The sequence below is a fragment of the Sorex fumeus genome, unplaced genomic scaffold (assembly GCF_029834395.1).
Source record: "Sorex fumeus unplaced genomic scaffold, SorFum_2.1 ptg000128l, whole genome shotgun sequence".
Classification (NCBI taxonomy): Eukaryota; Metazoa; Chordata; class Mammalia; order Eulipotyphla; family Soricidae; genus Sorex; species Sorex fumeus.
In genome coordinates, this window is record NW_026606185.1 from 13,565,078 (window position 1) to 13,637,166 (window position 72,089).

Below are 72,089 nucleotides of genomic sequence, written 5' to 3' on the forward strand. Positions count from 1 at the left end.
AGACCTGAACACCTGAAGAACCTGCCGTCAGTACTCATCAATACACTGGCTCGGCTCTTCACTCGCTACCTGTCTGAATGCAAGGTTCCATCGCAATGGAAAACCAGCAGGACCGTACTACTGTTCAAGAAGGGAGACATCCATGACATTGGCAACTATCGCCCGATCTGCCTATTGTCTGTCATCTACAAGTTGTTCACTCGAGTCATCCTGAATAGGATTGGCAGAACACTAGATGAAGGACAACCATGTGAGCAAGCAGCGTTCCGCAAAGGATTCAGCACCATCGACCATATCCACACGATAACCAAACTCATTGAGGTTTCTCGGGAGTTCAAGATGCCGCTCTGCTTAACGTTCATTGATTTAAAGAAGGCCTTTGATTCTGTTGAGACGGAAGCGGTCATTGAAGCCCTAGCCAATCAGGGCATTCAAGCCCAATACATCAGGATCCTCCGTGAGCTGTATTGCGGATTCACTACCAGGATCTCAACATTCTACAAAGAAGTGATCGTTGATGTCAAGAGAGGGGTGCGGCAGGGTGATACCATTTCACCAAAACTCTTCAGTGCCACCCTCGAGAACATCATGCGACGACTGGAATGGGAAGGAATGGGAGTGAAGATAGATGGTTGGCAACTACACCACCTCCGCTTTGCTGATGACATTGTTTTAATAACACCAAACATCAGCCAAGCGGCACAAATGTTGGCCGACTTTGACCGTGAGTGTGGAAAGGTAGGACTACAGCTGAATCTTACGAAGACAATGTTTATGAGAAACAGCCTTGTTCCTGACGCCCCATTCGCTCTCAATGGAACGACCATCTCCGAATGCAACAGCTATGTCTACCTAGGTCGAGAGGTCAACATGACAAATGACCTGGCACCCGAGCTGCGCAGGAGGAAGAGAGCGGCTTGGAACGCCTTCAAGAACGTCGAAGAAATAGCTAAGAGGACGAAGAACCTCCGGCTCCGGGCACATCTCTTTGATTCCACTGTTCTTCCTGCATTAACATATGCCTCAGAGACCTGGGCCCTACGCAAACAAGATGAGAACGCCATTCAGGTCTCCCAAAGAAGAATAGAAAGAGCTATGCTTGGAATATCACGTTTCACTCAAATGAGAGAACGAATCCGGAGTTCTGACATCCGTCGACGATCAAGGATCAGGGACGCTGTCTCATTTGCCAAGGTGTCGAAAATCAGATGGGCTGGTCACGTAATGAGATTTAAAGACGACCGTTGGACTAGAGCTGTTACTGATTGGATTCCACGGGATGTCAAGAGACCGCGTGGCCGCCCACCTACCAGATGGTCAGACTTCTTTGTCAAGGTCATGAACGATCGGTCTGAGGCCCTCCATGTTCCCGGAGCGAAGAGATGCCATTGGGCTACACTAGCACGCGACAGGGACAAATGGAGACGTTACTGGCGCCCGCTCGAGCAAATCGACGACTAACGGGAAGTTAAGTGACTTAAGTGACTTAAATTATAATTAATAGGTCTTATAAAATTTTAAAACAAATATTTTTGAGTTTTTAAAAATTTTTATTAGTGAAACACCATGAGGTACAGTTGTAGACTTACAAATTTCTGTGCTTGGGTTTCAGTTATACAATAATCCAGTACCCATCCCCCCAAAATATTTTTGATATTGATGTCAATATTTTGTTTCTTTTTGAGTTTTTACTATCATTCTTGGTTCAAAACTAGTGCTTCTTCTATTTTATAGTAATAGAGATTATTTGTTTTCAATATCCCCTGTTCACTTAAAGAAAATGTGACTTTTGTGACTATAGTCAGATTTTATAGTCCATTTATGGAGTTTTCTGGTCTATAAATCAACTAATTTGTTGGATAACATTGGTTTGTCCTTGATCCTCCCACAGGGAGCTTAGGTTTATTGCACTTCTCCCAAGACAGTGGTCCTGAGGCACACCCAAGTCCATCAAGTACTAATAGTCCTATATTTATTTTTTCTTTCTTTTATATCCTTTGCATGATTTAGCAATGTACTTTTTGTATACACACAGGAAGACAGTTGATGCTATGCTTTTGTAACATGGGAGTTAATTGACTCCAAATAATATTTACTCTTGGGCATCCATAATATTTACTTGACTTAAGCCTCAGTTGCCTTTACTTCCTAATACCCCTACAATGAGGGTCCTGATGAAGGGACTGAATGGACCCAGGGCAAGCTGTAAGCTACCCTGGCATTGGAAATGGACAAGCTAAGTGTCATAAGAAGTATAAGTTAAGGACACGGTCATGGAACAAACTGTCATCATCCAAAAATAAGTAACTGAATAAAGACCCTGCTGGGGTTAGGAAAGACTAGCCTGGCCTGATGACTATAATCTGGGATATATAGTGAGATGTCCCTAGAAAGAGCCAACCTTTAAGCTTAATACGTATCTTACTGTGTTCATACAAAATGACTATAAATATTATAAGAAGTGAAGTTATTATGATTGTTTAAATGGATAACTAGCTGAGGAAAGGAGAAAAAGTACACCCTAGATGGAATTCCCCCTTTTGAGCGTATCTCCTAGTAATCTAAAGTGCTGAACCCCATCAATGTGTATCCCACCCTTCATGATTTCTATATAACTATGCTGTAAGGGGAAGAGAAGAAATGAGGTTAAGGACAAGGGAAGAAAACGAGGAGGCTAAGGAAAAGGGAATAAAAATGACTAGGATGACGACGGGGAAAGAGGAGAAATTACGATGCCGCAAGGGAAGAGATGGAAGCACATTGGGGAGGAGAGTGAAATAAACTGACTACCAACCAGGCTGGGGCCCCATTTCTTTGTTTCTCTGGTCCTTTGTCTGTCCATTGTCATGGGCCAGCTAAGGTAATTGTTCTCGGCCATCAACTGCTTGAGTCCTGCTTGCCCACACTTTTCTTTGAAATTTACAGTAATTAACCTCTAAAACTTCAAAATTTCTATAAAATGTAGTTTCCATGCTCCAACTTACTCATTCTCCTTTAAACTCTCTTTTCCTTTGAATAGCTTAATAACACACAATTAAACATAAATCTCCTGCCCCATCCCCGACTCACAACCTCTACTCTGAATCAACCACAAAGAATAGTTTGCTGTGGATTGTTCAAAACTACCCCTGCAAGTTCACAGGACCCTGTTCTTTATTCAAGAATCCTTAAGTAGTTTATATGGTCTACAGCCAGGGTTTTGTATTTTTTTTTACCCAAATCTTTATCTTAGAGATTGTTCTATTTGAGCATATGTGAATGAGCTCTAAACCTTTATAGGGATTGGGGTTGGTTTTTATAGTTCTACATAAATAGCTTCACTATTTCCCAAAAACCACTGGACCCACAGATTCTCAGAGTCTATATGTAGTTACTCTGGTGTTTTCAATCTCAACTATGTGTCCATCTCTTCTCTGCCCTCAACTGTTTCCTCCATAGTTGCGACATGCATCAGTCATCTTGCAGGACCCCAGCAAGTTATTTTCCTGTAGTATGTGCCGGCACAGTTCCAGGACTGATGCTAACCCTGCTTAGACAGCATTTATTTGTTTGCTTTGCATCATCTTGTTTTCCTTTGATGAAATCTAACGCTCTTCCAGGCAGTAATTACAATGATCCTATCCTGTTCTTTCAAATTCTTAACACAGTGCCAAGAACTCATTTTAGCAGATTCTTTTAAAAATTTTTTTTATTTAAACTTCTTTATTTTAATGAATCATCGTGAGATACATTTACAGAGTTTCAGACTTTCATGATTGCATCTTAGGCAAACAATGTTCAATACCCATCCCTCTACCAGTGCCCATTCTCCACCAGCAATGTTCCCAGTATCCCTCCCCTCACTCCCACCACTTCCTACTTACTGCTTCCGTGGCAGGCATAATCCCTCTTACTCTCTCTGTTCTTTTGGGTGTTATGGTTTGCAATACAGGTAACAAGCAGCCATCATGTTTGGTTCATAGTGTACTTTCAGCATGCATCTGTTATCTCGAGAGATCTCTCCAACCATCATTTATTTAGTGCTCCTTCTCCATCCAAGCTACCTTTCCCCCAAGTGCATAAGATCAGCTATAAAATCATGGGGGCAGTTCTCCTGACCCTTATTTTAACTGTCCTTAGACTCCTATTATGTTACTTTATATTCCACAAATGAGTGCAGTCCTTTCATGTCTGTCCCTCTCTTTCTGACTCATTTAGCATGCTACTCTCTTCTTTTATTAAAGTTTCACGATTTAGTAGGTTCTTTGTCAAAGAGAAGAGAATGTCCATCAGTTTTCTTTCAATTGTGAATACTTTCAGGGATGGAATTCTTGTCTGCTTTGATATAATCCAAACCCATAGCAAGTAGTTTCCCCTAAGTTCAAAAGGCTAAAACGAAGTTCCATTCATCCCTTCCTTAATGTGTTTATTGTCACTTTAAGATAGAGCCTATTGCAGGTTTTATTTTTTATGTGTGATGACTTTCCTAAGATGCTTATAAAACTCTTAACATTAGTGTAGTGGTTGATTTGGGAAATAGTACATTATATAAAGGCAGTTTTACATCTTTTGAAAGATATACCATATATAACTTTAGAGCAACCACAACTATATGAATGTAGAGAAAGAAGAAATCTTAGCTAGACTTCATGCAATCTTTTCTATAGAGAAGGTCTATTGAGTCATCAAGAAGGAACTCTGACTTAGCTGAGGTTAGAATTCAGATCTTGCCCTTTAAGCTATGTTCTCTCTTTGGTACATGCTTTCACCTCTCCCCAGTTCAGTAGTGTTGCCCTCCTCAGACTAAGTCTCTTTAATATCTAATGTGTAGGTAAGATCCTCTGATACTTTCTTTCTCATGAGATGAATTTGCAGTTCGCCTATGACCTATAGCCTGAGCTTGATTAGGGCTCACAGAATTGATGGTTAGATGTTGGCAGCTTCTTCCATTGAGGGGGCCATTTTGTTTTGTAACCATTAGAAACCAAAGTCCTACTCATCACTTGGAAATTCTTCAGTTGTTCTTTCAAGTTCTATCTCTTGAGACAATTTTCTTGACATCACTTTCTTTTAGAGAATCTTCAGTCCCTGGAAGCAACTGCTAAGAGGCTATTGCTTAGCCAAGTGATAAAAAGTTGGCACATTTAAAATAAATTAATTTGCTATCTGCACTTAAGGTAAGCCTTTTCAAGTCCCTTTAGCCTCACTGGAGCTGAAGAGGTTTGTGATCATGTTCATATCAAGAGAGAACATTTTTCCTATGTGACTTCATTTTCAAACTTTTATAAACAAAACTTTTCTTTGAAAAAAAAGCAGAGGTAGAATTTATTTTTCAGTAGACAAGACACTATGAAGTGAATTTGAAAATTATAGCTAAAATTATATGGATATCTCAGTGGTTGCAAGGGGTAGAAAGTGGTAAAAATATTTAGAGAGGCAGCACATAAAATACCTGTTTATACTCTTATCAACATGTTTACAAAATGTTAAAGGAGAAATAAAATGCTTTGCAACAAATATAATGAAACAAATATATTCCTTCCATAAGGACAATAACACTAAATTAGTGCTCTGAAAGCATATAGTAGGATTTCATGAAAGTGTACTGATTCCTTCATATTAGTGAAACAAATCTCCTAGATATGAAATATTAGATGCCTTATGATCAAAACCTCTAAGGTTTTACTTATATGTGATCTCTTGTGCTATAAAATATATTTGTAAGAATAAGCTTAATAAATATCATATCAGTTGTGATATTTTTTAACAGTTTGAAATGTTATTCTAATTTTCTATTACAAAATCTAATGAAATAGAAAAAGGAGCCATCCTGACACATTAAGGTAAATATAGTCTAGAGAGAATTGGAAAAAGAAAAGTACTAATTTATTTCTTTGCTTAGAAATGTAGATTACAAGAAGTTTGCCTCCAAATTGTATAGTGACATTTAAGGTACCTTCAAGCACCATTTGAAGTATCTAGTTTGGTAGAGACAATATAACGAAAGAGGATGCAAATTCCATTAATGAATCCATTTGCTTTCATCTCTTAATAAAATTTGACTTCTTGTCAAGCCATATACATGTCATAGAGGTCTAATATTCCAAAAGGTTCCTGCTCATTTTATTTTCAGAAGATGAATTCAGCTGGAGGTAAAATAGTATCTTGGGGCGTTGTTTGAAAATTTAACTTCCCCAAATTGGATTATCTTGCTGTAACATGTTTGTGCTTCAGTCCTGGTAAGATCTTGGGTGAATAGTCATACTCATCAGTGAATCTTTAAAAGTGAGAAATCCTTGCCTTTCTATATCACAGTATGACACCTTTCTTCTTTCCTTCATCATTATATTTCTTCATCTTCCTTTCTCAATCTTGTGAAAAACAGAAACAATATCTTTTATAGAAGATAAGGAAACTTACTTTCTCTAAAGGGTAAAGACACTATATAGGATGTGTTAAATGTAATTCAGCAGAAATCCTAGCCTAAACTTAGAATATTTAGCAGGTCTTTTGTATTAGCAACTTTCATACCTGTGTGCTTTTTTGATTTGGTAACAGCTGATATTTAGCAATAGATGAAAGCTGAACACATAGTGACAGAAAAGGAGGTAGGTTACTCAGAATTTAGAAACTGGTATGATAATCACAAATATTGGTTTTGAACAATCCTACTCTGATGACATTACATCATCTATACACTATATTACACTATATTTTTCATGGTGGACTGTCAGGAATCACAGAATTATGATTTTTTATTTTATTATTTCCCTTTAACAAAATTGTCTGATTAGAAATGGAGGATGTACCATGCCAAGAATTATCTAAGTGAAACAAAATGCAACTGCAAAAAAAACTCCACTAAAACCAAACAACAACAACAACAAAAACCAAAAAACTCAAACAAACAACACCCTTCCAACCCCCCCCCCCCAAAAAAAAACCCCCAAATTAAAAATAAAACAAACCCTCAAAACCCCACTTGGACTTGATTGTTTCCAAAACCTGTTCTTTGTGGATGAAATCAGCCAAAATTGCCGTCTGGAATATAATAAGGACTGGGAGAGTGTCTGCTTTTAACAAGGTGTTAGGAGAAAGTGTTTCCATGCCAGTACTTGTAAGTTATGTGACATACTAAGTTTTTATAAAATTCATTCTTTTCTTGGTAAGAGAAAACCGATAAAGGAAAATGATTTTGCTGCAAACTTGCCATGATTTGCATTTGGAATGTGTCTACTCTTCCATGCTGGTTGATAGCCCGAGGTGATTGGTCATTCCATTGTCTGGTCCATTATTCAATTAGTTATGATGTGATTTGCAGATGCAGAAAAATTATGAGAAGACTCTTGTATTCTGCAGGCTTGTTAGAGAGATCCTCCTAGTAAAAATAGACCTCTGAGGTCAGAAGCTAGAGTTTCATACTTTAAAAAGTAGGTTCATGAAAATAGAATATTTAGAAAACAACAAAGTGGATTCTTTTAAGGATACCTCACTCTCCTTGTTTTGAAGCATCTGCATCCAGACGGGAAGCTCTCCCCCTTTCTCTTGCTTATTCCCAACATAACCACAGCTCACAGGCAGCTAATGTCTCACCAGTATTTCCTTTGACTCTAACCATACACATCTGCACACACTTAGTGTATGGTATTTTTGCTATATTGGGTCACAGCATACATATCATTTGACAGCATTTCTTTTCACTTAATTTTTGACATGGGTATTTTTTTTTAAAAATCAGTTACTATAAATCGACTTTATTTTAAAAAGTTCCCACATAGTGCTATGGTACATATTTATACTGTAATTTACTAAGTCGTCCCAGGATTTGTCGACTTTTAGGTTATTTTTGAAAGAAGTAGATTACAAATAACAAAAACTTTGATCTTAGAGAGCATATGCTTAAAATTTCTCCTTTTATAAATGAGGAAATTCAAACTCCCAAAGACGGAATGATTAGCAAAGCCAATAGAGAATCGTGAATAGAATACATATGTCTTGACTTCCTGTCATCTCATGGTTGTTAAGTGTGAGAATCTATTCTATGTCAGCATAGAGGACTTTAGAGAGCTCATATAAAAGCAAACAGGAATGAATGTCCCCTCCCTCCCTCCCTCCCTCCCTCCCTCCCTCCCTCCCTCCCTCCCTCCCTTCCTTCCTTCCTTCCTTCCTTCCTTCCTTCCTTCCTTCCTTCCTTCCTTCCTTCCTTCCTTTCCTCCTCCCTCCCTCCCTCCCTCCCTCCCTCCCTCCCTCTCTCCCTTTCTCCCTCTCTCCCTCCTTCTTTCCTTCCTACAGAACTTTTAAGTTTTTAAAATATTCTTAGGACATCTTTTTTATCAGCTACATAATTTGAAGATTTTGTTTTTATTATATTAGTATCTTTTAAAGACCCAAGTTCTGAGCTTTGATTAACTCAAATCAATTCTTTTCCCCCCCTAGGCATTGGTGTGTTTAATAAATATTTATCTGTTCCAAATCACAAAGGCTTTCTCTTATGTTTATGAAAATTTATATTTTACAATCACATTATTTATTGTTTTGGGGCCACACTGGTCATACCCAAAGCTTACTTGTGGTTCTGTGCTTAGAGATCACTCCTGGTAGTGCTTAGTGAACCATATGTGATCCCCAAGATTAAACAAGGGTTGGCTGTGTGCAAAACAAGCAGTAAAACCCATGTACTATCTCACTGATTGACAGCTATGATTTCTTTTTTAACTAATTCTTTTTGTATATGGTGGGGAATAAATTTAGGTTCTTTTGAAAATTCCTGATATCTAATGGTCCATCATCATTTCTTGAAGCAATCTATTTTTTCTTCATTGATTTGGCTATGCAATGCTGTGGGAGCAAACTGACCAAACATAATGGAGTTTATTTTGGAGCTATCTATTTTTTTCTTCACTTATTTAAATATGGGGCTGGAGCAATAGCACAGCGGGTAGGGCGTTTGCCTTGCACGTGGCTGACCCGGATTCGATTCCTCCATCCCTCTCAAAGAACTCGGCAAGCTACCGAAAGTATCCCGCCTGCACTGCAGAGCCTGGCAAGCTCCCTGTGGCGTATTTGAAATGCCAAAAACAGTAACAAGTCTCACAATGGAGACGCTACTGGTGCCCGCTTGAACAAATAGATGAACACCGGGAGGACAGTGCTACAGTGCTATTTAAATATCTGTTACTACCTTAATGCAAGATTATCTTGATAATTGTAGCATATAAATTTGACATCAAATAATGTAAGTTTTCCAAATATATACTATTTTAAAGTCATCTTTGAAAGTGATTATCCTAGTCCTTTTGTATTGCCAAGTTACTTTTTGAAAAGCTTGTTAGTTTTAAAAGAATAACTGCTGGAATTTTGACCTTGTGGATTATAGATCAATTTGCAGAGAACTGATAATTGATACTTAGTATTTTATCTATGCATATAGTAAGAATTTTTATTTATTTAGATTTTAATTCCCTCACAGCTAGTTTTCTAGTTTTAAGTGTAAGAGCATATGCATATTTTGTCAGTTTTATTAAGAATATTAGGTTTTCTATTGAAAATGATATATATATATATATATTTTTGAAAAATTGGGGCCACATATGGTAGTTCTCAGTCTGCTGGTGCTGAGAGGACTTCCTGTGCCACACTCAGTGGTACTTAGGTTATGCAGTACTGGGAATCAAATCCAGAATGTTTTTACGTTCTCTACTACTTAAACGATCTCCTAAAAATTTCAGTAAAAAGTTAAATGAAAATGGTGAGGATGGACATTCTTGCTCTGCTCATAACCTTAGTGGGTTAAATATGATTTATTAATTATATCATCAAATTAAATCTAAAAACATTATATATTATTCATATTGGTTATGAAAGCTGAAGGGCTTATTAAAGACATCACTTTATAAGAGCCATTTTAGTTCCAAAGAAAGATAAAAAGGTTTTCCCATATGCTTCCTGCTCTCTTACTACCCTCTCAATTCTCTCTCGGGCCTGGCCGTCCTAGTGATCAGAATCTTTTGTCAGACTGATTTGTTGATCTACATTCATGAATTTAATCATCCAGAGTCTATGACAATCATGCAGTTATTCTTTTATAATCTTTTAAAATTTATTCACTTCAATATTTTCTAATGTTAAAGTGAGCTTGTATTTCTAGAATAAATCCCACTTCGTCATGATGTGTTTTTTATATTATGGATTGTTGGGCTTTATTTTCTGGGAGTTTGTTTATAGTTCCTGCCTATATGATTGTGAAAAATATTGGCCAACATGTTTCTTTTATTGTAAAGCCTAGTTTTGACATTGGAATAATGTTGTCCTCAAAGTTTTTAACTGGAAAATATCCTTGTTTCTTTAGTTTTCTTAAAGAATTCTTGTTTATCTTATATTGTTTCTTTCTTTTTTTAATGAAGAAAAAAATTAAAACAAATAACCTATATTAAGAATGCAAGCATTCTAGACTCTACATATATCAAAAGTATTTTGAAAATGGACTTGATAATTCAGATGAAATAAACAAATTTGTTTTGAAACAACACTACCAAAATTCTTGGAATAAGAAATAAGTGACCTGAATATCTGCCTGAAACCTTCACACGGGCTGTTAAATACTTAAGAGAGATAAATTGGAGGGCTGGAGCTATAGTACAGTGGGTAGGGTGCTTGCCTTGCATGGAGTAGACCAGGGTTCGATCCCCAGCACCACATATGGTCCCCTGAGCACTTCCTGAGTGCAAAGCCAGGAGTAACCGCTAAGCATTGCCAGGTGTGACTCCAAAACTTTGATTAGGGAAGATGTAGGCTAAAGTTAAAACTTTCAGTTAGAAGACACATATATTCTGGTGGTCTAATATGCAGCTTTGTGATTATAGTGCCATATTGTTGTACTTGGAAGTTGCTGAAAGGATAGATATTAAGTGTTTTCACAAGACACAAAAAGGAACTGGAAATTGTGTAATGTGATTGGAAGTGCCAGATGATACTATGATAGTATAGTGGTAATTGTAGGCTGATATAGAAATGTATTAAATCAACACAGTGTAGGCCTTAAACTTAACCATGCTATATAAGTCAACAATATCTCATTATATCTATGGAAAAAGGAGAAAAAAATCCAAAATCACCTTTTGTCTTGCAAGTTATTCAGCCTGGCTGAGGTGATTCTTGGCTAGTTCGGCTGAATGCTCAATATAGAGATTAGATGAGAGGATCAGACTAACTGTGGGCACATGGGGCCTCCAATGCCACACCCTGCTATATCTGGAATTTTTATGGCAGCTTTGTTACATAAACATAATTGATTAAGTCACCAGCAGGCACAATTGAACTTAATCTGCCACTCTTTCCTCCCTGGAAGGTGGGGTTAGTCTGGGAATTTCCAGCCCTCTAATCACATAGCTAGTTCTCCTGACAACTAATTCACCCTTAAGTGCTTCCAAAAGTCACTTTACTCACATAACAACTACCTATTTAAAATTTTTTAAACTTTATGAAGTAGTTCACAATATTTGATTACATTTAATATTAAAACACAAATCCTATCACCATTACACCTTCCACCACCATATTTTGGGTGTTTCCATTCTGAACCCCATTCCCTGTCCCAAAGCAGACCAGAAATAATATACTTTGTATTGTTTGTTATGAAAAACTGCTGAAAACTGCAAAAAAGTATCCTTGGAGGAAAGAGTGTGAAGATTGTTATATTTCACCCAGGGGCCATTAAGAGATCACTAACATGTTGTTAAATGTTGCGCTTTGTATATATATATATATATATATATATATATATATATATATATATCTGCAAAAAAAATTTCCCTCTAAGATTGATTGCCTGCTACTTTGAATCTCATCAAATGTGGTGTGGTACTCTTAGAGTATTGGTAGAGTGTAAGGTACGAAGTGTCATGGTATGTGGTCCAGGAATAGGTTCACTTAGTGGGTAAGGCTCAGCCTGAGTGTGTGGAGAGCGGCTGTTGACTGCCAGGCCACGGTCCCTTGGGGAGGGGAGTTTCTCTCACCCTCGCCTTTCTGGGTCTCCCTGAGTGAAACAGCCTGGCATGGTGTCTGGTGGCATGGTTATGATGAGTGTCATGTTATCTTTCCTTTCGGGAGAGAAGGATATGCGATCTGGATGGTGGCTGATGATGAGACTATCTGGGTCCAGCCAGAGGAGGCTTATAGACATGACTGCTGAGTTTTGGGAGACAGGGGGATATGGGCAGAGGATCTCTGTTCCCAGTCCTGTTGAACTCAAAGTTCTCAGTCACATAGTCCCGCATACCTGGGTTTTCTGGGGATTCACTTGTGGGCGAGGCTCGGCCTGAGCGTGTGGAGAGTGCCTGTGAGCATGGTGGTGGTTGAGTTCTGGAGGTTTTTGGCTGCCAGGGCTGGGTCCTTTGGGGTGCATAACGAGTACCTTTATCATTCCTAGTACCTCAGAAGATTCTGAGGGTTTTGTGAAACAGATTAGTGGATCTGATTTTATATATATGTGTGTGTATTTATATGCATTTATATATATCATTATATATATGAGACGTATTTTGACTATCTGAATAACCAAATATATGCTTCTCATGAATAACAATATAGCCATTAGTAAATAAAAACATTTTGAATCGGGAGCTCCTTTCAGGATCAGTGTCCTATTCAAGGACAGGACTATTTGAAGTAATTTGAAGATGCTGTTTGTTTCTTGATATTGTCCAACGCCCTATATTATATATAATAGAGACAACTTTTCTAGCTCTTAATGTAGAGGAAATATGTCAAGAATATATCACTTATTCCTCAAATCTCATTGAAGATTTGGGCACAAAGTTAAGTTAGGTAGTGCCGCTTAATTCTAGTAGCTTTTTATTTTATTTTAAAATAAAATATTTTTATTTTTAAGTTTCTATCTAATAAGATATACCCAAATCTTCGGATGTTATTATTAAAATTATGCCTTTGTATTTAAGGCATACATCTGAGTGAGTCTGTTAGAAATATAGAAACTTTATTACTTAGTATCTTAACTTCTGTTTGCTGTGTGTGTTAGTAGATGACCCACTCCTTTACATTTGTTCTTTACTTTCTCTGAGGAACAAAACCTTGACTTTTATTTGGGCAGTGAAACCAGATGGAAGATTACATTTTCTAGCCCCACAGAGCGCTAGATGTGGTCACATGACTAAATTATGACCAATGAAGTAAAGACAAAAATGTGTGAAAATTTTAAAGAGGAGGCTGCATTTTCCTTAATCCCTCTTCTTTTTTTTCTTTCAGTTTTTTTTTTATTGAGTGGTCTCAATTTACAATGGAATTAATGATAGATTTCATGCATACAGTGTTACCAAATCATACCCACCATCAGAATGTTAGCTTCCTTCCACCATTGTCCTGAGGTTCCTTCCTATCATCCTCATTTTTGATAAGCTCAGTTCTATGTCCATGTTTGTTCTTTTCTTTTTCCTGCTATCTGGCCAATGTGACAGCAGGAACTCAAGTAGTTATCTTGGCCATGGAGGACACATTAACAAAGGCAAAGGACCAATGAAAGCAGAAAGAGCCTCGAGTCTCTGCCAGAATAGATCAGGCCCTCTTGCGTGTGTGTGTGAGAGAGAGAGAGAGAGAGAGAGAGAGAGAGAGAGAGAGAGAGAGAGAAAGTACATTTTCATTTTCTTTAAAACTTGCTTTATTTTTTTCCTTCACCCTCACCATTATCATTTGCTGTTGTAAGGGGCCAAACCTAATTCTAAGTGAATTAGATTTTGGTTCTTGTCTTTCTAAATAGATTGTCAATATTTCTGGCACCAAACTGAATACAGGGTATTCACGGTACTTTGAACTTGAGAAGGAATAGATGAGCCACATCTAGAACAAAGTTTTAAAGTAAAAGGGAATAGTCCCAGTTGCCCCTTTGGAAATGGGAGGAACCCCTGACTACAAAGTGATGGAAATATCTGGAATTTATTTATTAAATTTCTTTGTTTTTGGGTAATACCAGGTAGTTCTTAGGACTAACCTCTGACTCTGCACTCAGGAATAACTTTTTGCAGGACTGGGATCCATATGGGTTGCTGAGGATTGGACCCAAGTCAACAAGGCAAATGCCCTACCTACTGTACTATTGCTTACATATGGGATTTAGATGTAAAAATCCGGATCTGGATCCCAGTTACACAATGCACTGCCTGGACTGATCAGAAATATATTAATTTACCTTTCTGAGACATAGATTTTCATCTTTTAATGATGATAATAATGCCTCATTCATTTATCAAGAGAAAATAGTCTATGTAAACCATTCTGCAGATGCAAGATATGTAATTATTAATGCAGAAATCTGCCCATGGTGGGAGCCAGGTTGGAAAGATAGCTTTTTGAATTTTTAAAACACTATTTTAGGCACCATGGTTTATTATATTTCTCGTGTTAGGTTTCATACACACAATGTTCCAACACAACACCCTCACCAGAGTGCCTCTTCCTCAAGCCCCCATCTCCCCATCTGTGTCCCGTTCCTCCCCCAACCCCAATGGTAAACTGTTCTGCAGACTTGTTCTAGATTTTGTTGCCTGTGATAATTTTTTTCCAACTAATATCTTTTCTTATACCCCACACATGAGAGAAATCATTCTGTACATGTCCCTCTTCAAGAAACTAGGCTTTATTTGCTATCTTTCAAAAAGATTATTATCTTAGTGGTTTCTATTTTATTAATTTATTTATTGTTTTTTGGGGTCACACCTGGTGATGCTCAGGGGTTGCTCCTGGCTCTGCTCAGGAATCATTCCTGTTCGCGCTCTGGGGACCATATGGGATGAGGGGATCATACCCAGGTCAGCTGCGTGCAAGGCAAATTACCTATCCGCTGCGCTATTGTTTTGGCCCCTCAGCTGTTCCTAGTACCACAGAAACCAGGCTTCCTGCATTTTTTTCCTGTGTAGTAGGAGACCACTTTACCCTGAGGCAGAAATTCTTGTTGATTTTAGATCTGAGGTCTGTATTGTAAAATTGTAAACAGATGACCACTTAACATAGAATAGCCTTCCAGTACGAATAAAACATCATTTTGAAAATTGATCTAGCATTTGCAATGGGCAAGTGTAGCTTGCTCTCAATCTCTTTGACTTGCCTGGCCCAACAATTCTAACAACACCAAAGTGAAGAACGAGTTTTGCACCACCCTTTGAATATGTCTGCCCCTCTAGCTAATAGCATTCTTCAGGCTAAAGGGCTTTATTCTAAAATCTCTGCTTAGCTAAAACAGATGTCATGGTGCTTCATGTCTGAAACTATTCCTGGACAAAACGAGATAGCAAATGTTGAAGGAAGTGAATACTTGCACAGACCAACTGGAGTCATGAGAGATTCTAGAAATACTGCTTTCCAATTGATTTGACCTGCTTTATCATGGGTGGGTAGAAGAATCAAATTTTGCTACAACATCGAAGTAGTTTTAGTGAGCCAGAAGCCACAGATTCTGCTGGAAGATGGGATGTGTTGCTTTCAGCACACACATTCACTGAATAAATACTAGGCAATCTTGTGTTTCGCCTGAGGTGTGCCTTGTGGATTGTGGTTCTGTAGCCCTCCACCAGAGCCATGGCTTCCCAGTCTTCGTGACCTTCTTGATAGCCTCCTCTTCCCTCTTCATGCCCCCAGGGAGCATCTACATTTTGGCCAAACATTACAAATTTAATATTTAATGTTAAAAGAGAAACTGTTTAGAAAGTCTAGGAAACTCTCATGTGCCTTGTGGCAATTATGAGATCCCTGGGCCCCCCTTAAACAAAGAGCTTTGTTCTTTTAAAGCAATTACCAGAAGTAAAAAGGCAATACTGCCAGTAAAACTTTTAAAAGGCACAACTGCAGAAAAGATTTTAGTTTAGGTTGTCTGTGGATAGAGCTAGGGAGTGAGTGAGCAGTGACCCAGGAAGAACCTATCTGGAGTATCTGATAGTTCTTTGTTGATTTTGTTGTCCTGCAGCCATATTTCCTTTGAATATCTTTCTTTGGATGAGGGAGATCCTGGCAGGTAGCTGACACCTACTTGGGTGGGATGGAAAAACAACGTGTCAGTGAGACGGCCCTGGGATGGAGTAGCTGCATCTTGAGTGCATTTGTCTGTCAGTTTGCCAGTATCTTAGTAGTCTAAGATAGGACAGTTCTTCAGAATCCTGGAGAGAAAGGAGTTAAGAAGTGAGTAGCCACCAAGCTTCTTAGTAACTAATAAATTTGAACTTTTTATATGCCAGTAAAGAATTTGTAAATATAGTGTACACTATCTATCTATTGGGCAGTTCTTGTCGCTTTCCAAGATTTTTGCCTGTCACTAGTTGAACATCACTAGTGACTTGCAAACACTGATCTTAGACTCACCTTTAAAGTGACCAGTGAGTATCTTCAACCTTGTTAGCATGTTAGCTTTTCCGTATCCAGAGGGCTTTTCTATCATTTTCTGAAAATAGGTCATAATATGTTTGGGACTTGACAGGGAGGCAGAAATGATGAACAATAGCATATGGAAAACTAAGGTGTTAAGAAACTCAAGTCTGGGGGGGGGGTGCTACTTTAAAATGAAAGATAATAGACTAGAAATTTAAGAGAAAAGAGTGGATATGAGCAAAAGAGGTTTTATTTAGGAGCTAATAACCTGAAAAGAGATCGACTCAAGGTGGTCCAAAACATCTTGTCTGCCAGGTCACAAAACCTAGCTTATTGCATAAGAGGTCATGGAAGCATTCATTTTTGGAAGGGTAGGTGACAGACTGAACATAATTAAAAGATTCACTCTGTGGCACACTTCTGATGTATCTGCTAGTGAAGATTTCTCATTAAAGCTTCTGCCTTCTTACCCTTAAGATTAAGATAAGGGAATATTTTGGGCATTCTTAGTCATCCCTAACCACACAGGTTTTCTGGTTTCTGATATTGAATTAAAAATCTCATTCCCTACCCCACCCCGAGGGGCAGTTAGAAAGGAACCTCATAAATCAAGTCTGCCTTTTTGCCTGAACATTGCTCTAAATGTTAGCCCAGAAGACTTAAGGAGGAAGCACCTTCAAACACAGGTTTCCTTGTTTCCATTATTGATTAAAGGAATCAACTTTTCTCAATTTAGTATAGCCATATTCATTGGTTTGGCATTCCCTCAAGAGGTGAAAACCTCAATTCAGGTAAAAGTAGCAGGTTATTAATAGATTATAGTGGTGGAATTAAATGGTTAAGCATTGTGAAATAATTTTTTCTTGTGAAAATTGCTTAGTGTTACCAGCTGTGGATTCCTCCAACACCTGCACCAACTGAAATTTTACCCTCCTTGCCTTTCTTTGGTCTCCTGACTGGACTCTTATTACTAGGTTCAGGGTCTTGGTGTCTGCATGCTTGGTCAACTTTTTGGCTGATTTCTTTACAGGAGGAAATTCTGCAAAGGCAGAGGAAGTAAGTGGAAGGCAACTGATCACTTTCCAGAGACACTCTGCTTCTCAGACTTTCCCCTCCCTGAGAATCTGCTTCCCACAACTCATTTCCTTCCTGCAGTCTCTGTTTTGCTCCGTGTTGGAGGCTTGTAGTTCTTCGTCTTTGTACTAACTTCAAATCATCTTTATTTAAATATTCTATACATCCTCCACCACCTTTCCCTTATTTTGTTTCCAGTGCCTTTAAGGTTGAACACACTAGTCTCATACTCTTGGCCAAGAATCCTTTTCGTTTAAGAGAACGTATCTCTATTTTTTATTGATGTTGATGTATGTATGTGTGTGAGCAGTTTTCAAAACTACAAAAATTATACAAGTCATCTGAGAATTGATTTTCATCCATCTGAGCACATTATTCATTTACCTTAATTAAAAAGTGAGATAGTAGTACCCTACTTTTAGTTCTACATTTTGCTGTTGTTGCATGTAGAGAGATAGAGGAATTCCTGGCAATGTCTATTAGGAGAAAAACACTGTCCAGAATCTAAACCACCTGGAAAACTACTGAGATGCAGAATTCCAGGTTCAGATCATGGCTGGAGACTCCTCAGATGAGAGGCTCCCTTGCTGGAACAAGGAATATGAAAGCAAGACCACTCACAGCTCCAAGCTCTCTCCTTGGACACCACTCTAGCAACAGATTTTGGGAAAACTATATATACTAACTTGGCAGAGGAAAAGAAGCCTCTTTTGCCTGCATCTCTACCAGAAATGTGTACTTTCTTACTTTAGGGAACATTTCTTCAACTGGGGAAATAGTCTACATCCCTGGCAGTGAGGTGTCCTTTCTTCCCATAAGATATGTTTGCTTGCATCTACCTCATATGTGTGCTTCTTATTCTATGGCAAGTATTCTCCACCTTGGGAATTCACTGCAAATCTACTTGGAATTGTATTTGCTTTTTCTACTCTGGAGAAGTCTGTGTTTTCTCTTGAGCATGTTTTTCTCTCATTGCCTTCTCCTATTTCCCAAAGAAACTTATTTTACTACTGTATTCCTCCTGAAAGTCTTTTCTGTGAGGGAAGGAAGTGGATCTGACTTTCCTTTCCTGCGAAGAGAAATTTCTTTCTCCAGCCTAAGTTCCATGAGAAACCAGGCTCTAGGAGAAACCAGGAGCAGGGATCCTCTTTCACACCAGGCAGAACAAGTAAAACTCAGGTCTGACTTGATACCACCTCATGGAGCTGGTGAGTGTGAGGTCTGTACCATGCAAATGCTTGCTGCAGATTCCCAGGCACTTCCTCCAGTGACCCAGGTGGGCAGAGAGGGAAATGTTAGGTGCATTTCTTGAAGCTTCATCTCTCTCCTCCCTATTTTACATACACCACCTGGGGAACCTTACTCTTTAGTCACCTTCTCCCTAGTACACTGTCTTCAAACAATAGTGGATTTAAAGATGTGTCTAGGTTTTTAACTGAGATGAACTCTTTACTTCAACGTTTGCTCATATGAAATATTGAGACTATACCTCTTCCCCATATTAAAATGTTGTGGTAAAAGCTTCCATTTCTATCAATATTTTTACAGTTAGATTAAGATGCTATCTGTAGAATTCAAGATCTTCTTCTTCTTCTTCTTCTTCTTCTTCTTCTTCTTCTTCTTCTTCTTCTTCTTCTTCTTTCTTCTTCTTGAGGGAAGAAGCTTACAAACAGCACTCAGATGATTCTGATATTTGGTCTACTGGGGCAGATAGTTTAATGCTAGGCACAATGATGACTGCTGCTTTGGCTCAGTGGTGTTTGGGGCCACCAGGATCACACCTGGTAGTGTAGTGTGTGTGTGTGTGTGTGTGTGTGTGTGTGTGTGTGTTGGGGGAGATAAAGCAGTCTGTGACAGGGATCAGACTTGGATCTGCCCATGTAAGGCATGAGCCCCAGAGCCATCTAGCTAGTTCCCAGATTTCATTTTTCAAGAACCATGTCATTTGAAAAGTACATTTATGTCAGGGGTACATGGAATTGCTTTGTTTATAGTCTTATTTCATATATATATATATATCTATATGTATATACCAATTTAATTTCATTTAAATCAAAACTATACCAAAACTTATGCCGAACATTGGGACATTCAGAGAGTGACATTCAGAGACTGAATTAAGCCAGATCACTAGTGAATACAAGGCACGGATGACAAAGGCTGTTGCGCTCTAAACAGAAATGATTGGTTTTGATGGGCACTAGGTATGGTGAGGACAGGTCTAGAGGGTGCTAAGAGTCAACAGATCAAGCCTAGAGGCAGTTGTCTGTCCTGGAGTAGAAGGCACCAACTCCCCCCACAGACCTGAAACACAGCCCTTTGCACCTGCAGTAGAATTTTTCAAGTGAGAGCATGAAGAAATAGCACTGTAGCACTGTCCTCCTGTTGTTCATTGATTTGCTCGAGCGGGCCCACTCACGTCTCCATTGTGAGACTTGTTGTTACTGTGTTTGGCATATGGAATACGTTACGGGTAGCTTTCCAGGCTTTGCTGTGTGGGTGAGATACTCTCAGTAGCTTGCCAAGCTCTCTGAGAGGGGTGGAGGAATCGAACCCGGGTCAGCCGGGTGCAAGGCAAATACCCTACCGCTGTGCTATTTGGAAGAGGAGGTCATAAAAATCTTTGTCATTGGTAGTCCCATCTGAATCCTTAAAAAACACTCCTCACCTGAATCCCAACCCCACAGGATACTGGACCATATTGAAGGTGTGTTTGTGGGGCCGGGATGATGTGGGAGCTGAGAGCAGGGCAGAAACTGGGAAATCGAGTTGATTCAAGTAGTAGCTCCAACATGGGAGCTCGTGGTGCCTGAGAGACTATTCTTAGCTTCCCTAGCTATTTGGTAGAGCAATGGCTGAGAAGGCAAGCAGGTCCTACCCATCTGTAATTCTAGTTCACTTGTTTTGGGGGCACATCCGGTGATGCTCAAGGCTGACTCCTAGCTCTGTGCTCAGGCATCACTGAACTGGCAGGGCTTGGGGGACCATTTATGGAGCTGGAAATAGCAGGTGTTCAATATTATTGAAGACCTACAAATGTGAGAAATTAAACATCTTATTAAAAATCTACGAAAGTCACATTCGGAGAACATATATTTTCACTTATTGAGCATTATTGAAAGATATGACTTCTCTATAATATTCAGGCAAGTCTTTCTTTCCGCCAAATTATCTGTAACAGACACTTTTCCAAGTGTTAACTTGACCTGTGGAGCTAAAAATAGTTATTAATAGTTGAATTTCATGTTGTCAATAGTACTGTAAATCATGGTGTATACCATGTTTTTAATAGAAACTAAAAATAAGCTCTACCTCCCAGAGCTGCTATGCTGACTCATCCACCAGCCCTGCTCTACCGATTCACGAAATCTCTGAGGAGATGCAGCCAAGCAGCTAAAATTCATGGACATTCTGGTCCCCTTGGCTAAAAACTCTAGAGCACCCTTGAGAGGAAGTTGGTGGGCCAAGGGTCCTTGCTCTGCTGAAGCCCCAACAGCAACACCCCCACCCCACTGCTGAGGTCACACCAAGGACCAACTCCACTGCTTCACTGATGTTCTTTGTAGTCACATTAAACTGCCAGAAACTTCAGGCATCCAGTGCAGGCCGAGAAGCCTGGGTTCTTCTTGGGGTGGGGCCAGCAGTCTCCCCACCTACTTCAAATGTATATTTTTGATGTGAAAATATGATTGATATGGGGCTGGAGAGGTATTGTAGGGACTGAGGTGCTTGCTTTGAGACTGGTCCAATTCTAATGCCCTGCCACTAAACATGGTCCCTTGAGCAGCTCCAGGAGTGATCTCTGAGCACAGAGCCAGGAGTAAACCCTGAACACCAGTGGGTTTGGTCTCTAACCACAACCCCCTATATTCTATATATAATAAGTGGGTAAAATTGAGTAGTTTTTTTAAAAAAAAACTCAAATATTTAAAGAAAGCCTCCCCAAACTAAAAGAAGCCCCCCAAACCCTTTTTATCTTAATATAGGGATGGTATGTTAATATAGAAATGGTATATTAAATATGTATTTATTCACATCTTTTCCTTATTCAATTTTATAATTAAATTCCCTTTAAAAATGAGAAAAGAGCACATTTAGAGGATGCCTCAAAGAATAAGAACAGTTCATAAAACCTAGATACTGTCTCCTTTCTAAATTTCCCCACCCAAGTCAATGTCTTGTATTTGTTCTCTGGCACTTTCCTCATGCCACACAGATCATTTCTAATTGCTTTCTTCCTCTTTTTGTTGTAGGGAACATCTGGAAGAGCTAACCTGGTGGAAGTCAGCAGAGCTTGAGCCAGTGGTGTGTAGCAGTTACCGGAATCACAATCACCAGTGCTTGGGGGCTACCAGGGCTATATAGAACAATATTCCTGGGACCACGCAATACTGGGGATAAAATTTAGGGCCTTGGTCGTGCTCTGGATGTATTCTACTACTTGAACTATCTCCCAGACCTCATTTCTGTGTATTTTTTATAAGTACACAGACATATTTAATTATATGTTCTGAGTGCTTTTGCTTCAGAGGCACAGATTGTTGAGAAAGGAATGATCATTATTTAATCAACTAAGATTTTATGAGTACATATGTAAAAGCAATTTTGTTAGCTACACTGGTTCTAATTTAAAAAAAAGTTTAATTCCACACGTTTTCCTAATGGTAGATTTTTTAAAAAAAATTCACTTTACTTTGTGCACCATTTTAAAATATATCATCCTAAAAATTTTATCTGTGACTTTTAATTACTTCATATTCTTTATTTTCTGCAATAGTTTGATAAAGGTTGTTGAGTCGTGAACTATTAGCTGTAACCAGTAAGGAGACAAGAACACTGTGAAGAACACTCATTAGTTGTATTTTTTTAATGTCCTTCTATATATGAGATGTCTAGATTTACTTAAGTATGAGAAGAAAAGTGCCCTACAGAGCTATTTTGATAATAGTCCTTGTTTTGTCTTTTTTCAGCAGGATGCTATGGACACTCTAGGGTATATTTTATTACATAAAATAGTATTGGTTTTCCAATTGGTAAGCAATAACACTTACCACAAATTAAAGAAAGGATTAATGGATCTTGATTTTTCCAGTCACTGTATCTGCTGCATATGGAGAGCTATTTCCTGGGCTAACATCTTCAGTGGCGTTTCTTTGTTTACAAATTGAGCCTCTGAGGGCTTTAAAGTGGCTCCTTGAAAGTGAAGAGCTGCTGCTGGGATTATGGAATAATTATTGTGTTTTTCTGTTGTGAGATCACTTAGTTGTTTTAAGAAGCTGCATGTGCAAATACTAGGTAACAACCATTTGTTTGCTTGCTTTTTTTTTCTGTTTGCTTCTTAGTATGTCTGTGTTATATTGAGTTTATCATTCCTGAATGGCAACTAAAACCCAACCAAATGTGATCTCATTGCCCAGATGGTGAAAGACGATGTTGGATTGGAATGTTGAGTCTTTGCCTTTGGTTTCTGAGGTCCACCTTCCAAAAACAATATGGTGAAAATAGAGTTGCACAATTTTAATTTTTACAGAAAGCACTGTTTGTACATCTTATAAAATGGATTCCATGGTTCAAGATCCTTTTGTTTCAAGAGGTGTCTTGGTTTTCTCCTTATAATTACCTTCATCTCACAAATCTGAGACGGGTATGTGGGACTTACAGGACTTTCAGGTGGAGTTGAGAAGAAGAAAACCAGATTGAAGTTGTCCTCATACTTTTCCTGCAGGGCTCTGGCCTGTCCCAGGTTACTTGGGAGACTTTCAAACTAGAGAGGACAAAGATCAAGGTCTTGCTGTACATGACCAGGGTCGTAAAGCCCTGTAATGCTGGGGCCAGGGTACGCTAAAAGTTAAGATCAACCTCATGGAAATGACAGTGACTTGGGAGAGAATCTAAGAGACAGATATGTGAAAAACGTTTTAATTTGTTAATTGTCTCACTGCTTTGTAATGTTATGGAACTGCAGGGGTTTACCTTTGTACTTCTGTATCTGTGAAATTGTCATCACTCCTGCCACTAAAATTTCAGAGTCATCCTATCACCAATTGAGACTTTTCTGTCCATTCATCCCATTCCTCTTCTTCTCCTTTCATTTTAGAAACTACCATACCTTTTACTGAGTCTAGAAATTAGTTTTATTGTTTCTTGCCAGTTCATTTGCTTTTTTTGTTTTTTAACATTTCAGACCTGAGTAAAACCACCCAGTGTCTTTCATTTCTTTTTTTAAAAATTTAGAGACCCAAGACCCAAGGCCAAGACTCAGAGACTATAAAAACCAGCTCCCGGAGAGAACAGTGCAGTCTCCTGCCCCCGCGCCTGGCTGTCCTCACTGGGGCCCCTTGGAGGGGAGCGGGTCGAGATTTCCTTCCCGCCCCGACCAGGGCTCCGGCAGCCGAAGACCTCCAGGACCAGTCACCACCATGCTGAGACCACTCTCCGCACACATGAAGGTACTGGCCGAGGGACAAAGCCACGCGGGTTTCGGGGCAGAGATCTCCAAGCCTACTCGGATCGGAGCTGAGCATCCTCCACCCAGATCCTCCGAATTCCAGTGGGCGGGGGTCACACCCACCAACTGGCCCCCTGGCGCCGAGTAATCCCATCAACGGCCAAGACTCAGAGACTATAAAAACCAGCTCCCAGAACTCCCCGTGGTGTACCCAATATGCCAAATACCAGTAACAATGATGGGTCTCATTCTCCTAAAGAGCCTTGAATATAATCTCAGGGCTAGGATGAAAGAGATGTTACTGGGGCCTGCTTGAGGCAATCGACGAATTTTAAAATTTACTTACCACATTATCTCAAGATTCATCCATTTTGTCCCCAAAGTTAGGATTTCACTGATTTTTCATGACACAGTTATATTCCAATGATATATGCAATATTTGGGAGTTTAAGGTGATGTTATGTCTTGGCTATTGTGAATAATGTTGCTATGCACACATTAATGTTGCTATGCACTTGTCATTGTCACTGTCCTCCTATTGTTTATCGATTTGCTTGAGTGGACCTAGTAACATTGAGACTATCCTTTCTAATTAGTATTTTTATATTCTTCAGAATGATATTGCTAGATCATATGGAATTTCAATTTTAAAAAGTATTTTCTTACAGTTTTCTTTAGTAGCTACACCCATTTACTTTCTAATCAACAAGAGTCCCGGTCCCGGTCCTCCCGTTGTTCATCGATTTGCTCGAGTGGGCCCAGTAATGTCTCCATCATGAGACTTGTTGTTACTGTGTTTGGCATATCGAATATGTCACGTGTAGCTTGCCAGGCTCTGCCGTGCGGGCGAGATACTCTCGGTAGCTTGCCGGGCTCTCCGAGAGGGGCGGAGGAATCGAACCCGGCTCTGCCAGGCTGGCTGCATGCAATGCAAACGCCCTACTGCTGTGCTATCGCTCCAGCCCAACAAGAGTAAAGGTGAAATTTTTTGAGGCTGATGTAGGTGAGATATAATAATTGGGAAGTTGCTAGGTTATACTAAAATTTGGTACTATTGGAAAATCAAAGTATTATCCATAAAAATGAGAAATCACTGAAGAATTTATTTTCTAGCGAGGCCAGAAAGACTTGGAATGATCAATAATTGACTGATTATCTAATCCAAAGTGTTTGTTACAATACAAATTCCTAGGTTCTGTGCCAGACCTTGTGAATCAGGATCTCTGGAAGAGGGTCCTGGATAACTTAACTTTTAACCAGCTGTCCAGGTGATATTAAAAAGTAATTAAATCTTTTGAAAATCCACTTCATGTCAGATACTGTTTTAAGTGTTGATACGTGAATTGTGTCATTTATAATATAACACAACTCAATGTGCAATATATTAATAGCCATTTTATGGCCATGGAAGCTGAGATTGTCATTGAACATGCCCCTAGTCACACATGGAGAATGGTGGAGAAGGGATGAGATGCATGCAATCTGACTTTCAAATATAGGTTAGTAAGCACCATTGGGGTTTAGATAGTCTTTTTGAGAATTATTAAATAAAATGGACTCAAAGATTGAATTTCCTCTGCTGTAAGATATGTCTAAACAAATCTAAAATGTGATATCTGAAATATTAAATCATGAGCATCCCCGCAATCTTACTTTCCTGTTCTATGAAGGTCATCTAAGTTAACACAGTTTTTCTAAATTTTTATTTGTTTTGGTTTTGGCTTGGTTCTATGCTCTGGGATCACTAGTGGTACTTGTGGGACCATAAGGGATGCCAGGGATTGAACTAGGGTAGGCCATATTCAAGGCAAGTTCCCTGCTCTTTCCTATTGCTCTGTCCTCTAATTTTTTGATTTGTAGACAAAGTTCAAATATGAGAATGAGAATAATAGTATTATTTGTATTTTTGCATAGCTTTCTCTTTCTAGCTTTACTGAGGTTCAATTGATAAATAAAAGCACATGCATTTGAGATGTCAAGTGATATCAAATATATATTGTAGAATTTAGTAATAGCTAATTATCATTAGTGATAACTAATATTATTAACATGATCAGTAGTTTTAAGGAAAGTAAGTGTTGGGGAGTCCCTTCATATGATGCATTTGGTGACTGAGAGCCACCTCCCTGGTGGAGGGATGAGGAGATGGGGATAGTGGGTGTTTAGTGGGGACAGCTGGTCAATGGATAGTGGGTGTTTAATTCAGAACTAAATAGCATACTTATAGAACAGTGGAGGGAGTTTGAGGGGCTGCATGTAGGTGTAATTGATCATTTACAGCGGAAAAGCGTTTCAATGGAGGCATTTCCTTTGGGGGGATTAGCTCAAGGAGACTCTCTGTCTGAGACTACTAAGAAATTCTCTAAGGGGCAACAAGCATATATCTATATTGCTTTTCTCTTTCCTTTGATGCCAGTATATAGTACACAATAAAGTTTACTTCTTATTGTTATTTGCAGTTATTTGGATAAACACAGTAAGAAATATGGATTCCAAAACTTAGTTCTCTGGGCTCCAGAAGTTAAAGTTAAAAACCAGCTGGGCTTTTACCATAAATCCCAGACTAAGTTCTCAGGCTAATTTATCTTTTCTTAACCCATGGGGTCCTATCTTTTAGGTCATTACGGCTTGTATCAAGACGGTGCTTTATGATTTCTAGACTGTCCCATATGGAAGGCATGTTCATTCCTTGGTGGGACCCAGATTTATGGGGTGTTAGGAACTTCTGCAACTGAAGCCTGAGTCAAGTAATTATGATGGATCCTAGAAATAGATATATATTTTAGAGTCAATCAACTCCCAAATATTAGTAGCATAGCATTAATGGTCTTTCTTTGCTAAGCAAAGAACATCGCTCTATAGTATAATACAAAAAGGTTATAGGGGAAAAAGAAAAGCAAGCAATTCACTACAGATACAAAGTGCAGAGGTTTGATGTTATAGGTAACCAAACTTGACTTGGGGAATTTAGTAATTAACAGAATGAGAGCTAAAGCACAAAGGAAAGGTTAAAAATAAACTCATGGGATCAGGAATGCTTGTAAAAGCACTGTAAGCTTCTTTGGGGGGAGGAAAAGGGGCAATTCACTGATGAAGCCTAAAACACTTGGGGCTAATATCTAAAAATTAGTGATATGTTATGATGACTAACATCAATAGTGATAGCTAACACATTATATATAATGAATGATCTTTAATTATAACTAATATTACTATCACCTTATATAATTATCTTTTTGTTGTTGAGAACATTTAAAATATAATTTTTTTGGCAATTGTCTTGTGTACAATAATGTATTGTTAATTGTAGTCACCATGCTGTATTCTAGAATTTCAGAACTTATAACTGCAACTTATAATTGGAAATTTGTATACTTTGACAAACGTTTCCCCATTTGACAAACACCAATCTGTTCTCCAACTCTATGAATTTGACTTTTTAGATTCCACATCTAAATGAGGTCATATGGTGTTTGTTTTTCTTTGTCTGACAACTTCACTTAGCATCATATCCTCAGGGATCATATACTCTGAGGGAAATGGCAGGATTTCCTGTTTACTTCATATAACCAAGACATAGAAACAATCTAAGTATCCTTTGACCCATCATGAATAGATAAAGAAAAATGTGATACAAAGAGCAGTTGTATTCAGGTATAAAAAGAAAACCTTTTACATGCAACAATATAGGTTAATTCTGAGGATATTATGCTAAATTAAATAAGTCAGACAAATTAAGACAAATACTAGATAACATGGCTTCTGTTCCTGTATGATGTGATTTCATTGTGGCTAAAATTCTGGATTTTGGCACTGACGTTAAAGATCTGACCCTTATTCCATCCCTGGTGATATATATATTTCCCCTGAACACAGAGCAACCGTAATCCCTGAGGATCATGGGTTGTGCCCCCCCAATAACCCACCATCCTTTCATAGAAAATAAAATTCTGAATCACTTCGAATCCGAAAAGTTCTAATTTCTTTTCCTTTAAAGTTTTTTCTCTTTTAACAATCAATTTTTAGCCTGATAAAGATAAAATTTTTTTTCCTGAGCACAAGGTTTTAAAGGTCCTTCAGTTTCAGCATAAGCATCTGTATAGCCAGCAACAAATGAATCATCCCTTTGTCTGCTTGGAGGAACTTAGACTAGTGATCTACTCCCCTTTGGAAAATACATGTTGCTTATGGGCCTCTTCTTGTCCTGGCAAAGAGAGCTTGCCAAGAGTCTGGTTTACTGACTTTTCCTATTCCAGAGGATAAAGAGAATTATTTGTTTTTAAAAACAAAATCTTTTTCCCCCCCCTGAAGGTGACTAAGCTATCCTTTAAAATTTAGGAGCAGAAACTTAAATCAAAATACACTTCCAAATTTATTGCCTGTTGCTTAGGTTTAGTATGACAATGTGAACTTTTATCCTTTTATTAGTTATTTGGCCAAATAATTTAAGTCCTTGTCCAGGCAACCCTTTCCATCATTGTGGGTGACTCATATGGGGTTGAGTGTGGATAGCTATGGGTATGACTGCCTGGGGCACAGATGTGACCTATATTTCAGGTTAGTTGTATTGCAAATTATTTCGCTAATCTGTTCTCATGTGACTTTATGTGATGTTATTTCACTAAAGTTATAAACTTAAATTTTTTGTTAGCATCTTAATATCTGCCCTTACAAGTAGATAGGCAGAATAGGTAAACCTTACTGTATCTTTACTGTAAAGATAAGTGTCAATGCTAGAAAATACGGCAACATGAGTTGATAAAATAAGGTTGGATGAAGAAGGGATAGGGCTACTGGCTTGATAGTACAATATCAAACTACTCTCTCTTGAATTATTCAATTAACATGAAACATACAAGATAAGACTAAAACCATTGACTGACCTGGGCCATGAGCTAGTCACTACATATGGATTGTACAGAAAACAAAAGTGGGCATGATTCTTACTCCTTTGAAACTTAAAGCCTAAGAATATATGGTAAAATATGAGTCTAGGGAAAAACAAACATATCACAGTAATGGATATAAAAGGACAGGTATGGGAAGTGCTACAAAGGACAAGCAAATGGAACTGAGAAAGCACAAAATAGACTTGGCCTAAGGAGAAATTCTGAAAGTACTTTAGGGCATCACATTTTAGCTGAAATCTCAAGGTTAAATGGGATTTAACAGGTTAAGAATTATAATGTTTTCTAGGGTTGAAGTAATAGTACAGTGGGTTGGGTGCTTGCTGGCTGACCCGGCTTTGTTCCTTGGCACTCCATAGGTTCCTTCAAGCCTTGGAAGGAGTGATCCCTGACTTCAGAGCCAAGATTAAGCCTTGAAAACAGCTGAGTATGACTCAAAATAAAAATAAACAAAAGAAGCGGAATTTCCTCTAGGAGAGGGAACTGTATTCAAGTGAAACTGAGGTGGGTGGGGAAAGAGTGTAGTGTTTGAAGAACTGAAAGTACACAGTGGGTAGCTGGTACTAGGATGCATGGAGGATGTGATTGTTACTTGGACACTGTGGAAGGGGTGGGGTCACATGCAGATGAAATGAATAGCTTCAGGAAAGATTGACCATGAGACCTCTGAGGACTAAGATGAGATACAGAAAGGTTTTAGGTAGATGGGGTTGATGTCAGTCTTGCATTAAGTAAGTCACTTTCCATACATGACATGGAGAACAATGAGGAGGGTAAATAGAGATGTGGGGACAAGTTGGGAGGTGGTGACACAGGGAGGCAGTGACATGGTTTCTAAGATTCAGGTCCACATTAGAATGCAGATTGAGAGACATCCATAAAGGAAAATTCTTCTTGACTTGGAGATGTGGTGTGAGAGAAGAAAACTATAGCTAGGACTTGGGCTTCTCCAAACGATTAGGTGGTGGTTTTGTTCACTCATTTTGAATCACTAAAAGAGGATGAGATTTTTTTCTCTTGGACTGGGGTGGGATTTACTGTGAATTTAGGTGCATGTAATGTTGATATTGAAGTATAAGTTTCTGGTATCCTAATGGAACATCTGAAGTCAATCAACCTGATAGATATGGATCTCAGAAGCAAAACGAAGATGGGACTTAGGAATTTGAGAGTCATTGTGTCATTATGGATACTGAAGATTTGTTAAATAAATGAACTATAAATGAACTTTGAAAAACTGTAGTATTTAGTTACCAGGTGGAAGGGGATGAGCCAATAAAGAAAACTAGGAGGGAAATGTAGGAGAAAAAACAAGAGAATATAGTTTTCCTAGAAACCAAAAGAAAGAGGTGTGTCAAGTAGGAGAGAATAATACTCAATGGTGCCAAATGCTACAGATGGTCAAAAAAACATGAGGTCTGATCAGATTTCACTGGATTTAGCAACATGGAGATTCTTACTAACCTCACGAAGATTGACTTCAGAAATTAAAGTGAAATTCAAGTACAGAGAAATGTTTTACCAATACAAAATAAAACAATATCTTTAGACCACTAACTATAACTTTAAGTCACAAATAAATTATTACCTCTGGTCTGAATCATTTTATAAAGAAATATGATATAAAAATGATAGTGAAGATATGAACAATGAATGGAGAAAAAATATCTGAAACCTGTACAGAAGTCACTGGTTATCATTTAACTAACTATAACTAATAAACCTTTAGCAGTCCCACTTACCTATCAGAGTTTCAGCTTTTGTAGGATATAAAATAAATCTTAGAATCCTTTACGTGCCAGTGCTAATGATCCTGTTCCATTGGATCAGTAGTGCATAAGTAGAAACTCTGTTTTATTCCACAATATTCCATATTTTTGGTTTTTTTTTTCTTTTTGGGTCACACCCAGTGTTGCACAGGGGTTATTCCTGGTTCTGCACTCAGGAATTACTCCTGGCGATGCAAGGGGGACCTTATGGGATACTGGGAATTGAACCAGGTCGACTGCATGCAAGGCAAACACCCTACCCACTGTGCTATCACTCCAGCCCCTACTGAAATATTTAATACAAAATATTTCTCTAGATTTCAGTTTTTTCTCACTTGAAAATTAGACCTCTCAATATTTTTCCCTCAAACAGGGCCAAATAAAGTTTTGAAATCACAATAATGGGTAAATGTCTCATTTTACTTGCTCAACTAAGTGACTTAGGCATTTACTATAATAACTTTGTCACTAGATTATAAAATTCTTTGTACATTGTAGGAAAAGATTGGCTTGTCCTTTCTCCCTGGCCACAGGGAGCTTAGGTTTATTAGGTTACACCCTTCACAGTGCTCCCGAGGCACTCCCATTCTCTTTAACCTTTTGTCTATGCTTCCCCAACAGGTCTATCACCTTTATCCCCAAACCAGACTCTGTTGACTTGTAAGGTCAGATCTTTCTAAGGACTCTGGATTTGTATTTGTAAGTGAAATATTGCTTTTCTCTTCTCCTTATGTTCTTTGTATAGATACTTTAGAGCAATGCCTTTTTGTATAGACACAGGAAGACAGTTAATGCTATGCTTTTGTAACTTGGGAGTTAACTGACTCCAAATAATATTTACTCCTGGACATATGTATACTTGACGTAAGTGTCAGTTACCCTTAGTTCCTAGCACCCCCAAAGCAGGGTCCTAATGAGAGACTGGATGGACCCAGGGCAAGCTGTGAGCTACCCTGGTGTGTAAACTCACAAAAAAGGGGGCACAGCACACAGCGGCGGTAGCTCTATCTCTCTTGCCGCCTGCATTCGGTAGTCTCACCCTTCTTCCACCCTGGGGAGGTCGATGGTGATGGTCAGGCGGAGGAAGGAAACGAGGGCTAGGCTGGTTGGTATTAGTCGCAGTTTATTCTGATCCTCTCTCCATCTACACCAGTCTCTCTTCTCTGCCTCTGCTCCCTCTTTTGCCCATTCTACAGTCTCATTATATCCCTCTCCATGAGGAATTGGGGGAACAATTACACATAGGTGCGGTCACAATCAATAGGGGTAGAAATCTCAGCCTCAGGGAAAGCCGCTCCTAGGACAGATCCTCATTATCAGATCAATCCACCCTAGAATGGATTCTCCTGGGTGTGTTTCTCCTCTCCTTGTCTAGCAAACATACAAGCATATATAATATAAATCATTTTGTATGGATACAGTAAGAAATATCTTAAACTTATAGAATTGCTCTCCTAGGGCCATCTCGATCTCAGACTAAAGTGCTCAGGCCAGATAGTCTTTCCCACCCCTAGCAGGATCGTAGTCTCGTCGTTACCTTTGGACCATGACAGCATTTGTCTATGATCAAACTCTTAACTTATAGTTAAGAATCATGGCACCTTGGCCTGGCCCATTTCGATGCCAGGGTAGCTCACCACTTGCCAAAGGTCCATTCAGTCCCTCGTTGGGACCGTGCTTTTGGGGTGTTAGGAACTAAGGGCAACTGAGGCTTAAGTCGAGAAATCAGATGCCTGGGAGTGAATAATATTCAAAGCCAATCAAATCCTAAGTTACAAAGCATAATGTTAACGGTCTTCCTGTATCTATACAAAAAGGGCATTGCTTTAAAATAAACTGTTCATAAGGCATAAGGAGAGGAGAAAGGCAATATTTCACTCATACATATAAAATCATAGATTTCTGGGAAACTGACCTGACAAATTAACAGAGTCTGATTAGGGGGAAAGCTGATTAACTGGGTGGGGAGGAGAGCATAGGGAAGACTGTTTACAGATAAACACAATGGGATGGAAGTGCCTCAGGAGCACTGTGATGGGTGTAACCAGATAAACCTAAGCTCCTTGTACTCCAACACCCTGGTATCAAAATGGGCTAGGCCAAATGCCATAATGATTAACTATAATTTAAGAGCATGGTCATGGACAAATTCTGTCCTGATACAAAGAGTAACAACTGAATTAGGACCCTGCTAGGATTAGAAAAGACTAATCTGGGCGAGCACTGTAGTCTAGGGTCTATAGTGAGATGTTCTCAGGAGAGCAACCCTACAAGTTTAATGTATCACTTACTGTGTCCATACAAAATGACTTATATTATTATTACTTTTTTATGTAGAAGTACTGCTATTTATTCAGCCACTGATTAGGCTGATTGAATTGTACATGAACTCAATTTTACCTTTTTTTGCATTTTTTATAATTTTATTCATTGAATCATTGTGAGAGCAATTACAAAGCTTTTAGGTTTAAATCTCTGTCATACAATGAAACACCCATACCTTCACCAGTGCCCATTATCCACCACCAAAATTTCCAGTATATCCCCATCACACACCCTCCCCTTACCTGTGGGGCAGATGATTTCCACTTTACTCTCTCTCTACTTTGATCACATTCAACATTTTGATGCCACACCCACCATTATTATTTGGGATTTTACCCCAACACTCAGATTTGCCAAAAAGGCAACAGTGGACAATTTGTTTTCTATTGCTGGTTATGAATAATGTATGATGTCACATGGCTGCAGTAGTGGCTGCATGATTTTGAAATTCTAAAATTTTAACACTTAAATCTGGAGGGATTTCTTGCCAAAACCTGCTGGGTTCCAAGATTTTATTCCTGAGTCTCTGGGATCATGGCTATTAAGCAGCTGATCAGAAGCCAGAGAGGCCATTTGTGGGCGGCGACTCACGGTCTCATTGGGGTGTGGAGGAAAGGGCCGGCTCCACCCCCATCCCGTGAGGGCCGTATCTCGTCACTGTAGCACAAACCTGACTGTCCAGTGGCCTCTGGAAGATGGTGGCCACCAAGCCGCCAAGGCGTGAGCAGGCGGAGGGACAGCACCCTTTCCCCCCTGGGGTGGGCCAATGACAGTAACCTACTGCGGGGTCTGGACACATTTCTGCCAAAAGCCGTTGGGTTTCAAGATTTATTTCTGAGTCTCTGGGATTATGGCCGTAAAGCAGCTTGATGAGGAGCCAGAGAGGACATTAGTTGGCAGCGACTCGGAGTCTCATTGGGATGGGGAAGAAAGGGCCAGCTCCACCCTCATCCCGTGAGGTCCAGTGTGTCTCATCACTGAGGGCCCAAACCTGACTGTTCAGTGGCCTCTGGAGGATGGCGGCCACCAGGCCTCCAGGGGGAACAGGGCAAGCCAGGAAATCTATTCCCACCTGGGGTGGCCCAGCACTGGTAATCTACTGCAGGGACTGGATGCCTTTTTGCCAAAAGCCGTGGTGTTTCGAGATTTGTTTCTGAGTTTCTGGGATCATGGCCAGTAAGCAGCTTGATAAGGAGCCAGAGAGGCCGTTCATTGGTGGCAACTCGGGGTCTTGTTGGGGTGGGGATAAAAGGGCCGGCTCTACCCCAATCCTGTGAGGTCCTGTGTTGTCTCGTCAATGCCGGCTCGAACCTGACTGTCCAATGGCCTCTGAAAGATGGCGACCACCAAGCCACCTAGTAGGAGCAGGCGGAGGGTCAGCACCCTTTCCCCCCTATGGTGGCCCGACTACAGTAACCTACTGCGCAGTCCAGACGCATTTCTGCCAAAAGCTGCTGGGTTTCGAGATTTGTTTCTGAGTCGCTGGAATCATGGCTGTTAAGCAGCTTGATGAGGAGCCAGAGAGGCCATTTGTGGGCAGTGACTCAGGGTCTTGTTGGGATGGGGAGGAAAGGGCCAGCTCCACCCCCATCCTGTGAGGTGCCGCGTGTCTCATCACTATGGACCCAAACCAGACTGTCCAGTGGCCTCTGGAGGATGACGGCCTCTGGGCTGTCAGGAGGAACAGGCCAAGGCACAAAACCTATTCCCACCTAGGGTGGCCCAGTGCCGGTAGCCTACTGCAGGGACAGGAGGCATTTCTGCCAAAATCCATTGGGTTTCGAGATTTGTTTCTGAGTCTCTGGGATCATGGCTGTTAAGCAGCTTGATGAGGAGCCAGAGAGGCCATTTGTGGGCAGTGACTCGGGGTCTTGTTAGGATGGGGAGGAAAGGGCCAGCTCCACCCCATCCTTTGAGGCCCCGCGTGTCTCATCACTATGGACCCAAACCTGACTGTCCACTGGCCTCTGGAGGATGACGGCCACTGGGCTGTCAGGAGGAACAGGCAAAGGCACAAAACCTATTCCCACCTAGGGTGGCCCAGTGCCGGTAGCCTACTGCAGGGACCGGAGGCATTTCTGCCAAAATCTGTTGGGTTTCGAGATTTGTTTCTGAGTCTCTGGGATCATGGCCATTAAGCAGTTCAATCATGAACCAAAGAGGCCTTGCCTCCAATTATATAGCTGAGCCGAGGTGGTTTGTGGGTGTGTTTCCCACATACTTAACTTTTGGAAGTTTACTTTCTTGGTAAACTTTGCCCCAAGTTTTTGGGATCTTTCCAAAGGAATAGCAGCAATTTTGGTGTATCTGGAAGTCTGAAGGAGCCATCAGGCTGCTGATGCACTCACATCACAGGTACAGATTGACCTGCTGGAGGCACCATACCTCATAAAATGACTTACATTATTAAGTAGTAGAATTAAGGGGCTGGAGTGATAGCACAGTGGGTAAGGCACTTGCCCTGCACACAGCAGACCTGGGTTTGATTCCTCCATCCCCCTCGGAAGCCCGGCAAGCTACTGAGATCCCTCTTGCACAGCAGAACCTGGCAAGCTCCCTGTGGTATATTTGATATGCCAAAAACAGTAGCAAAAAGTCTCACAATGGAGACATTACTGGTCCCAATGAACAATGGGAGGACAGTACTACAGTGCTACAGTAGAATTAAGATGACTGTTTAAATGGATTTTTGGACTAAGGAAAGGAGAAACACACCCATAGATGATATTTCACCCTTAGGCTGATCATCTTGCTGGATGACTATTTGTTCTAGAAGAAGCTTTCCTTGGGGGAAGGACATTATACCTGTTGTGTGACCACACTGTGTAGTTCATACCACCAATGCTTGAAGGTAGACCAAAGCTTCAAGATGGAGCAAGGAGAGACTACCATGGCTGACAGGAGGAGATGGGAATAAGGAGCAGGTAAGAGTGGAATGAGGAGCATAGTGTGACTGGAACAGGTGCATGGGGAGAATGGAATAAATGGCAATTGATCACCAACCAGCCTGGTGGCCAAGTTTACTTCTTCATTTGTCTGTTGCCGCTGGCGGTAGGCCAGGGTGGGGAAATGGCTCATGGCGATGGAACACACGTGGCAGGAGAGAGAGAGCCCACACTACCATTGCTTATTATTTTGTAATTACATAGTACATTTTTCTAAAAATTGTAATAATATTTTGTCTCCCCATTTGCCTTTTAACTGTCTCTGTGTGTGTAAGAAAGCTCTTACTAACCCTACCTAGTGGGTGAGATCATATTTACTCTCTTGAGGCCTTCTCTGTGTAATTGTGACCTCTCTCTTTAATACACCAAGGCCCAAATTTTCAGGAATAAACATACTTGGGAATGGATGATTCCTTGGCTTCATAAAACCTCTAAGGAACATTAGGTAATGTTCATTGATAGAAATAAAATTCAATTATCTCTGTACTAGTAGTTTTTATGTCTCATATTCTTCTGGAGGGATCAATGGATATTTTAAAGATGTTTGGAACAAAGCATTGATGGAACTGTATTCAATAGAAAGTCATTAAATGTTTGTTTCTGATTTTTGGTGAGTCTATCAAGACCACTTAGCCTTACATTGTATTTTGGACTCAATATACAAGCAAGTATTAAAGCAAGCTAACTTTCTATCGAAGGAGCAAATGATACTGAGAAGTGAAAACTCACTGAATTACAAAAGAATAAGCACTTTAAAATTTATGTCTCATTAGGAGAAATAATTTGTAAGTTATCTTTAGTCAACTTGTGCTTTGTAGTGCTATAGGAAAAAGTTATAAATATGATGACCAAAGGCAACTGTGGGTATGAGGGAAGAAGTATTCCATTTAGTTTGATTGGGGGTGTTTAAGGATATTTACTTGAATGGAGAATTTTCTTCTAAATTATATTGAAATCTTAAGATACTAAAGGATCTGTTAAAATTGAGCCACAGGAAAATATACCTATATCTGTAGAGGGAAAATGTAATTAGAGTGACACTACTTGCCTCCATGTCCTGGGTCACTTAGAACCTAACAAAAGCTGGAGATCTTCTCTGAAGACAATGGCACTATGGCTGGTTGTACTGCCTCATGCAGGCTACTGTGCATTAACCAACAGCATCATGCATAAGCTCCTGTGTGTTGGAGGGTTCCAGCATACAGATGTAACACTCCCTACTATGTGCTCACCAGTCACACTCTCTCAGAATTTTCAATGTGAAACAGAGACAGGATGGTGATAAGTTAAGCAAAGGATTGACAGAATAAGAGACAGAGTTGAAAGACATGGATTTTAGCAAAGAAGCTGAGGTGCAAGAATGATAGAGTTTGTTGAGAGAAAGCCATGGGGTCTACTTCTGAAAGGTGTTTATTGTGTTAACATTCAGACATTTAGAAGAAGCACAACCCATTCCTTATGAGGTCTGGTTTGAGATATTTTGCTGACTTTTGTTCATTTATTATTGTAAACTTCTAACACCTACAACAGTGCTTCTGAAATTTTCAAAGGGTCCCCCTAGGTTTAGACTGAAGAGCAACAATGGAGGTCCTTGGAAGCCAGTCCGGAGACCTCATGGAGAGCTACAGGAAGTCAAGGAGAGTGTCCTTCATTTTCCTTGTTGTTTCAACATACCTGATTTTCATATTCTAATGTGTACTGTTTGATTTTAATATGGAAAGACTATTATCCAGAAAATGGTCCAATGAGAAAATGTGCTGCCATTTGTATACCACATTTGAAGAATTGATTTAAACAATTCTGGCACATCTCTATTCTTTACAAACAAAATAGCTGGGGAACGAGATGACTTCACTTTTTCCCAGAAAGTGGAGATGGTCAGTTACAGTCTTTCTCAAGATTACAAGGGGCTGTGTAAGCCAAGCTATATTCTTTGCTGTTGCAGCTGGTCCTGCAATCGTAGTTATAGTCATTATTTCCCCTCCTTACTACTGCCTATTGAAGATTTCCTTACTGGTAAGCAGATACATTTCCATGTAGGACTATCGATTCACGTGTGAAAAACTTATTTTGGCAACTTGGCAGTGTTTAAGTGGAATTGTTACAATTTCAGTGTTCAACTAGAAGGTATTCATTTTAATAGTATTTTTGGCTCATGGCTTTTGGCTATTCATTAGTTGCTTCTGCATGATCTTTTCAGCTGGGCATTTGAAAAAATAATGGAAATTATTGCATCTTATACTAAAAAATCCACTATTATGTTCACTTATAAATTAGAGAATATAGCTTAATGATTATCTAAATTTATTTTGTGGATAAAATAAGTCTAAGGATTTAAAATGGCATGCCTTTGCATGATGTAATAGAATACTAACACAACACAATGTTCAATATATATGCATATTTTACTGTGCTAACCACTTTGTTTTTATGTTATAATAATGTCTCTCTATTGATGATTTACATATAAGAAAACATCTGATCAGTAATGGACCTTGGACTCAAAAAAGACTGTAAAAACACACTCACGATGCTACACACACCTGCTCCCATGACCAGAACATGAATGTGTACCTGGAGGTGAAGCATTAACAGGTGTGCAAGAGGAGCATCATAATCACAGAGCAAAAGCCATGCCCATCTAAATTTATGTTGAACCAATTGAAATGTTAAACATCAAAATCCCCTCAAAAGTGTGAGTGAAATCAAAGAACTAGAATAGGATTTCAGTACTTAGCCTATAGTATTTCAGCCCTACCATTAAATTTTTTAAATTGAGACAATATTGGTTTCATAGTTTTCAGGTGTACAAATCCACATCTATGTGTACTATGTTCTGTTCTCTAATTTACATACATCACTGTATAATTGACCCCTTTTACCTGTTTGAAACACACCCTTTCCTCTTTCCTTCAGGTAACCACTGTTTTGTTCTCAGAGTTTTAGTTTAATTATGATCTATTTTGTTTGTTCATTCATTTTATTTCTTATTTCTTATGAATAAAATAATTTGGTGATCATCTCTCTCCATTTAATTTATTTCATAAAACACAATACCTGCTAGGTCTGTCCATGTTTCTGCAGATGTCAGGAGCTGATATATTTTCGTTTGTTTGTTTGGGTTTTGGGTCAAACCTGGCAGTGCTCAGAGCTAACTCTTTTCTCTATGTTCAGGGATCACTCCTGGCAGGGACCAGGGAACCATTTGGGATGCTGGATACTGAACCTGGGTGGGCCATGTGCAAAGCAAGAGCCCTACCCTTTGTGCTATCTTTCCAACCCACATCATTTTTTTTAATAGCTGAGAAGTACTCGGTTGTGTATATATGCCACAACATTTTTATCCAATCATATCCTCTTGAACACTTAGGTTGTTTCTAACTCTTGGCTACGGTGTATAATGGTATGCACATTTTTTCCTAAATTGGTGATTTTATATTCTTCAGGTAAATAGACGTGGGATAACTCCATCATCCTATCTTTATTGAGGTACCGCGATTTAAAAAACTGCTAATTGTAGTTTCTTTAGGAATATGTTGTTCCAACACTACATCGACTACCAAAGTGCTCTCTTCCATCCCTCCATCCCTCTCTTCCATCCCTCCATCCCTAGGACGCCTCTCATCCTCAGCCCCATCCCAGGTCAGCTTAATTCTATAGATAAGCTTTTCAGTTCTGATGTATTTGGCCATCTGTTGTTCCTTTCCTAAGTTTTTTTTATATCCCATATATGAGAGAGATTTTTGTGATTGTGGAAGTGATGACAACTACACATATACAGAGGAATAAAGATAAATTCCTGAAAGTCCACAAACTGTATGAAGCAGAGAGTTTTATTGAACACAACTTACTTAGAGAGACGTGAGGCAGGAAAAGGAAAGAAATACATGTTCAAAAGAGAATATGAGTTTGAAGGAGCAAGCAAGCAAGCAAATGTGAATGTAGATGTGGAAACAAGCAAGCATGACACATGTTCAAGAAAGAACACAGGCATTAAGAACAATCCAAGTCCACAGAATTTTAAGTTAAAATAAGTTGACAAACGTTTTTTCAAGGTATGGAGTAATAGCATTGTTGGCAGGACACTTATCTTGAACATGGCCCACCTGGGTTCATTTCTTGGTACCCCATTGGTTCTCCACGCCCAACAGGAGTAATCCATGAGCAGAGATAGCCCTGAGCACTGCTGGGTGTGGACCAAACCTCCCACCCCCGATTAAAAAATAGTACATATATTTTTACTTATATATAAACTTAAAAATATTGGATAACATTGGGTTGTTTTTGCTCCTTCCACAGGGAGCTTAGGTTTACTGAGTTACTCCCCCACCAGTACCCCTGAGGCACACCCAATTCCAACAAGCGCTAATAATACTATATTGCTTTTCTCCCTTCTTTATGTTCCTTGTATGTCTTAACTTCACTTAATCACTTAACTTCCCGTTAGTCGTCGATTTGCTCGAGCGGGCGCCAGTAACGTCTCCATTTGTCCCTGTCACGTGCTAGTGTAGCCCAATGGCATCTCTTCGCTCCGGGAACATGGAGGGCCTCAAACCGATCGTTCATGATCTTGACAAAGAAGTCTGACCATCTGGTAGGTGGGCGGCCACGCGGTCTCTTGACATCCCGTGGAATCCAATCAGTAACAGCTCTAGTCCAACGGTCGTCTTTAAATCTCATTACGTGACCAGCCCATCTGATTTTCGACACCTTGGCAAATGAGACAGCGTCCCTGATCCTTGATCGTCGACGGATGTCAGAACTCCGGATTCGTTCTCTCATTTGAGTGAAACGTGATATTCCGAGCATAGCTCTTTCTATTCTTCTTTGGGAGACCTGAATGGCGTTCTCATCCTGTTTGCGTAGGGCCCAGGTCTCTGAGGCATATGTTAATGCAGGAAGAACAGTGGAATCAAAGAGATGTGCCCGGAGCCGGAGGTTCTTCGTCCTCTTAGCTATTTCTTCGACGTTCTTGAAGGCGTTCCAAGCCGCTCTCTTCCTCCTGCGCAGCTCGGGTGCCAGGTCATTTGTCATGTTGACCTCTCGACCTAGGTACACATAGCTGTTGCATTCGGAGATGGTCGTTCCATTGAGAGCGAATGGGGCGTCAGGAACAAGGCTGTTTCTCATAAACATTGTCTTCGTAAGATTCAGCTGTAGTCCCACCTTTCCACACTCACGGTCAAAGTCGGCCAGCATTTGAGCCGCTTGGCTGATGTTTGGTGTTATTAAAACAATGTCATCAGCAAAGCGGAGGTGGTGTAGTTGCCGACCATCTATCTTCACTCCCATTCCTTCCCATTCCAGTCGTCGCATGATGTTCTCGAGGGTGGCACTGAAGAGTTTTGGTGAAATGGTATCACCCTGCCGCACCCCTCTCTTGACATCAACGATCACTTCTTTGTAGAATGGTGAGATCCTGGTAGTGAATCCGCAATACAGCTCACGGAGGATCCTGATGTATTGGGCTTGAATGCCCTGATTGGCTAGGGCTTCAATGACCGCTTCCGTCTCAACAGAATCAAAGGCCTTCTTTAAATCAATGAACGTTAAGCAGAGCGGCATCTTGAACTCCCGAGAAACCTCAATGAGTTTGGTTATTGTGTGGATATGGTCGATGGTGCTGAATCCTTTGCGGAACCCTGCTTGCTCACATGGTTGTCCTTCATCTAGTGTTCTCCCAATCCTATTCAGGATGACTCGAGTGAACAACTTGTAGATGACAGACAATAGGCAGATCGGGCGATAGTTGCCAATGTCATGGATGTCTCCCTTCTTGAACAGTAGTACGGTCCTGCTGGTTTTCCATTGAGATGGAACCTTGCATTCAGACAGGTAGCGAGTGAAGAGCCGAGCCAGTGTATTGATGAGTACTGACGGCAGGTTCTTCAGGTGTTGTTGGAATTGTCGTACCATATTTGATAGGGTTCAAATATGGTAACACCTACAAGGGGGATTAGAGGTCACCCCAAAAGCCTCTATACCTCTCGGAAAGACTGGCAAGCTACCGAGAGTATTCCGCCCGCACGGAAGAGCCTAGCAAGCTATCCGCTGTGTATTCGATATGCCAAAACCAGTAACTACAACTGGTCTCATTCACCTGACCCTGAAGGCTTCACCGACATGGCAGCACTGAGAAGGATGAGAAAGGAGAGGCCGACAAAATCTCAAGGCCGACCTAGGCTGCCACAACGAAGGAAGACAAAAATGATCGTCTGTACTTTCAATGCACGTACGCTAGCATCAGATGCATCCATCGAGGACCTGATGGTACAAGCGCGAATGATCAAGTACGACATCATTGGTCTGACCGAGACAAGAAGGCACGAATCTCACCATGCTGTTTTCGACACTGGAGAAGAATTGTTCCTCGGAACATGCGATAAAAGAGGTGTTGGAGGCGTTGGTGTCCTTGTCAACACAAACTTGGCCAAGAGCATTGATTCATTCGAATGCCTAACAACCCGAATCGGACGTTTACATTTGAATAGATGTGGCTCACTGCCTGCAGTTTCTATCTTCGTTGTCTACGCACCAACATCTCATTATGATGAAAGAGAAATCGAGAAGTTCTACATGGAGCTAGAGAAGTTCTATAAAGAAGACCACACCTTCTACAAGATCATTGTGGGTGATTTTAATGCCAAGATAGGACCGAGAAGATCAGCTGAAGAACTTCACATCGGAACCCATGGCCTAGAATGGAACGAACAGGGTGAGAGACTGTCTGAGTTCATCATGTCGACCAAGACCATTCATGGTAACTCACAGTTCCAGAAGGCAGAATCTAAACGATGGACATGGGAGTCTCCCGGTGGACGATTCCACAACGAAATAGACCACATCATATTCAATCGACGGTTTTGCCTGACTGATGTCGCTGTTGTCCCAAAATTTCGAACGGGATTGGACCACCGTCTCCTTCGTGCAAAATTCTACTTCACAGAGCGGGGAGAAAGGGCTGTAAAGTTCAAAAAGAGAACTCCCAGAACGACCACCAACTGGGAACTCTTTGGTACTATTGCGGCAACATGGGAAGATGCCATTGTTGACAACATTGACGAGGAATACGATCGACTGGTTCAGCACCTCCATGAATGTGCGAGGAACGCCAAGAGAGAGATAGCCACAAAAAGTCGCCTATCTTCGAAAACTCTTGAGCTAATTCGCCAGCGTGGTTTGGCGCATGCCTCAGGCAACCGCAAGCTAACGTCCGAGCTCGCAAAGCAGTGCAGAGATGCGATCAAGGAAGACCTCAAAGAGAGAAGAGCAGAAGTACTGGTAGATGCGGCAGAAGCCGGGAAAAGTATTCGTAACGCCCGCCTGTCCTTCGCCAACTATAAGACCAAGATGACTGCCCTCCGACGTCCTGATGGATCCATCACATCCTCCAGAACGGCAATGGAGAAGATTATCCATGACTTCTACTCAAATCTCTTCGATAGCCATGTCCACTTGCCGACATACCAAATTCCACAGGATGGGTATGTCGTTCCCAACGTTCTCCCTTCCGAAATCCGACACGCCATTTCGTCAGTAAAGAAGCAAACAGCACCCGGCCCAGACAAGGTCAGACCTGAACACCTGAAGAATATGTCTTAACAATGTACTTTTTTGTATAGACACAGGAATACGGTTTATGCTATGCTTTGATACATGGGAGTTAACTGACTCCAATATAATATTTAGTCCTGAGCATCCATATTTGCTTGACTTAAGTCTCAGTTGCCCTTAGTTCCTAGCACTCCAAAGCAGGGTCCTGACCAAGGGACTGGATGGACCCAGGGTAAGCTGTAAGGTACCCTGACATCGAAAGGGAGCAAGCTAAATGCCATAAGAAGTATAATAAGTTGAGAGCATGGTCATGGAACAAATTCTGTCATGACCCCAAAAGAAGTAACTGAATAAGGATCCTGCTGGGGTTAGGAAAGACTAACCTGGCCTGAGGACTGTAGTCTGGGATATATAGTGAGATGTCCCCAGAAAGAGCCAACTTTTAAGCTTAATATATCTCTTACTGTGTTCATACAAAATGACTATAAATATTATAAGAAGTGAATTTATCATGATTGTTTAAATAGATTACTAGCTAAAGAAAAGAGAAAGCAATACACCCAATACGGAATTCCACTATTGAGCAGATATCCTAGTAATCTGGAGTGCTGAACCCTCAGATGAGATTTTGTCCTTGAGTTAATCTACTAGAACTTCCCCTGAAGGACTGGTTTTACCTTTTTGTTGTTATGACAATGTTCAATCGCACTTATGTGTACCCTCACCCGTCACAATTTCTATATAAGTATCCTGTAAGGGGAAACAGAGGACTATGATGAAGATAAGGGCTAGGAGAGGACTTTGAGGTTTACGAGGGGTCTAGGGTGATGGAACTATGATGACTGGGACTATGGTCAAAGCATGATTGTGCTGTAAGGGGACAGATCAGACTACACTGGGGAGGAAAGAGAAATAAACTGACTACCAACCAGCCTGGGGCCTGGTTCCTTTGTTTCTCTATTCTCCGGGTCCTTCATCCATCCATCCGTCATTGGTCAGCTAGGGGAATGGTTCTTGGCCATTGAATGCTCGAGTTCCCCATGTTTTTCTTTGAAGCTCACAGTATTATGTATAATTTTATGCTAATATATTTCAGAACTTACATGAAATAGATAAATCCTTCAAAAATATAATTTAGCAAGATTGAGGAGGGGAGAATTTAAAAATTTTAAAGAAAAATCTCAATAAGCCTCTAAAAGTATAAAAGTGCGCTTAATTCTAAAAAGTAATGTTGGTTTTATGTTAGAAAATGTTATTAATAATCTTACATGTCTGCATTAATAAGTAAAAGAAAAAATCTTTATAGATGTCAAAAATCACCTGATATATATAGAGACATAGAATATTCAATGATCACGATCATCCTGTTGTTCGTCAATTGCCTTGAGCAGGCCCAAGTAACTCTCCTTCGTCCTAGCCCTGAGATTTTAAAAAGTGGCATATTCAAGGCTCTTTCAGGGTTAGGAGAATGAGACCCATCATTGTTACTGGTGTTTGGCATATTGGGTACGCCACGGGAAGTTTGCCAGACTCTGCCGTGTGGGCAGGTTATATATAGTAGCCTGCCAGGTTGTCCAAAGTAATAATAAGATAATAAGATGTTGCACGGCCGCGAATGCGGCCATGCGCTTCCGGGAGCTGGGTTTTATAGTCTCTGGGTCTTGGCCGTTGATGGGATTACACGGGCGCCAGGGGGCCAGTTGGTGGGTGTCACCCCTCCCTGTTGGAAGATGGAGGATCTGGGTGGAGGATGCTTAGCCCCAATCCGAGCAGGCTTGGAGATCTCAGCACCGGGACCTGCATGCCTTTGTTCCTCTGCCGGTACCTTCATGCGTGTGGAGAGTGGTCTCAGCATGGTTGTGACTGGTTCTGAGGTCTTTGGCTACCAGAGCTCTGCTCGGGGTGGGGAGGGAAACTCAACCCCCCCCACCCCCCCATCCAAGGGACCCGGCTGAGGATGTCCAGGCACAGGGGCAGGAGACTCTGCACTGTTCTCTTCCGGGAGCTGGGTTTTATAGTCTCTGGGTCTTGGCCGTTGATGGAATTATATGGCGCCAGGGGGTCAGTTGGTGGGTGTGACCCCTGCCTACTGGAAAATGGAGGACCTGGGTGGAGTCTCCTGCCCCGGCGCCTGGCTGTCCTCGGAGGGGGGCGGGTTGAGTTTCTCTCCCCGCCCTGAGCAGAGCGCCGGAAGCCGAAGACCTCCAGAACCAGCCACAGCCATGCTGAGACCACTCTCCACATGCACGAAGGTGCTGTGCCTAGTATTGCTGCCTTCATCAAGAGCCCAACCTCCAAGATTGGAGCTAGCAACTACACCCAGGTGAGAAAGCACAATCAACAGATGTAAAGCCTTCTTTCTGGGGAAGCTTTTGTAAAACAAAGATCTCATCCTTCAAGGTGATCTGCCCAAGGGCGAAATACCATCTGGGAGGGGGGTGTTGTATGGTGCAGCCAGCAGGTCAATCTGCACCTGTGAGGCGAGTGCACCAGCAGCCTGATGGCGCCTTCAGACTTCCAGATACCCCAAAATTGCTGCTATGCCTTTGGCCAGACCCCAAAAACTTGGGGCAAAGTTTACCAAGAAAGTAAACGGCCAAAAGTTAGGTATGTGGGAAACACACCCACAAACCATCTCTGACTCAGCTATATAATTGGAGTCATGGCCTCTCTGGTTCCTGATTGAACTGCTTAATGGCCATGATCCCAGAGACTCAGAAACAAATCTCGAAACCCAGCAGCTTTTGGCAGAAATATGTACAGTCCCTGCAGTAGGTTACTGGTGCTGGGCCAACCGAGGTGGGAATAGGTTTCGTCCCTTGGCCTGTTCCTCCTGCTGGCCCGGTGGCCACCATTCTCCAGAGGCCACTGAACAGTCAGGCCACTGAACAGTCCCGTAGTGACGAGACACGCAAGGCCTCACGGGATGGGGGTAGAGCCAGTCCTGTTTTCCCGGTCCCAACGAGATCCCAAGTCATCGCCCACGGACAGCCTCTCTGGCTCCTGATCAAGCTGCTTAATGGCCATGATCCCAGAGACTCAGAAACAAATCTTGAAACCCAGCAGCTTTTGGCAGAAGTATGTACAGTCCCTGCAGTAGGTTACTGTTGCTGGGCCACCCCAGGGGGTAAAGGGTGTTGTCCCTCCGCCTGCTTCCCCCTGGTGGCTCGGTAGCCACCATCTTCCAGAGGTCATTGGACAGTCAGGTTTGTGCCCGCAGTTACAAGACATGCAGGGCCTCACAGGATGGGGGTGGAGCCGGTCCTGTCCTCTCACCCCAACGAGACCCCAAGTCATCGCCCATGAACGACCTATCTGGCTCTTGATCAAGCTGCTTAATGGCAATGATCCCAGAGACTCAGAAACAAATCTTGAAACCCAGTGGCTTTTGGCAGAAATGCATCTGGACAACGCAGTAGGTTACTGTCGCCAGGCTACCCCAGGGGGGAAAGGATGTTGTCCCTCTGCCTGCTTCCCCCTGGTGGCTCGGTGGCTGTCATCCTCCAGAGGCCATTGGACAGTCTGGTTTGGGCCCTCAGCGACGAGACATTTTGGGCCTCACGGGATGGGGATGGAGCTGGTCCTATCCTCCCCACCCCAACAAGACCCCAAGTCATCGCTCACGGACGGCCTCTCTGGCTCCTGATCAAGCTGCTTAACGGCCATGATCCCAGAGACTCAGGAACAAATCTAAGAACCCAGCTTGTTTTGGCAGAAACCCCTCAAGATTTAAGTGTTAAAATTTCGGAATTTCAAAATCACACAGCCACTACAGACATCATGTGTTATTCATAACCAGCAATAGAAAACAAATTGTCTACTTTTGCCTTTTCAGCAGATCTGAGTGTTGGAGTAAAATCTCAAATAATAATGGGTCTGGTATCATATTGAATGTGATCAAAGTAGAGAGAGAGTAATGTAGAAATGATCTGCCCCACAGGTAGGGGGAGGGTGTGGGATGGGGGTATACTGAGGTTGTTGGGGGTGGAGAATGGGCACTGGTGAAGGTACGGGTATTTCATTGTATGACCAAGACTCAGATCTGAAAACTTTGTAACTGCTTTCACGGTGATTCAATAAATAAAATTATAAAAAATGAAAAAGAAAGTAAGGTGGAGTTCATGCACAATTCAATCAGCTAATCAGTGGGTGAATAAATAGCAGTACTCCTACATTAAAAAAAAAGAAATACCATCTAGGGGTGTATTTCTCCTTTCCTTAGTCCAGTCACGATCTAAGCATTCATTTTAATTCTAATTCTTAATAATATTAATCATTTTGTATGGATACAGTAAGAGATATATTAAGTTTTTTAGTGGCTTTCTGGGAATATCTGGATACAGATCTGAGAATACTGTCCTCAAGCTAGATTAGCACTGTCCTCCCATTGTTCATAGATTTGCTTGAGCAGGAACCAGTAACGTCTCCACTGTGAGACTTGCTGTTGCTGTTTTTGGCATATTGGATATGCTACAGGGAACTTGCCAGGCTCTGCCATGTGTGCGAGATACTCTCAATACCTTGCTGGGCTCTCCAAGAGGGACAGAGGAATTACACCCGGATTGGCTCTGTGCAAGGCAAATGCCCTCCCTGCTGTGCTATCACTTCAGAGTGTTCAAGCTAGATTAGTCCTTCCTAATTCCTGCAGAGTGCCTAAGAAGTCCAATCACTTCTTAATCCTGCAGGGTCCTTGTCCAGTCACTTCTCTTTGGATCATGACAGAATTTGTCCACGACTATATTCTTAACTCACAAGTTTTATGGCACTTGGTCTGTCCTGTTTCGATGTCAGGGTAGTTTACAGCTTGCCATTGGTGCATCCAGGCCTTTGTTCAGACCCTGCTTTTGGGGTGCTAGGAACTAAGGGAAATTGAGGCTTAAAATGAGTAGTAAATATGACAGATGCTCAATAGTAAATATTATCCGGACTCAGTTAACTTCCTATGACATAAGCATAGCATTAATCGTCTTCCAGTGTCTACACATAAAGAACATTGCTCTAAAGTAAATGATGCAAAGGACATAAGGGAAAGAGAAAAGCAATATTTCACTTACAATACAAAATCCAGAGTCCTTAGAAGGATCTGACCTTACAGGTCACAGTCTGATTTGGGGATATAAGTGATTAACAGATAGGGGAAGCAGAGTACAAAGAAGTTAAAGATAAACACAGAGGGATGGAAGTGCCTTGAGACCATTGTGACTATGGGTTTAACCCAATAAACCTAAGCTACCTGTGCAAGGGTTAAAGGACAAACCAATGTTATCCTACAATTGTGAATTCCGTATTCAATGGCAAGAGTTCGGAGTTTGTCTTATCTTTTAAAGAAGCTTCTTTAATATTTCTTGCAAAACTGGTTTCAAGGCTATAAACTGCCTAATCTGTTGCTCGGAGAGCCCGGCAAGCTACCGAGAGTATTCGATATGCCAGACACAGTAACAACAAAGTCTCCAATGGAGACGTTACTGGGCCCGCTCGAGCAAATCGAGCTCGAGCAATCTGTTGCTTGGCCATGAAGCTTTTTCCCAGTCTTTCAAATATAAATGGTAATCTAGCTGAATTTACCACTCACCTTTGGCCTGCAGCATCATTTGATAGATATTCTGTAATTTTTATAGGAGTACATTTGTATATAAAGTTCTTTGCTCTTACTGTTTTTAATATTATTTCTTTTTGACTTGTCATTCTGTTTATAATATGAAGTTCTTCTAGGGATAACTTGATTGCATAGAATTTCCATATTCAATTTTTAAAGGAATTATTGCATAGTTTCCCACAATAGGATATGAAATTTTGTCGCTATTAACATTATACAAGTGGCCTCCCCTTTAACAAAAGCAATTGGAAAGTACTTTTTCTCCAAAACAATTTAAAAAAATTATCTAGTAGCTCAACAACTTAAACACCGATCCCTTATCTAAATATTTAAAATATTTAGATCTAGTTGCACTGTAGTAGCACTGTCCTCCCATTGTTTATGGATTTGCTTGAGTGGGCCCAGTAACATTGTGAGACTTGTTGTTACTGTGTTTGGCATATCGAATACGACACGGATAGCTTGCCAGGCTTTGCTGTGCAGGCAAGATACTCTTGGTAGCTTGCCGGGCTCTCCGAGAGGGGTGGAGGAATTGAACTCAGGTCAACCGGCTTGGCTGAGTGCAAGGCAAACGCCCTACCCGCTGTGCTATTGCTCCGGTGATAGATGTAGTAGATATTCAAATAAATTTCTATTGAAATATTTTTAGGATATCATAATATTTATCAACTAACTTAGTAATGGTGCAGTATGTGGTATGTGGATTTATTCATTGGATAGAATTTTTTCATAAGCAGAATATTGTATTATTATGGCCAGGAATAGAAACATTCATTCCATGTAGTGATCACTTACTAATTTGCCAAGAACTTGAACTATTACTCTGTTTGATGTGTATACAAAGAGCAATGACTAGCATTTTTCTGTGCTGGACATTGACATTGACAACATTTCCACAATGCTCCATAGAGGTGGACTAGAAATTTTCTGTTCTAAAATATCTTTAATATTACCAAGAGCTTGAAATAAATCCATTAAAGACCCATGCACATCACCCAATAGTTGTAGAATATTTGACTGGAAACAAATTACAGATACTTTCTTTATTATATTAATAAGGAAATAAAAGTGGGGGAGAAATTGACCAGGGGACACACAGAACTCATTAAGGGTGTAGGCAAGAGTAGAAACCAAGTCTCCTAGTTTTCACCCTATCTTTATTTGACTCTACTATTTATGAAAACATCATCAAATCATCTATCATAATCTTCAAGTTGATAAGCCTACCTAATTCATTCCAGGTACATAATAAATTATTAAAATTGCCCACAAAGCTCAAAATCATTCAAAGAGTTCCAGAGTATTAAATATACCTCATCAAGGAACTCCTCACTTAGAAATAAATGGAGTATCTCATTAAGATACAAAATTAAACAATATATGGATAAATTAAATATTATATTTATTTTAAGTGAAAAAGTAGAAAAATGGATGATTTAGGCTAGTAAATCATAAATGTATTAATTTATAGATTAATAACTATAGATTAATGAATTTCATGATAAAATAATGAATTACTATAAATTTTATATGCCTAGGTTGCTTGGTAGGTTGATAGATACTTTGGATGTCTTTCCCTCTTTCATATATCTGTCACTGTCACTGTCCTCCCGTTGTTCATTGATTTGCTCGAGCAAGCACCAGTAACGTCTCCATTGTGAGACTTGTTGTTACTGTTTTTTGCATATTGATTACTCCACGGGGAGCTTGCCAGGCTCTGCTGTGCGGGCAGGATATGGTTGGTAGTTTGCCGGGCTCTTCGAGAAGGATGGAGGAATCGAACCCGGGTTGGCCACATGCAAGGCAAATGCCCTACCAGCTGTGCTATCGCTCCAGCCCTCTTTCATATATATATACACATATACATATATGTACTTTTTATATATGTATATATCCATATATACATGTTTATATATACATATATACATTATATATACATACACGTATATGTGTATATACACAGATATACATATATACATTTCCATATATATACATATATGTATATAACATATAGTTTTTGTGTTCCAGAAACTTTGAGATTTACTTGAGGATGTTCTAATGGGGAACATTAGATAAGGATGAGGAAGCTGTGCAGAAGCTATAATAGAAGCCTCAGCCCATTCTCTTAGGTTTTCCAGGAGTGGTTGATCAGTTTTGTGAGTCACTAAATTAAGGGATCCAGGTTTCTATATGCTTTACTCCCTGTCTTGTTGTCGAAAGGGAGCATGAGCTTGGGTAAAGTGCTTCTTATTGGTTGAGGGCAATTTTGGGAGAAGAATTTAAAAGTCAGTATTTATAGTGATTGTCAGAGTAATAATTACAGTTTTGAAAAGACATAATAAACAGTCATGGAAAACAATAAAATTAATTTGAAACCTATCTTATGTTTTGTAAAATAATCACTGGATGATGAGTGGTTGAAATTGTATTGAGAAAATAAGAAGGGTGCAAGTGGTGAATTGTTTTTGTTGCTAATATCATTTTGTGTAAAATATAGGTTGACAGATGAATTATAACTTAAATATGTCTTCCCTTTCAGCTTCATGAACACACCCATAATCTTTTGCTTGAATGGAGATGTGTAATAGGTGTTTATCAGTCACCCCCTCCCCCTGGCTGGCTGGAGCTATGCTTGGACAACACAGGCAATGATGACAGATCAATTCTGCATCAAAACATTTTTTATTAGAGACAAATGTTTCAAGCAGGACTTTGGAAATGGGCCTAGTTCCCTACTTATCAAATGCCTAGGAGATGAGACTTAAAAACAATAATATAAATCAAAGGGTTTGTGCAATTAAATTTGGAAGTCTGGAAGATATCCACAGGTGCTTTCAGATAAAACATTTTATGTACACTTTGGTATCACAGAGTGATGAGAAACGTTTGGGGAGCATGATCCAATTTGTCAGTATAATAGGAAAATGATACTTTAATTTACTTTTAAGATTTTTTAAGATTTACTTTTAAGATTTAAATTATACTATAATTATAATTTTAAGAATATTTTTAACTTAGAAATGTAGGCAACTCAAAATGACTCAAAAAAGAAAACGTATTTTAAAATAGTGTTGAAGAAACCACTCACAGATGTGCCATTCTGAAGATGAAAACCAAGGCATTGTATGTATAAGGTATGTGTTCTTTCAGTGAGACACTGGGCCCTCTAATCTCTATTTTTATGAGACTAATATTTATTTCTCTCCAAGTTATAATTATTGGTATGATTAAAGATATTTGTGGCTGAATAATCCTTTTGGGTCACAACTTTGAATAAGGTTAGAAGACTATGAACTAATGAACTAATAAAAGTACAGTATGTTCAGTATAGACTACACTTACATCTTAAAACATGAAATTTTTTCCTGTAGAAAAAGAAAGACATTATTTTGCAACTCTGAACTATACTAAAAAGCTATAATAAAAAAACTGCATGGTACTGGAAAAAAAGACCCATAAAAGAATGGAACAGAATTGAGAATCTGGAGTTAATATATATGGACAGCTAATCTACAAGAAGCTAAGTGCATGAAGTTGAACAAAGAAATGATGTTAACAAATGATGTTAAGAAAACTAGATAGCCTCATGTAAAATAAAAAAAATGAAATTAGAGCTGTATCTCAACCCCCCCCCAAATACCCTCAAAGCTAAAGGCCTTAAGGTCAGACGAGAATTCATAAAATACATTGAAGAAAACAAAGGAAGAATTCTGCGTAAAATTGACCTCAATGTGTCTTCAATAAGATAAACAAAGAGGAAAATACAACAAAACCAAAAATAAACAAATGGAGTTACATCAAGTTTAAAAGTTTCTGTGCAGCAAAAGTAACATGAGTTATCATCTCACACCACAGAGACTGGTCCATATTCAAAAGAACAAAAGCAACAAGTGTTGGCATGGATGTAGGGAGAAAGGAACTATCATTCACTGCTGGTGGGAATGCCAACTGGTTCAGCCCTTTTGGAAAACAGTATGGACGATTCTTAAAAAGTTAGAAATTGAGTTCCCATTTGACCCAGCAACACCACTCCTAGGAATATATCCCAGAGATGCAAAAAAGTATAGTGGAAGTGACATCTTCACTTGTTTGTTCATTGCAGCACTGTTTACAATAGCCAGAATCTGGAAAAAACTCGAGTGCCTGAGAACAGATGACTGGTTAAAGAAACTTTGGTACATCTACACAATGAAATACTATGCAGCTGTTAGAAAATATGTCACTATCACTATCACTATCCTCTCATTGTTCATTGATTTTCTCGAGTGGGCCCAGTAACGTCTCCATTGTAAGACTTGTTGTTACTGTGTTTGGCATATTGAATATGTCATGGGTAGCTTACCACGCTTTGCTGTGTGGGTGTGATACTCTTGGTAACTTTCCGGGCTCTCCAAGAGGTGTGGAGGAATTGAACCCGGGTCGGCTGTGTGCAAGGCAAACATCCTACCCTCTGTGCTATCGCTCCAGCCCATTAGAAAAGATGTCACTGTCACACTGTCCTCCCATTGTTCTTCGATTTCCTGGAGCAGACCCAGTAATGTCTCCATTTTTTTGAGACTTGTTACTGTGTTTGTCATATTGAATACGTTGTGGGTAGCTTGCTAGGCTTTGCCGCATGGGCGAGATACTCTCAGTAACTTCCCAGGCTCTCTGAGAGGGGCAGAGGAATCGAACCCGTCTTGGCCGGGCTGGCTGCGTGCAAGGCAAATGCCCTACCGCTGTCATGAAATTTATTTACAAGTGGTTTTACATGGAAAGTATCATGCTAAGTGAAATGGGTCAGAAAGAGAGGGACAGAAAAAAAGAAAGACTGCACTCATCTGGAAAATATAAAGTAACAGAATGAAAGATGATTACCCAAGAATAGTTGAGATAAGTACCCGGAGGTCTGCTCCATGGCTTGGAAGCCGGCAGCACATGCTGGGGGGAAAGGCAGCTCAGATAGAGAATGGAACACCAAATAAAGGGTGTTTGGAGGATTCGCTTGGGATGCGAGATGTGTGCTGAAAGTAGACTATAGACCGAACATGATTGCCACTCAATAACTCTATTGCAAACCACAACACCCTAAAGGAAAGAGAGAACAAAAGGGAATGCCCTGCCCTGCCACAGAGGTGGGGTGGGGTGGAGGTTTGGGAGGTGGGAGGGCTACTGGGATCATTGGTGGTGGAGAGATGGGTTCTTGATCATTGTATGACTGAAACCCAAGCAGGAAAGTTTGTAAGTCTACAACTGTACTTCATGGTTTTTCACTGATAAAAAAAGAAAAAAACTTTAGTTATTAAAAAAGAAATAAAAGTGGTCAATGGAACATGAAAAAATTCTCTACATCACTAATCATCAGGAAGATGGAATTGAAAACAAAAATGAGATATCATCTTACACCACAGAAACTAGCACACATCAAAAAGAACAAGAACAACCAGTGCTGGCATAGATACGGGGAGAAAGGGACTCTTATTCATTGTTGGCAGGTGTACCAACTGGTCCAGTTTAAGAACACATTAGTATCTAAAACTCTAGGGTTTTATGATTTTTTCATGCTAAGTGAAATAAGTCAGAAAGAGAGGGACATACATAGAATGACTGCACTTATTTGTGGAATATAAAATAACATAATATGAGACTAACACCCAAGGACAATGAGACAAGGGCCAGGATGATCATTACATGGTTTGGAAGCTGACCTAGTGCTGGGGAAGAAGGCAATGGGAATAGAAATGGGACCAATGACGACCAATGAGTCAATGATGGTGGCAGGGATCACTGGGGATGGGAGATGTGTGCTGAAAGAATATAAAGGGCCAAGCATGATGGCCTCTCAGTATCTGTATTGCAAACCATGATGTCCAAAGTAGAGAGAGAGAGTAAGAAAGAAGATGCTTGCCACAGAGGCACAAGATGGGATGGGGTGGAGTTGTTGGGAGGAATACTAGGAACATTGGTGGTGGAAAATGTGCTCTGGAGGGTGGATGGGTGTTCAATCATTGTATGACTGAAAGGCAATCATGAAAGCTTTGTAACTGCATCTCATGGTGATTCAATAAGAAAATTAAATAAAAAAGAAACCCGAGTTATAATAAAAACACTCCACTGAATGAGGGAGAATATTTGTACACAATGCATCAGATATAGAACTAATATACAATATCTATAAAATCTCACAAAGCTCAGCAAAATTTCAGCAACCCCATCCAAAATTAGGTATACAAGATGAACACACACTTCACCGAAGATGTACAGATGACCAATATGCATATGAAAAAGTGATCATTTTTCATTTATGATTATGGAAATGCAAATAAAAATTTTTGAGATATTGTCTCACATAAGTGAGAATGGCAAATATAAAAAGTCTGGAAATAGCCAGTGTTGACATGGTTGTGATGAGAAAGGAACTCTCATCCACCCCTGGTGAGGATGCTGTTTGGTTCAAGCTATGTGGTAAGAAATATGGGGAGAAATAGAACTCTCAGAAAATATAAATAGAACTCCCAATCAACACAGAGATACCACTCCTTAGCATATATCTCCCAAACACAAAAACATTAATTTGAAAGGATATATGCACACTTATGTTCACTGTAGCATTCCTAATATCAAATTTCTTATTAATTCCAATGGTTGTCAGAAGTTGTAGAAATAATCACATACCAGGGAGGGTTAAAAAAGAATGTACTAATATCTAAAACTCTAGGGTTTTAAGATACTAAGCCTCTGTCCTACTTATGACTTCTGACAAAGCAACATCCCCTAAATCTGTTACATAAATAATCATTTTATATATTAAAGGATTCTGTGGCAACACATTTAGATTACACATGGCAGGAATGACTCATCTACACTCAGTGATGGCTGAGGCAATTAGTCATTAGTTATAATATTTAGAGACAGGATGTGCAGTCACTGACTACTGAAGCTGAGAGGTATTGCCTCTCATATGTTACATGATTGAGGATGGATGCCACTGGAGACTCATTTCAGGCTGTTATTGGAACATCCACATGTCTTATGCTTATGGATTGGGCTCCCTTACAGCAGGGAAGCCTCGGAATAGTGAGAGTTGTTACTGAGTGGCTAAAGACTTCAAAGGAGAATGCCCTCATTAAGAAGGTGGAAACTGCTGCCCATTTTATGGCTAGCTTTAGAAGTCATGGAATATTGATTTGCCTGCATTTTATTTATTGTAAGTGAGTCACAGAGTCACATGCTCTATCAGACTTAAGTTAAAGGAATTCGACTCCTTTTTTATAATTTATTTAAAAAGAATTTTAGGAGGACTCTTTAGTCATGCTTCTGGGTATTCTACCAACCGCGATGATCCAGACAGCTTGGTTAAATCCTAGGGCCCAAAGATCTGGTACTCCTTGGATCCTATGGGACCAGGAGCCAGCAGGGTTACCATGACTATGATGCTCATGGGTTATCATGGACATGTCAAATGATGCGTACAATATGTCTTCAGGGACACTCAGTGGTTCTCAAGGGACCACGCAGTGCTGGGGATCCATCCCCTGCTATTTTCTAGTTTCTACACTTCATTCCTTAATGGATAAATTGATGGTAAGACTACAGAAGAATAGTGGACTAGGACTCTTTGGTTATCTTCAGAAAGCAAAATCTGTAATTCCTGTCACTGTCACTGTCCTCCCGTTATTCATCAATTTGCTCAAGCGGGCCCAGTAACGTCTCCATTGGAGACTTTGTTGTTACTGTGTTTGGCATATCGAATACGTCACGGGGAGCTTGCCAGGCTCTGCCGTGCGGGCGAGATACTCTCGGTAGCTTGCCGGGCTCTCTGAGAGGGGCGGAGGAATCAAACTCGGGTCAGCCATGTTGGCTGTGTGCAAGGCAAACGCCCTACCGCTGTGCTATCACTCCAGCTCCGTAGTTATTCCATGGTACTAAAATCAGCATTGATGAAACCATTAGGTATTCAGGCAATTTTATCTTATTTCCATTTGTTTCACTCTCTCTCTCCTTTTTCATTTCAGGACTTATTTTTCAGTATGAATATGGGAAAGGAGAGGAAGGATGTGATACCATGGTCCTTGACATTTTGTTGTAAAGTAGGGACAAGATAACCTAATTTTTAAAAAATTATTGAAATAAAATAGAGCTCAGAGACTAGGACAGACAAAATAAGTGTTGTATATTTACAATTATAAACTGTCAAGATGGATAGATTTTCTGTTTTTAAAACTTGTATCTGGTATTTTTGCTTCTGCAGGTTCAGTCCAGCTGTGGTTAGGACCAAGATATGAACTTTACCATGAAGTCAGGATTGTCTTTTAAATTCATCAGACTCTTGGTGGGTGGCCCATTGCATTTTTTGTATGACATTTTATCTCCCCTACTTTATTTTAAAACTGTGTTGTCAGAGTCAGAATTTCTATTCATCCATTAAAAGCATGCACCCTCTTAGAATTCCCAAAGTGTCCTTTGCAATTAGCAAAGCCTGTGTATTAAATAGTTAATGAAACTAATCAGACTTACTACAGAGACAGAAGTGTTGCCCTTTGCAAAGTACTTTGTGGGCATCCATTTATCGTTGTTTCTCATACCAGTTTCATTTGAGTGTGGTCTCAGATGAATCTTGAGACTGGAAATCTTATCTCAATTTTCTTTGTTATTGCTTCCAATTTCATCACACACGATGCATGCATAATTACATACACACACACGACACACATGCTCTCTCTCTCTCTATCTCTCACCATGCCCAAGATTTTCCAACCTCATGCTCAACTGTCCATCAAAAAGAATCTGCATTGTTTGACTTGTTTATTTTTTTTGTACATGCTTAACCAAACTCTAGCTTAACAAATTCTAAGCGGGCTGCTGCTTCAAACTAATACCAGAGACATTTTAGTTGTTAATAGTCATAATTCAATAAAAACTCTACATTTGTAGGGATTTCTATTTTGTTTTTCTATGTGTTGCAATGTCAGCATCTAGCACTGTTCCTAATAAAGTAGGCATTTGTGAGTATTTGCTCCATGAAGGATGTGTTTAGACAATTTAATGTGTTAGTCCTCTCAGAACTACTGGATTTTGTATGCTGCACTTAAAAGCTTTGAAGTAGATATTATGCTGGGTCAATATCTCCCTTGGTATTCGCAATAATAGTGAAGGAATATTTTCATTACATAATCCATTTTGTTGCATATACAAAGCCCACTTTGGTTCATTCCCATTTTGGAATTTCACTAAAGTTTAGCCTGAGGGAACGAATTTTGATTTTGACAGTTTGTGCAACATGTGATGCAATAACTTACCTCGGTATGACTAGGTATGGCTTGATAGTTTCAGTTTGGCCAAATGGGATAGTTTACATAATAAGAGTACCCTAGCATTCATTCCTCATTTGATTTTTGTTGCTGTTGTTAATTTTGTTTTTGGGCCACACACAGCTGGGCTCAGGGTTCACTTCTGACTCTGTGGTAGTTAGAGACCATATGTGGGTGTTAAACCTGAGTTGGCCATGTACAAGGCACGTGCTTTACCTTATGTTGGTCCTTCATTTGATTTTTGTGACCTTTTTGCCCTCCACTGTAGACTGTTAGATGGGGAAAATAAAGGATATATTTTCATCAGATCTTGTAAGACTTTGGATAATTAAAATGTTTGTCTGTGGTTTAGGTGATAATATTTAGGTGATAATTGAGTTTTCAAGAGAGTTCTGTGTATTTCTATCCAGAACCAGCAGTTTACTCTAATGTCAGAGATGGTATCACAGCAGAGTTGACAAACTTTAGTTTTTTGTGGACAATGAATAAGATTAGCACACTGGCCACCAGATGTCTTCAGTATTACAGTTCTTTATTTATGATGTGCAAAGATACAACACTGCTGGCTGAGTCTCTGAGGGAATCATTATCAATAGCACTAATGGGTATAATAGGAATACAGCAGTAGCAGTCTTTGTGGCAGGGGACAGCAATTCCAATTGCCTCTGTCGCTTTGCTGTTTCTGCTACTTGATTGGTTGTATCCTTTGTAAATGAGGTTTTCTTGCATTGTATCATGTATGTAAATGAGGAACCAATTTGAGGTCTTGATTATTTGAGTTAGCACTCTCACATCCTCTGTATATTTGGATCATTACTTCTGAATCTCAGTACAGCATTGATATCACCAAACTCTAGAGTCGGGCTCACAATGATTTTTGAGATAAAAACTGGGAAAACCCAGGGGTTCCTGGTAATCAAAAATATTTGAATTTAAAAGAAATATAAATGGCCAAAAGGCAAATGAAAATATGCTTTACATCACTAATCATCAGGGAGATGCAAATCAAAACAACAAGATATCATCTTACACCACAGAAACTGTCACACATAGAAAAGAGCAGCCAGTACTCGTGCAGATGCGGGGAGAAAGGGACTCTAATTCACTGTTGGTAGGAGTACCGGCTGTCCAGCCTTTTTGGAAAACAATGTGGGCATTCCTCCAAAAACTAGAAATTGAGCTTCCATATGACCCAGCGATGCCACTTTGTGGAAAATATCCAGGAGATGCAAAAAAACACAGTAGAAATGGCATTTGTACTTGTATGTTTATTTCAGCACTGTTCACAACAGCCAGAATCTGGAAACAACCCGAGCACCTGAGAAAAGATGACTGGTGAAAAAAACTTTGGTACATCAACACAGTGGAATATATATGTAGCTGTTAGGAAAGATGAAGTCATGGAATTTGCTTATAAGTGGATGGACATAGAAAGTATCATGCTAAGTGAAATGAGTCAGAAAGAGAGGGACAGACTGCACTTATTTGTGGAATATAAAATAACATAATATGAGACTAACCCCCAAGGACAGTCGAGACAAGGGCCAGGAGGGTCATTCCATGGTTTGGAAGCTGGCCTCCTGTGTTGGGGAAGAAGGCAGTTGGAATAGAGATGAAGCCACTAAGTCAATGATGGTGGCAGGGATCACTTGGGATGGGAGATACTGAAAGTATATAAAGGGCCAAACATGGTGGCCTCTCAGTATCTGTATTGCAAACCATGATGCTCAAAGTAGAGAGAGAGTGTAAGAAGGAAGGTGCTTGTCACAGAGATAGGAGGTGGGATGGGATGGGGTTGGTAGGAGAGATATTGGAAATATTGATGTGAAAAATGTGCATGGGTGGAGGGGTGGATGTTCAATCATTGTATGACTGAAAGTCAATCATGAAAGCTTTGTAACCATATTTCATGGTGATTCAACTAAAAATAAAATAAAAAAATAAAAAACAACAATTATTTGAATTTTAAGATATATGAATTTTATCTTAAAATATTTGAATTTTGGAATAAATATTTAGATGATACAAATAAGAAGTCATAAAGACATTTACAGACTTGATTTTTTAATATGTTAGTTAAAAATTTTATAAGATTTTGTAATCTAATGATTTCTGTGCTAACATTCAAATTTTGTTGTCAATATAGTTTTTCTGTGATCACTCATATCTTGGGAGCTGCACTTTCCTTTTTTACTCATAATTCACTAGTCCTATAAGATGCTTCCTCAAATAATCCCACCACTGAGAATTTATTAGGGTGTACGTCATATCATATCACTCCCTCAGATTGCTTCTATGCACTTTATTTAGCAAATTTAATCTAGAAACAATCTATAGTAAGTATTATTCTTTGCCAATTTATCATATTCCAAGCTTTTGTAACTAGATGGGCCCTGATTCACATGCCCTCAGGCCATGTAACAATTAATATCTAACTAACCTCCAAATTTTCTTCCTTAGGGAAAACTCAATTGTAGAAAATTAGGTAGTTTATATAATTCCAAGAAAATCCTGGCCATTGTTTTTTGCTTAAGGAGAAATTTAAAGAAGTGTTGCTTTTCCTGTTGCCCTTGCTGCTTTTGCCATTTATCATGTTGAGTCTCTACTATGAATCAGGAGGTAGGCTAAGTCTTTTTACAGATATCTTAAATCTATAGGATATCTAAAACCAGGATAAACAAAAATAAATTTATTTTAGTGCTGTAAAATTGAGGTTAAATAATTTACCCAGATCCTTCTAGGATCCACATCGTTAGTCTCTCTCTCTAGGCAAATAATGCTTCCTCCAACCCTGAGTTAAGATGCATAACTTTTTCTTCTTGTCCCTTAATGTAATTCCTTGTTTAGTACTGCTTACATGTGCAGTAGTAATGTAAGAAGGTAATGGATAATGCATTGGATTCTTAAATAATGAAACACAGACAGGACACTAAAAGGTTATGTGTTCACTTGCTGAGGTAGCATGAGAAAAGTGAACGTATTGGATTAGGAAAGGAGAGAAACTAACAAACACTTCTTTTTAAAATGAATTTGTTGAGCAGAATATCTGACAAAATTGCCTTTTTAGTTTTGTTTCTTCCCTAGCTTACACTCTAGTTTCAAACTTGCTGAGGGGATACTCATGACCATAGAGACTTCCTTCTTTTAAACACAGTATGATGAGTTGCATATATTACTATTATTAACTTTCTCAGTAAGTCTCAAAGAACAGATGATGTCCGATTGGTTTATTTATAATATGTTCACACAGACTGTATACTTCACAGCCATCTTTAAATAAAGTTATGAGAATTAGTTCACTGACAAAAATACTGGGTTAAAAAATATTCTTCGAAGAATGTAATGCAAAAATGCATTACATAAAAAAAATTTAAGGTGCTATCTATAGCATTTATGAAGTTATAAATAATCCTAAATAAAGGACTTATTTTTTAGATGTTGAAAGAAGAATGAAATTTAATAAAAACACAGAGAACATAATATAAAATAACCTTACACTGTATTTTAACTTTAAAGTGAATTCGTTTGGTTATTGTCTTTAATTCTACCTTTATGTTTTCTAATTTTTGACTGGGGTTGGAGGTATATGTGCCACCAGGAATGGAATCCTGGTCAGCAGCATGCAAAGCAAACACATTATCTGCTGCACTATCTTTCTGACCCAAAGAATAAGATTTTTATTTTGAATGACTGTAATATTATGTCTGGGTTCACTGAGTTAGATTCTCCCATTTTAACACATTTTCTTACATGATAATGGGGAGAGAGAACGAGAGAAAGAGAGAGAGAGAGGGAGAGAGAGAGAGAAAGAGAGAGAGGAAAAGTGCCTACCATAGAGGCAGTGGGTGGGAACAGGAGGGTAACTGGGGAAATTGGTGATGGGAAATGTACACTGGTGAAGGGAAGAGTGTTGGAACATTATATGACTGAAATACAATCACGAATAACTTTCTAATTGTGTATCTAGTGGTAATTCAATTAAAAAATAAATAAACAAAAAAATAAAAGTCTACATTTGCTTCTATTGTCACTTATTTAATTGAAAAAGACTTTTAAGTTTTGGGAAGATGTCAAGATCAATATAACAGTTTTATAATTTTCTATATTTCTGCTTAAAAACATGATTTCCCCCCCTCCGGTGAAAACAAATACTTTCAGTTTTCTTCCTTAACTGACCTATTTAGGTTTTCATTTTCAATAGGATGTCAATTTCATTTAAGTAGTCATAATTGATCTGTCAGTTATTCTTCATGTCCTGTCAAAAGTGGTATTTCAAGACAATCACAGTTGGGTCAGTTCACAACTCAGACCACTGAACAGCATCTTCTATTTTCATATACATAGACACATTTATGTCAAATTCCATTTGTTTCAGAATATAAATTTTTAGTATTCAAGGTGGAAATACAATCATAGGAATTTTTACACTGTTATAAGAACAGTGTTCAGTAAAACCTTTTTATAAAGAAAGCCTTGACTGGTAAGGAAGAATAAACATAACAGGAACTCTTACAGTTTAGTGTCACTGATATGTGTTCATTATAACACCGTCATATAAACCCCACTGCCCTCCCCATTATTTTTGTGCTATCAGGTCAACACAGTGAAAAGGGCAAATAATGTCTCAGTAGCACTATACAAATTATCATAAGGTTTACAAAAGTAAAATTACTTAAAATGCTGTTAAAATATGTTATTATATGTATATATATGCACATACATGTACATATATGCATATATACACATTGGGAAACTCATAGAAAGTTATTGAACACACCTTTTAAACCTCTGCTCTAGGGTTGCTAGAAGAATTGAATTTACACATGACATATAGTGCAATGTGTATAAAATACCCAGAGGAACACTTAATCATCATTACCAAGCTCCTTACAATTATGCAGTACCAAATGAATTCTAAGCTGACCAATGAGTCTTACATCCTATTTCAGTGGCTTTGGAAGTTTGCTTAACATGTTCTGAGGACCGTGCAGAAAATGAGTTAGCATTGAAATGAAAGGATATAATCAGTTAGATATAAGCTCGGTATCTTAAGTATCCAATTATTTAATTAGAGCATTTATTATCACTGAGACATTTATCAGGTCAGAGTACATCTCAAGAGTATCTTGTTATCCCCTGGATTTTAGAGTTCTTCATACTAACTGGTCTTGCCTACTCATAGAGGTGGTCAGAATATGAGGAAACTAGTTACACATACTTAAAAAAGGGATTTATGGGGGAAAAATCATATTGCACCTTATCTATCATCTATTGTAGTGATTAATTTTTCTCCCAGGAAGACTAAGGGCACTAAAACAATGTTTTTTCAATGAGGAGAGTGGATTATATTCAGAAGTAATTCATTTTTTAAATTAATTAATTATTTTTTCAGGGGCAGCTCCTTAAAGGAGGTGTATTGTAAGGATTTCTTGGGTTTGCTTAGCTTATGTAAGCAGTGTGTGCGTGTGTGTGTGTGTGTGTATGTGTTTTGTGTTGTGTATTGGGGCGGGGTGTTGGTAGAAATACCATTATATTTCTTAAGTTTGAGGAAGAGATGAAAAAATTTGTGCTCTGCTCACCTTACACCGTGTCTGCACAAAAGGAACAAGACAGTCTGCATCATCCTTAGTAATGTGTACTTAGCCTGTTTCTTCTCCAGGATGTCAGCAGTTTCTTCCCTTTCCTGAGGGAGCAAAAGAGCACTTGCAAATAATTTGATCCAGAAACGATTTCTGCCTTTAAAGTAACATTCCTTTATCTTGTTCGTCATCTGTCTGATTTCAGATACACAAGTGATACTATTTCAGGTTTTGAAAACATGCTGGAATATTATGTAATCTTAAATGTCTGAGCACGGTCTGTATCTTAGAACCATGAAATAGCATTAGAATATGGCTTATTTAAAAGCTGTTTTAGGAAACACATAAATTCAGGAAAGATACAACTACTTGTACCTCCAGTTAAAATATATTAACTACTTCTAAGTATAACTTGTACTTCCAGTTAAAATATATTAACTACTTCTAAGTATAGTTAAATGCCTCACTATAAAGTTGAAATGTGTTCATGTAATAATTTGCTAAAATTCCCTATCACTAAAAAATTCAAATGATGCTTTGGTTTCAATTCCAGCTCATGGGTTATTTTGGGATAGTGATCTAGCATACAACTTATTCTTTATAAACTTCTTCTTGTAGGTGGTCTTTATGTTATTTTATTTTGAAGACAAACCAGCTTTCCATGCTGGAAGTAGACTATAGACCAAACATGATTGCCACTCAATGCCTCTTTTGCAAACCACAACACCCAAAAGAAGAGGGAGAATAAAAGGCACTGCCCTGCCACAGATGCAGGGTGGGATGGGGGGATTGGGGTGGGAGGGATACTGGGACCCGTGGTGGTGGAAAATGGGCACTGGTGGAGGGATGGGTATTTGATCATTGTATAATTGAAATCCAAGCACAACAATTTGTAAGTCTACAACTGTACCTCATAGTGTTACATTAATAAAAATTAAAAAAAGAAGAACCAGCTTTGTTTGTGATCCTATTGAAGTTTCTGGAATATGTGCTGTAGACCCACTGTGGTTTTCCTCAGTCCCCACATCCCCTTAGCAGTGAGGCACAATTGGTAAAAGATTCAGAAGAGAAGAATTGAATGTTTTTTATCTGCTTTTTGTCTTCTGCCCTACTCATGGTTCATGAACTAATTTGAGAATTTACAGTTTATCCAACTTCTAGATTCTTTTCTTTTTTAATATCTTGAAAAAATTCTATTATAATGTTTTATTTTTCAGGTCTATGCCTTTTTTCTGATAATCATAGAATAATGTTTTAAAATGAGACTTGCTGGTTTTCTGAATCTCAGAATTTTCTTATAATCCATATTTTGATAGGTCATCTTTGAGGATATAAAATATTTTTCACAAAGATGGACTTTTTAAACTGCAATTTAGAAAAATCTTTTATATTATGCTATGTTATATATATGATTTAAGATTATATAAATTTCTTAAAGTTAAATTAGAGAACTTTTTCTTTTTCTATGGGTTCCCTAAGGATTTACAACAAATATTTACATAATTATTTTTTTAAAAAACAAAATAATAAAGCATTTTTTCATCCTTCATCTTTTTTCCATCTTAGAAAATGATACAAATATGATTTTGTCATGTGATATACATAGCTCAAGAGATAAATTACATAGCTTATTGACCCAAATATAAATATAAATCACATAGCTTATAGACCCAAATATGAGCTAGAATCACTTGTAATTATTTAGATAAAATGTCTCTCATATAATCTAAAAAATATTTTTTTGTGTGAAATAATCTAAGCAAGGTAATTGAAGATGAAAAGATATGGGTGAGAAAATAGAAGAACACAATCATTAAGGGTGTAATATGGGTTCCCACTGAAGCTCTTTTGTACCTTTCTAAATATTTCTAGAGCTTTATTAAAAACTTTTGTGTAATTTTTTGGGGGGTATGGTGCCGCCAGCAGGTCAATCTGTACCTGTGAGGCGAGTGCATCAGCAGCCTGATGGCGCCTTCAGACTTCCACATATCCCAAAATTGCTGCTGTACCTCTGGCCAGACCCCAAAAACTTGGGGCAAAGTTTACAAGAAAGTAAATGGCCAAAAGTTAGTACGTGGGAGACACATCCACAAATCACCTCGGGTTCAGCTATATAATTGGAGGCATGGCCTCTCTGGTTCCTGATTGAACTGCTTAACGACTATGATCCTAGAGACTCAGAAACAAATCTTGAAACCCAATGGCTTTTGGCAAAAATATATCCGGTCCCTGCAGTAGATTACCGGTGCTGGGCCACCCCAGGTAGGAATAGGTTTTGTGCCTTGGCCTGTTCCCCCTGGTGACCCAATGGCTGCCATCTTCCAGAGGCCACTGGACAGTCAGGTTTGGGCCCTCAGTGACGAGACATGTGGGGCCTCACGGTATGGGGGTGGAGCCGGCCCTTTCCTCCCCACCCCGTTGACCCCGAGTTGCAGCCCACAAATGGCCTCTCTGGTTCCTGATCAAGCGGCTTAATGGCCATGATCCCAGAGACTCAGAAACAAATCTTGAAACCCAGTGGCTTTTAGCAGAAATGCATCTGGACCTCGCAGTAGGTTATTGTCGTCGGGCCGTCCCAGGAGGGAGAAAGGGTGCTGTTCATCTGCCTGCTCCCCCTTGGCAGCTCGGTGACTGTCATCTGCCAGAAGCCACTGGACAGTCAGGTTTGGGCCCTCAGTGACGAGACACATGGGACTTCATGGGATGGGGGTGGAGCCGGCCCTTTCCTCCCCATCCCAATGAGACCCTGAGTCGCCGCCCATGAATGGCCTTTCTGGCTCCTGATCAAGCTGCTTAACAGCCATGATCCCAGAGACTCAGGAAGGAATCTTGGAACCCAGCAGGTTTTGTTAGAAATCCCTCCAGATTTAAGTGTTAAAATTTCGGAATTTCAAAATCGCATGGCCACTACTGCAGCCACGCAACATCATATGTTATTCTTAATCAGCAATGGAAAACAAATTGTCTGCTGTTTCCTTTTTAGCAGATCTGAGTGTTGGGGTAAAATCTCAAATAGTAATGATGGGTCTGGTATCAAAATATTGAATGTGATCAAAGTAGAGAGAGAGTAAAGTAGAAATCATCTGCCCCACAGGTAGTGGGAGGGAGTGGGTTAGGGGTATACTGGGGTTTTTGGTGGTGGAGAATGGGCACTGGTGAAGGTATGGGTGTTTCATTTTATGACTGAGACTTAAACCCGAAAGCTTTGTAATTCCTCTCACAGTGATTCAATAAATCACTTAATCACTTAATCACTTAATCCCCATTATTCATTGATTTACTCAAGCAGGTGCCAGTAATGTCTCCATTCATCCCGGTTGCGTGCTAGCGTAGCCCAATGGTATCTGTTCGTTCTAGGAACATGCAGAGTCTCAAACTGAGCATTCAGGTTCTTGACGAAAAAGTCTGACCAACTTGTAGGTGGGCGTCCACATGATCTTTTGATGTCCCGTGGAATCCAATCAGTAATGGCTCTAGTCCAGCGGTTGTCTGTAAACCTCATTATGTGTCCAGCCCATCTGATTTTTGATGTCTTGGCAAAGGAGACAGCGTCCCTGATTCTTGAGCATTGACAAAGATCAGAACTCCGGATTCTATCTCTCATTTGAGTGAATCGTGATATTCCAAGCATAGCTCTTTCAATTCCTCTTTGAGAGACCCGAATAGCGTTCTCATCCTGTTTTCGTAGGGTCCAGGTCTCTGAGGCATATGTTAATCCAGGAAGAACAGTGGAATCAAAGAGATGTGCTTGTAGCTGGAGGTTCAAAGTCATTCAGCATTTGTGCCGCTTGGCTGATGTTTGGTGTTATTAAAACAATGTCATCAGCAAAGCGGAGGTGGTGTAGTTGCCGACCATCTATCTTCACTCCCATTCCTTCCCATTCCAGTCATCGCATGATGTTTAACTTGGCCTGGAGTTGGCCCCCTTGCTGGTTTCCCAAGATCGGGTTACAAACAGATCAAATCTGGCATGGCAGTCCCTAGCTCAGTGGTTTCCCTTCTTACACCAGGCACAGGGCCCAGGAGGTGCTTTTCTCTTATACACACACAGAGTCTGGGTGGTGCTTTCGAAGAATCAGGGAGTTCCCTGAAATTGTTTCGAAAGGGACCTGATTTTCCACAATTGAAACATCTTTTCTGAGCTTGTCTCTGTACTGCATAGTCCTCAACAGCATGATATGTGCATGATGTTTGACAGAACTAACATTCTAACACTCCTTCAAGTACCCCATTACGTCTTCCTTTTCCTTAATGGGTCACAGAATAGCCTGGCAATCCTCATTAGCATTTTCAAAAGCCAATTGTTTCCAACAGATTTTGCTGAGTTACTTTACACTTACCCTGCCTATTAATTGCATCCATCTACCTCTCTAGAAAGTCTGCATATGGTTCCCAGGCCCCCTGAACAATCTTTGTGTAGCTTCTCTTAAATTTGGCATCTGCATCAATCTTCTCCCAAGCTCACAGGACTGCCTCATGGACATGAGCAAAAACAGCATGAGGTAAGTTGACTTGCCTTTTTGGGTCATGCCATTTCCCTTTGCCTATTAACATGTCACAAATCAATTAATACCTGAAAATTTTCATCCAGCATGACCTAAGTCATGAAGTTTTGCCTTTGTTTCAACACTGAACCACACCCTCCATTGCATGTACTGAGAAGAACTTAAGCACATTTTAGTGACCATGTGAAAATCTTGGGGTACCAAATAGGCACTTGTACTCCATCTTATAAGATATTCCTTACAGTATAGAGAGGTAGGTCCATATGAAGCACAGACCTTTTTGAAATGACTAAATCCATTCTTTTTTTTATTTTTGGGTCACACCTGGCGATGCATAGGGGTTCCTACTGGCTCTGCACTCAGGAATTACTCCTGGCGGTGCTCAGGGAACCATATGGGATGCTGGGAATTGAACCTGGGTCAGCTGCGTGCAAGGCAAACACCCTATCTGCTGTGCTATTGCTCCAGCCCCCTAAATACATTCTTAACCTTTGATAACATGGAGGTTGCCTATCCTCCAGCTGACTGGATGATTGATAGCACATTCCAAGCATCCTGGAGGCTGTTTGGCTGAGAAGCGGGAAGCCTTCTCTACCGAGCCACTCTCAAACTCAGAATCCGAGGAAGTGGCAACAGGCTCATCATCTGCATCTGATGCACTGGAAATGGAGCTATATGGAAGAGCCAGGGGTCTCTCTGTAGGGAACATTAATTCACCAGCATCAGAAATATTTTTACTTTGAGAGTGTATTTCTACTAAAAACACATTGAGTCTCTTTCAGAATAGGTATGGAAGTTGCTGAGGGTGTCTTATCCCTAATATTCTCCTCCTCAACTGTGCTTTTCCAAAACTGGAGAATAGAATTAACAATCTCCCAGGTGACCCAGAATTACATGGGGATATTAGTCCCTTCCTTAGATGGTATGTGTCTCCTTTTCTTAACTTCTTTCCAAATGTTGGTTTCTAGAGTCCCTTTATCCAGGAACCATGGGTTTATTTCATAAACGACTTTAAAACAGTCCTGGAGTTGGTCTCTGGAAACGCAGTCCTCCGGGTCCCCTCTTCTGCAGGAGAGATACTGAATCAAATCTACAAATAGCTTGTTCTGTTCAATCTGGCTCAAGGAACACTGGAACAGCCTGGGGAGTCCCAGAGTCTGTCCCATCTTAGTGTGTGTTTGGGGGTACAAGTAGGATTCTAATTCCCAGCACCCTGAAAAATCTATTATTCCACTCCGCTCTGAGTGTAGGATGCAGCTAGGACTTTTAAGTGACCAGTGACATGAAAATTTGTTCTTCCAGTCACCTCGGAAGTGGGGATCCACCAACGCAGTCTTTATTAGATGCCCACCAATTGGTAGTTCAGGCCTACTCAGGGATGCCAGCTGTGAGTTTCAAAGAAAAGTGTGGGCATGAGGGACTCAAGCATTCAGTGGCCGCAAACTGTTCCCCTGTCAGGTCCATGGTGATGGTTGGGCAAAAGACTGGGGAAATGGAGAAACAGGACCCCAGACTTGTTAGTAATTAGTTTATTTCTCTCTCCTCCCCAGTGTAGTCCAATCTTTTCCCTTACAGTATAATCATAGTCGTAGTTTGGGTCGTAGTCCCAGTCATCATAGTTTCATTACATAAAGAACATTGTTAAACAATGCAAGTGACACAACTGTAGCACTGTCCTCCTATTGTTCATCGATTTGCTCTAGTGGGCACCAGTAACATCTCTGTTGTGAGACTTGTTGCTACTGTTTTTGGCATATTGTATATTCCACGGGGAGCTTGCCAGACTGCTATGCAGGCAGGATACTCTCAGTAGCCTACCAGGCTCTCTGAGAGGGACGGAGGAATCGAGCTCGGGTCGGCCGCGTGCAAGGCAAACACCCTACCTGCTGTGCTATCGCTCCAGCCCAAGTGACATAAAGGAAAGAGAGAAGCAATATATGATTATTGGTGCTTGATGGAATCGAGTGTGCCTCAGAAGCACTGTTGTGGAAGTAACTCAATAAACCTAAACTCACTGCTTGAGGAGCAAGGACAACCCAACCATTATCCAACAGGTTGCAATGATACAATGTTCCAACACGTGTCCTCTTCCACTTCCACTGTGTACATTTCTCATCACCAATGATCCCAGTTTCTCTCCCACCACCCCACCCCTGTTTCTTGATTTCCTCTATGGCAGACACTCTCTCTCTCTCTCTCTCTCTCTCTCTCTCTCTCTCTCTCTCTCTCTCTCTCCTCCCCTCGGCCCCTTTTATTTTGGGGCATTATGGTTTTACAGTACAGATACTAAGAGGTTATCATGTTTGTTCCTTTATCTACTTTCAGCAAACAGTTCTTATTCAGAGTGATCATTTCCAACTATCATTGCCATAGTGGATCCTTCTCTATCCTGTCTTCTGCCCATACCTGTGGCAGGCTTCCAACTGTGGACCAATCCTCTTGGCACATAGTTCTACTGTCCTTGAGTATTAGTCATGTACTAAGTTTTTTATGTCTCATAAGCGAGTGAAACTATTTTATTTCTGTCCTTCTCCTTCTGAATTCTTTCCCTCAGCATGATACTCTCCAAGTCCATCCATTTATAAGCGAATTTCCTTACTTCATTTTCCCTAACAGCTGTGTAGTGTTCCATTATGTACATGTGCCATAGTTTCTTTACCTAGTCATCTGTTCTTGGGCACTTGGGTTATTTTCCAGATTCTGGTAATTGTGAATAGTGCTGCAATGAACATAGAAGTGCAGATGGTGTTTCTTCTGTGTGTTTTTGTCCCCCCAGGCTATGTTTCCAGGAGTGGTATTATTGGGTCAAATATGAGCTTAATTTCTAGTTTTCTTGAGGAATGTCCATAGTTTTCCAAAAATGCTGACATTCCCACCAGCAATGAATAAGAATCCCTTTCTCCCCGCATCTGCAATAGCACTGGTCATTTTTGTTGTTGTTGTTGTTGTTGTTTTTGATGTGTGCTAATCTACATGGTATAAGATGATATCTTATTGTTTTGATTTGCATCTTCCTGATGATTAGAGATGTAGAGCATATTTTTTCCATGTGCATTTTGGCCATTTGTATTTCTTTCTAATTTTTCTCTCCATTTCTTCATGGGGTTGGATATCTTTTTCTTATAAAGTTCTACCAGTGCCTTATATAACTTTAATAGTAACCCTTTATCAGATGGCTGTTGAGTAAATAAGTTTCCTATTCCATAGGCTGTCTCTGTATGTTGGTCACCTTTTCTTTTGAAGTGCAGAAACTTCTTAGTTTAATGTAGTCCCATTTGTTTATTTTTGCTTCAACGTGCATGGACAGTGATATTCAATCTTAAAGATGCCTTTAGCTTCAATGTCATGGAATGTTTTGCTTAAGATTTCCTTCATTGCACCTTATGGAGTCAGATCTGATATTGACGTATTTAATCCAATCTAATCTGACATTTGAAAGAGACATTAGAAAGAGGTGAGTTCTTTTTTTTTTGTCTTTAGTTGTCCAGTTTTCCCAGCACCACTTGTTGAAGAGGATTTCCTTGCTCTTCTGAACATTTTTTGCTCCTTTATCAAAGATTAATTGGCCATATATTTGAGAGTCTGTGTCAGAATATGGGTATGTAATTATTCCAATACAATTCTGTTTTAATTACTACCACTTTGCAGTACAGTTTAAAGTTGAGGATGGTGATGCCTCCCATCTTCATTTCCCCAGGAATTGCTTTAGCTATTTGTGGGGTGGGGTGTTATTATTTCATATGAATTTCA